The following is a 70,258-nucleotide window of genomic DNA, read 5'->3' as shown; positions in this document are numbered from 1 at the left end:
GCAGGGAGTGAACGGCACTAATGGTCTTTTTATGAAGGAAGAAAACCCTACGGGGGAAAAAAAAAACAGTGCATCAGCACATTTGGTGTGTTTCTCACTGCGCACACATTTACCTTATGCTCTCCTGTATTTCATTTTAAAGTTCAAACTCGGATAATTCCTATGGGGAAATTGAATGAAACTCCTAGAGCCTACCCTTCTCCATCAGGATCAAGGATGAGAGAGAGCTCAGTCAGCACCAGGCCAGACAGGAAGTGCTGCTGGCGGAAAGGGACGGAGAGCTCAAACATGGTGGCCACGCCCTGGTCTTGCACCATACTGGAAAACGCTGAACTCTGAGGATACAACAACCGATAGTAGGGTGAAGATCAGGTAGAAAGATAGAAGAATATGAAAATAAAATATGAGCAGTTTAAAGGGCGGGTCCATCTGAATTCTTCTGCTTGTTCTTTAAACGGAAGCGCCCACTCAGCCGTTAGTAAAAAACAGTGACGTAGGTTACTTTGCAGCCTGCTTCAGTACCTGTGAGGTGGTGGAGGAGGTGGAGGGGGAAGGGGAGGCCGGAGGGCTGAGAGTGGAGCACGGCAGGTTGAGGATGACGTAATGCTCGTGGCTGCAGACGATACGAGTGAAGTCCACCCTCAGGGCGTTCAGAGAGCTCGGGTTCTGTGCAGTGTGAAGCTTGTTGGCAATCTGTTTAGCACACAGGTTTGTTTGAGACAGTATAAAATGTGCGTGGGAGCATTAAAGTGTTTGATATGAAAGGAAAACGGAGAGGGGAGCAATAGACACCTGTTTGTAGTAGGAGCGGATGAGGTTGAAGACAAAGCCCCGGTCCATGAGAGACAGCAGGTCATTCAGGAAGAAGGCCAGACTGCTATTCAGCCTCTCCACAAGCTCCACATCCTGACAGAGAGAGAGAGAGAGAGAGGGAGAGGAAGAGAGAGAGAGTACATATGATTACATAAAAGGGAAGATACGATATCAAAAGAAAAACAGACATGTCTGGTCACATTGGGTTATTCAAATCAAAGCATTGCGTCAGAGATAAGGCAACTTTCTATTAACTGAACACTTTTTAAACAACCTCTGGCCTTCTAATATTACTCTTTGCTGTACTTTGCTGAAAGTCCATGTTCTTTTTAAATGAACAGTTAATTGCTTGAAGTGTGTCCAAGTGTGCTTGGGCTGTGTACCTTGTGGTATCGATTGGCGATGTCTGCGCTGATGGCACACACGAGAGCAGCGATGTCGTCCACAAAGCGGTCTGGGAAACGCTGACGCCTGGCAACGTCCAATTTCGAGGTCAGGAATAGGTGATGGGTCATGCTCTTTGTCTAGAAGAGAGGAGAGTCACTTGATGAAATATGTTAACTATCCTGCTATAACAATGGTTCCTATATTATGTGTGCTTTGAGGGTTGTTTTTTTCTCTTTAGACTCTTACGGGGACTCTGACGGGGAAGCTGTTATCGACACTCTCTTCAAAGCCACCAGACTCCTTTGACAAAAACAGTCATTTTTTTGCAGAACACAGGAGTTGCTGGTCTACCACTGCCTTGATCGGTTAGTTTGTTTGCATTATTGTGTGACTTTGGTTTTTTAAAGGTTTAGTTTGGATTCACCAAAGTCACACAATAATACAGACAAACTAACTGACCGATGCAGTGGTAGACCAGCAACTCCCTTGTGCTGGGAGGTAAAATGACTGTTTTTGTCAATGGAGTCTGGTGGCTTTGAAGAGAGAGAGTTCCCCATCGGAAAGGGCTGTCTGACGGCAAGGTAAGGCAGTGAAAATATTCTAAATAAAGCATACACATAAACTGTTAATGATTTTTAGGTGTCTAAAATCCATTTTGCTGCTGCCCCTGTCCACAGCTGTACGCTGCTTTGCTCCCGTGCTGGTACTCCTGTCTGTTTCTCCAAACTGGGGGCGTGCCGACTGCCATCTACTGTAGGTAATACACTGACTATGGATAAATACCTCATACAAACCCACTTCAAAACATCCAAACTATCCCTTTAAGAAAGTGGTGTATCATTAATATACATACACAAAGACATACTCACCATAAGCTGGAAGAAAAACCAGGCCTGCTGCAGTGCTGCTTCCCTCACTGAGCTGGTGCTGACCACCCACTGCAACGCCAGCTCCTCATGGAGCAGCTACACGTGAACCAACACAGAGATCCTTTTAGCTTACACGAGCAAACCATTTTAGAAAACTAGATGAACTATTAGGATTAAAGTGGTGTGTGTTTGTTTTCACAAGACGCAAGATATGAGCTGTAACTGTGGTTTGTAAAAGATAACAATTGGTGTTGTTGTTAAAACAACCTGAAATAAAAAGCTTTAGTATATTTGATTTATAGTGATAGTGACAGTAAAAATGTATTTAACTCATTCATCAGTAAATCTGGCACAGATTGAGGCCTGAGACTTTTCAGATAAAAGACTATTAAATGTCAGTGTATCAACTAATACAAATTCACACCAACTTACAGGAAGACACAACTGTTAAAATGTCATGAATGGTGATGAATGTTGACGACATGGAAAGTTGATGAATGTTAGGACATCAAAATGTGTTAGTTTGTTACTTTACAGTTTGTTATAGTGGATGTCAGTTTTACCTTCTTGGTAATCTGCCTTGTGGGAACTGAAAAAGAGGCCACGCTGTCCAGAAAGGCAGACATGCGATTGTTGCTGCGGTCGTTTGCCTGACATGGAGTGGCGGTGAGGTGAACACACAGAGATGAGGACAAAGTGATGTGAAAATGGATGAATGGAAATGGATGGGTGGCCAGAGAACTCTCTATGAACTCTGGTAAAGCAATCTGATGAGCCCCGGGCAGAGATTATGTTCTCTCAAACACAACAGATGTGGTCTGTTAGTCGGCGGTGAGAGGATGAATTGTGAAAGACGGACGAGATGCAAAAGGTGTGACAGGCTAGCAGAGTGAGAGGCAGACGGAAAACAGACGCGACCTCAGGTAGGTAATGACCCAGGTGAGTTGATCAGAGATGGTTCAGGATGGAGGTGGTGAAGGTGAGAAGGAGGAGGAGGAGGAGGAGGAGGAGGAGGAGGAGGAGGAGGAGGAGGAGGAGGAAGAGGGATTTGGCACCTGCTTGAGCTCACAGCTGGAGTTGGGGTTTCGGCGTAGCACAGATCTGGAGCCCCCGGGGGCATAAGCAGAGTTTACCCAGGAGTGGGAGCGGTCAATACCCTGCCGTAAGCCACCAGAGACACACAAAACACACACACACACGGTGCGGCAAGAGGCAAGGGCACGGTGAGTAAAGGGAAGGTAATAACCACACAAGATTATTTGAAGGATAAAACTGGGAAGAAACAAATAAGGGACGTGGAGTGTAGGAAGGTGAAGCAAGGACAGCAGAGAGGGGAGAGCAAAGGAAAGACTGGAGGTACTGAGTGAAACAAAAGGGACAGAGGCACACAGCATAATTGCATCTTTGACATGAGCAGCATCATTAACTGTTGGCACAGAGTTATCAGTCAACTGAGCTTATTCAATCTGCTGTGAAGAGCTGAGACAGTCATTACAACAAAATAACAGACTGATATGGGATAAACAGAAAGTGGGAATATGTCATAAGAGCTACCGTAAAAAACACTGATTTGATCATTTTGTTGTGCTGCTGTTTCTTTTTTAATCTAACGGGGATATAAATAGAGAATAACAAGATGGAGAGTCATTATTTAAAAATGACCTTTAATGCTAGACAAAATAAAATATGAGACAATTTGCAAATTAAATGAACAACAAACTCCTACGACAACACAAGTTAGAGCCAATACATTACAGATTCCTCACAAAACATTAGAAGACGACTAAGAAATGTATCATTTTAAGAACTCTAAAACTAAATATGAACTATTTGACTGCTTTCATGACTTTCAAAATGACTTTAAAGCAGGGCTATACCGTCATTTTTATACATTTGAAGCTTCTGCTGAGGTTTTCGAATGAAGCTTCGAATGTCTGTCGCCATATTTAATGATGTCATAAAAAAAATATATAAAATATCTCAAACAAAATCTTCAATTCGAATAAAGTGATTAACCGAATTAAATGAGCTAGTCTCTTTTTATCAAATTAACTTTTCTTTAAAAAGGTACACTGTGTAGGATTTGGCATAATCGAGCTGTGTGGTTGCAGATTGCAACCAACTGAGTACCCCTCTGCTCACTCCTCCCTTTCCAAGACTGCTGTACCGCAGTTTTGTACTCTGCGGCTCACGTTACCAGCAGTTTCACAAGCGTGTCGGAGAACTACCGTGGCCTTCAGGTAATGTAAAAAGATGACAGGCTCTCTCTAAAGCCAGTGTTTGGTTTGAGAGATCGCAGTGAAAATGTTGTTCTTGAAAGGCTAAATGCCAAAAAATATGGATTGAAGCATAATATTTCGTGAGTAAAAACATGTTGGAAATTTTGGAAATGATTACTATCTATCTGTTTTCAATAAATATGAACTTTTGGACTTTACAACGCTCTGGTATTATCGGAAATGCCGGGTTTGAACAGACTGAACAGACATGCAAAAGAAAAAATATAAAGCTGCGCAGAATTCGAATGTTGATTTTGAATTTGAATGTCAACGTTATGAAGCTTCAAAGTATTCAGTACAGCCCCACTTTAAGGCTTTTCCAGAACTTCCACTCACACTAACTACAGCAATAGTGGTATAGCTCTAATAAGAAGACAAGAGCAGCTCACCTTGCTCCCCATGATCCTCTGCACCTCTTCATCAGGAGAAATTGGGGTACTGGCCAGGTCCGGGTTGGAGTTGCTGATGCTCTTGGAGCGGGACAGGTGGAGGCTGCTCGGGCGGGCTGTTGCTCTCGATATGGTGGCGTATTGCATCGGCAAATCGTAGGCCTGCGTGCCAGCTACTCATGGAGATGGACGAATAGAAATGGTGAAATATTAGCAAGTCAGCAGCCATGTGCCCAATCAAATGACTGCTAGTGTTCCAGTGAAAGGCTCTCTTTCTGCTTCTCAGATTGGTGACTCACCTGCTGGGGGTATTGTGGGTTCGGCGGTTGGCACGCGGAAGCAGTAGTGGACGTAGGACACCAGCAGGTTGTTGCGGCCGTGCTGGTCCTGGTTCCCCTCCAGGTTCTTGTGGATCTGGTTGACCAATAAAGCCATAGCTTCGAAGGCAGCCCGGCCCAGGTTCACTGTGGATACAGTAAGAGGCAGAACTTAAAACTATCACTGGGAAAAAAAACCATTTAGCATTATTGTAGAATTTAATTTCAAACTGGCACGATTTATGCTTCACAAATTAGCCACAATGCTTATTGAAACATTAACACAATTTGATGTAATTATAAATAAGTATCTGATGTCCTGTCTTGTGTGTCACTGAAGTTGGAAACAATAAAGATTTGGATGTACAGTAAGATACATAAAGTAAATGAAACAGGTTTGTTGCCTAAATCATAAAAAAATAGTAATTATTCATGGAAACAGGGTTCCCTGTGCATCTTCCAGCAGCTAAATCAGGTGCCTCTCAGCTCAAAGACAGAGAACTTCCAAGGGAAAAGAAAGGACTGAAGCACACTGATTGAGTTGCAGCCTTTAATTGTGCAAACTGACTAACGTTTCAACTTCATCTGAGTTAAAGAGCTCTCTTTGACTCACAGTAGTGTTGAAACATGCACAATTAAATGCTGCAAATCAACCGGTGTGCTCCAGTCCTTTCTCTCCCCTCGGAAGTAATTATTTATTATCCATCACATTATCTACTCAAATGATCGAATTAGCATTTCAGCCTTGTTCCGAGAAGAGCACTTCAAATCTCAAATAGCCGTCCTTCAGAGCTCGCTCACCGATTTGGCCCGCAATGACCGGTGGGTAGACGATGAGCTGAATGAGCTTGTTGAGCAGCTGGTGCAGGAACCTGATGCAGGTATCCAGCAGAGCCCCTCTCACAGCAGCCATGCTGGCCTTCAGCTCCCCCTCCATGTTGGCCTCGGTGATGATGACGTCCTTCAGGCGGAAGGGGAAGGAGTACTCCTCCAGAACATACACTAGAGTGAAGAACTTATCCAGGTGGGGGTCCTGGAGTTAACAACAGAATAAATATGAAGTATCACTTGAACTGGGGGATGAATTTTAACTTGGCAGCAATTTTTGCAATAACATTTTTGATAGGTTGAAAATCCAATACATTTTTTTGAGACAAGATTGAGAGTCTGTGATTTTCTGAATGTAGTGTTCTGACATTACATGCATACACTGCTGATAGGAGCGTTGATAATAATAATAATACATTTATTTATGGAGCACGTTTCATACAAGAGAAAAACTGAACTCAAAGTACTTTACAAAATAAATAAGAATGCAACATATTCAAACAAGGATAGACAAGAGAAAATGAGACAACAAGAGGACAGTGGATGCTAAAATATATAAGTGAGAATAAAAACAGACCATTAAGAATAAGAAAAATTTGAGAATTAGAAAAATAAAATAAAAAATAGTATGACATTAATTATAATCTAAATTAAATAAATAGGTTTTCAGCTGTCGTTTAAAAATGTTCAGTGTTATAATACACGAGGTCCACTTTTTGAAGGTCTCGTCTCAGGATCGATCGCATTTTTACTCGGCCTTGTGTCATCTTCAGACAAAGAGGAGTCTAGATTTTATTTCAAGACCGGGTCAAGACCACAACTGCAGGGATATCACTAAGTTGCCTGTGCATTGTCTGAATTATTCGCTAACATCATTACTGTGATTGACCATAGAAAACAAAATATAAAATTCACCTCTGTAATGCCTTTTGATTATTTTATCAAGACATTTCTCATGGTCGCTCTGGACGGGCTCATTTGCATAAAGGACTGTTCCCCGCCTTCTCATTTTGAAAGAGCAATGGCCAATGAGGAAACTCCAACACTCTGTCACTTAGTAACAGACTTTTGCGTTTGTAGGGCTGGCCCTCTGCGGTCAAGCCAAAAAACTCTGAGTTGTTGATATCTCAAATGTCTGTAATATACTTCAGTTAGTTTTATTTTCTCTCCAGACAAACGCTATGGGCATTTCCATTCATAATAGATGAAAACTATGAAGCTATTAGTAAAAATGAATTACAGTTTCAGAACGTCCCACAGTAACACTAACCTAATTTCAATAGGGTTTTTAAAAGTCGGAGGAAAAAAAACATGGAAAAGCAGAAACTATAGTATGAAAAGCACATTTGTGTACCTGAGTATGAACCGAGGAGGCCGCCGTCACCTCAACATTGAACACTGCTTTGTGATTATCCACCCACTTCATGCCTGGGAGCTGGACCTGCCGCAGAGTGACATCCAACTCATTTAACACAAAGGAGTAGGTAATGACTGATATAAACACTATCTCTTTAAACACACTCACGTCAGGGGTGAGCACAGAGTAGCTGGGTGGGGGCTTCTCCACCGAGACGGGCAAACTGAAGGAGCCGGTGCGTAGTCGGCCGTGCTGCATCAGAGGGATCCACTGAAAGAGAGAAACGCGATCGCTCACCGATGGCAAGACAACAGAAGAAGGAGCCATCACACAAGTAAGTGTGGGTGGAAGTATTAAACGTGGGCCAGCTGAAGGAGAGTACTCACGGTGTAGCCCACAGGAGTCTCCAGAGGAGTGTTCTGTTTGGTCTGGCAGCTGATGTGGTAGAAGGTGAACAGCAGATGGTGGTTGTCTGTCAGATTGGCAGGAATCTTCATCTTCATCTCCTCATAGAACTCAGGAGACCTTTAGAGGAAGAGTTAAACACAACGTTTAGAGGGAAGCCGCGAGCTGGACCGACTCCAGCGGAAGGTCAACAGGTGATGGAGCCTTACTTGTTATGGTAGATGATGGGAGTGTACGCATCCTGCATGAACTCGGCACAACTCGACTTCCCAAAGATGACCTGTCAAACAGCAGAGTGTAAATATGGTTCTTCCAGGACAAATAGGAGGAAATCCTGTGTCTGATGTGGTTTCCCCACACAAAACTTGATTTCTTAAAAATTCTTAAAACCGCATCAGTAACACTTTATAATCACCATCATTAATAAATGGTAAATTTGTTGATTAAACTTTAGTTAAATAATTATTAGTAATGCTATAATTTATGTTATTTTAATAGTTTATTGTTGCACACATTATAACATTTTATATACTATATCAAGTATTTGTTAATGATTACCAAATGAGTTGTAAACCTTTAAGAAATTGTTCATAAAACATCTATAAACATTACAGATTGATAGACCAGATATTTGTAACACTTTAATGGGCTTATTAATTGGCTTGTAAATTATTTAAAAAACATTTGGATGGCTATTATAAAGTTGCAAGTGATAATTATAATACCTTATTGTAGCATCTTTAAACATAATGTTTATAGATGTTTAACAAACGATTTCTTAAAGGTTTACAAATCATAATTAATATACTAAATATAATATACTATTAATATACTAATATATAATATACTATACTATACTAATTAATATAGTATATAAAATATATACAATATCATAATGTGTGAAACAATAAGCTGTTAATAGTTTAATAATGTAATCAGAATTTAATTGTTATCTCTTATCAGCTATGATTTAATTAAAATCATATAATTTATAAACCTCATATACTATTACACAAACTAATGATAAAATAACAAATTATAGCTTAACTTATAATTATTAAACATTATTAATTATCATTTAATTGTTTGTTAACAATAAAATTAATATTAACTGAATTTTAATTAACTATCCATTTACCATTTATTAATGATGGTTATTATAAATTGCTACCAGTAACATAAGCAAAGGGACTTTAAAGAAAGTTAGTAATCATTGATATTATACTTTTGATTATTAATCAAAATCTAATAGGCAATATTAATAGGCCTATTTTTAACTTCTTATGTTATCTGTGTAGGTAAATTAAGACAGTTTATATGGAGCAATCATTTTAAATTGATACTCCACCACACTGAATATAGCACTAGATGGCAACACCCAAACAGTGTATCCAGTATAATGTTTTGATTATAAGCATGTGGACAACAGAAGAGAACTGGATTGTGTTGGAGGAGGAGTTTGAGAAGTTTCTGTGCATGTCAGACCACAGCCTTGTTCTCCATAAATGAGAAAATTACAAATTTTAGCCTTCCAAGTTTACCATTCAACCATTTCATATTCATTAAAACTAGTTGCAGTTCAAACATGAAAGATCACTAAATGTAACTGGAGGATTCTTCCCTCTGTGCTCAAAAAAATATGTCCCTTTGAAGAAGTTCACTGTTTACAAGAAGACATCATACACGGTTTCACTGCCTCAAGCTGTTCTGTGTGACTCAAGTTTCATTTTCCTCAGAACAACATCGCAGTCACTTATTATCCTCGACTGTGACTCACCGGCAAAGCTTGACTGGGATCCTCTGCTGCCATGAACTGGACCTTCACAGCGATGTTCCTCACTGAGCCCTGACGGCTGCTGAAGTTCAGACTTTGTGGGTAAACGTAGAGCAAGTTTCTGAAAGGCAAAAGGATGCAAGGTAGGGAATGAGAAAGAAGACAAGGAGTTCAAGTAACATAGGGCCTCATTCACTTATATGTACTCAGATATGTTTTTACTTTGCGCACACAAAATTCGGATTCATGACATGTGTGTACCGGACAACTTTGTTCTCACCACCGTGTGTATGTTAGTGAATCAGAATCATTCTAAATTGACAGCCGTGTGTAATCAGCATCCTGCCACGTCGCCATTTCTCTATATAAGGACATATGTTTGCCTAGAGAGGTTCATTATGGAGGAAGCAGTGAAGTTGTTGTAAGAGAGAGAAACATGTCTCCTAAAGCAAAAAAAGCTAAATCATTTCGCGACTCAACAGTATTTACATACGCGCATTTCCATGGCACTATAAATTGGTGGGAGTAGCTGATCATTATAGGCCAAGTCAATAAAAACAATGAAAGCTGTTACTTTTTAATATGGACATTTTCATATACTCTATTGTAATTATGACAAGAATTGATGAGGATGATAGGGCGTCAATTTCATTTGGCCATAGCATTAGTAAATTAACTGTTTTAAATATTGTTGTCTATTAAAGCCTATTTTAATGAATGCGATTTTAATATGTTATGCATTTTTTACAAATTTCCCCGCTGTAGGACGAATAAAGGATTATCTTATCTCATCTTTTTTAATTAAAAGCTTTGTGTTACGTTTTCTAAGACAGCCGGGCCTTCATCATTTGTGTGTGTATGGATGGTCTGAGGCAGTTTTAAATTTGTTCGTACTATTTGTACATAAGTATTTGTACACACGGTTTAAAGATTTGTTTGTTTACTAAAGATCACAGATTTGTGCAGATGCACTGTTTGTGAATGAGGCCCATTATTTTTTTTTATTTTTAAATTGTACTTAAATGACAATCAGAGTCATAATATACTAATCGTGGGAGGCACTTTGACACCCTGGTTTCAGCTTGTTATGCTCCTGACAACCTACAAAAGCATTTAATCGTCTTATTCCCAGAAAAGAAAGAGATAGAGAGTGTCATGTGTGCACACGGGGAAAGTGTTGGCTTGTCACCTTAACTCCCCTCCAAGGTAAACATTCGACGTAACATTTGTTCATATTTTGAAACAGCTCAGTTCATCCACTTGTCAAGAGGCAATGACACACCACAGAATCACATATCTTTAAAATAACATTAAATACTGCGCAGATTATGATGCTGCTCGTACATTTTCTATATCAAACACAGGAGGGTTACATACATCGTTAAGTATGTAACATATGTTCGTGTCCTACATGACAAAATAAGTCTCTCAGGGGGTTAAACTTCAAGGCAGGGTCATGGACAAGACCTGTGATCGAACCACAGCTGAGCTAATGTTTGCCAGGGTATTGCACGTGCACATCCAATATAAGGCGCACTGACCGCCCTCCAGCCTTTCCTGGCTGAGAAATCAAACTTTTGAACAACTGAGTGAAAGTAGACTACAGTTTGTAAGCGACTGCCGGTATTATGAAGACGATCTGGGGCCTGTGTCTGCTTTGTTTGGCCGGGGGGTTAAGAGCAGTCATCGCAGCTCCGGTCAGGAAGACCGGCAAGATGGAAGACAAGACTGCGCCACAGGAAGAGGTCAACGTGCTCATGTTTGGTGTCATACAGTTCAGCGAATCCCTTAACTATGTTTATGAAAGCACTGAGGCGAAGATAGCTCGAATCAGCCAGACTCTGAGGAGCCGTGAGGGGACTCTCGAAAAGCTGGGGAGGCAGACTGAGCAGGCTGCAGAGGTGGAGAGACAGATCAAAGAAGTAATACAGCTGCTACAGGTAAGAAAATATGTAAACAACGGATTCCCTGTGTGCTGTTGAATGGTTGTGTTATTACAAGAGAGATAGACACCGAGAATTACAATCAAACTGCAGATCTGAAAGGCACAACCTGCAGGAGTTAGAGGGAGATAGAGGAAGTATGTCAACTATGTAAAATCCCCATCAGATTGAACTTCTCTGTTTCTCAGCTCTAAAGAGAAAAAAACAGCTGAACAGACATAACAGAGCAGCTCTTTGCTCATTTGCTAAAGTGGTAAACAACACAACGCCTATACTCTGTGATAAATCTTATGATAAATCAAACTCGTTCCAAACAAAAAGCTGCTTTTTCACCGCATGATATTCGTGTTCCGTGTGAAAGTACTCATGACAAAAACAACAGTTCTAAAAAATATATTGACGTACAATTTAATCGCTCGGGAAAAAAACGCTGCCGGTGTGTAAAAGCCTTTAATGTTCTTGCTTGGGCAATCATCTCTTCTTCTTTTGTAAGACCCATAATCATCATATGACTCTTTAATTTATTTCTCTGATGTATATGGATAAATGTGACTCTTTCATCTGAGATAAGAGAGTGCGAGTGTCATTAGAAAGCTGCATGTCACACTGTGGGGCCGGCAGCTGCCAGCTGCACTGGGATCGGTGTTGGGGGATGAGGATAATATGGGCAGATGCTCTTTTGACAGGCCCAGATGGCCAAGCAACAGGCTCAGACCAAGAGGACTAAAGAGTGGCTGGCCGGCAAGGAGCAGGAAGGGGTGGAGCTGAAGACAAAAGTGAAGAAGCTGGAGATGTTTCTCAACACCAACATGAGCATCAAAGAGCTGCAGGTAACAGAAAGCTGAAAGTCTCTGTCGGTGACTTTGAGCAAATATGTTAAAGTTATTTTTATAAAACTATCACTATATCCTGACAGTAGTGCATGAGACAGATAATCTGTGAAAAATAGCATGCTTCTCTGTGTCCTCCTGTGCTCCTAATGACATTTACTAGATTTCAAAGACTGAAGGAAAACAACCAATCAGAGCCGAGGAGTCTCTACAGCAGCTGTCAATCACTGCTCACGAAACTTGCAAACTCCAATCAAAAGCGGTAGTGTTTCCGAGCACCAGAGTCCCTTTAGAAAACCTCTCATTTTATTGCGGGGTGGTTGCTGCCGGAGGTCCCGCTGAAGTGAACTGAAGGAGTCTTGTGAACCTGCATAATTTCGTCTGATTTCGCAAATATCCGACCCGGAGGCACAAATAATATAGCCAATATTCTCGCTGATGGTCTCGTTTACTTATTTAGGTCATATAGAGGCAACGTCAGTATTACATTGAAACTGTTTCAAACAGTTAGTAAATGAGAAATCAACATGCAAATCCCGATCCCTTCTGAGTTCCCTGAATTTACCAGAATGTGACCGTCATATTTAAGATACATGTTTTTTTTGTTTTGCCATAAGCCACAAACTTTCCCAATTTTACATCTAAACAGTAGACTGTACTTGACTCTGATTGGTTGGTTTGGTTCAGGTGCGGTAGAAACTGCAAATGCCATTAGGAGCAGTAGGAGGAGGCAGAGGAACATGATTTTTTTCACAGATTATCTGTCTCAGGCACTACTGTCAGGATATAGAGACAGTTTTATAAATATAACTCTTTATCATATTTGCTCAAAGTCCCCAAAAGCAGCTTTAAGAAACACCCTCACTGTCACACCAGCCTGCTTATATTTGCTTTTGGTTCATGCAAAAGCACCTTAACATATTTGAACAGCAGTCACTGATTTATTGACATACAGCAAGTACAGGTTACTTTAACTTTATTCCTGTTTTTTAGGAGAGAGCAGAGGAGCAGTCATACATCTTGAGAAGTTTACAGCATTTGACCCAGTTCCAAAAAGAGAACATCGAGACTATGAATGAGAAGCTCTCCAAACTGCAGGCGATGGTAAGTCACTTGTTCAGAACATCATGTACTGTTTTAAACTTTTGATGTTTTCATTTAATTAAATTTCCCGTTTTTATTTCCCCCCTCCAGAGTGAAGCTATGACATAGCTGTTTCAACATTCACCACTGAGGTCTCACAGTCTCTCACGTCCATCCAGATCTCAACTCTGGAACGTCACTGCACTCCCTTTCGACCCTGCAACGTGTGCTATAGATCTACTGTATGGCCAGGAAATTGATTTGTTAGTACTCATATGATTATATCCTTGTTGTTGCAGCTGTCATCTATTTCTTATGTAAAAATGTTTGTGTCTTTTGTTTGTCTTAACTTTGATGTACTTAGTAAACCTTGTTTTTAAAATGAACCATTCAATTAAATCTGTTAAATTATTAAAGATTTATTTAAAGAGTCATCTGTAAATACATATATAGAAAAATCTCAAAGATGATAGCTTGCTTTTTTTGTATTTATATATTTTACAGAAAAATAATCATCAATAAAATGTGTTTCAATTTGATTAAAAATACAAACTAAAGTGAATTCAGAATGACTGTCAAAAATCAATACCCACACAAACACAGTACGCCATGCATGCAATGAATGGGTGAATGTATGTTTGTTCTATGGGTCAACTTACAGGGCCCTATTTAAACATGCATGGCGCAAATGCATTTAGGGCGTGTCCAACTCTACTTTGTCTAGTTAAACGGCGCATAATCTGGGCGCAAAGTAAGGCGCAAGGGACAAAGGGGTTGTATTTAGTCTCCTAATTAATCATAGGTGTGTTTTGGACATAATATTAATCAAACCAAGTGTCATCTCCCATTCCCTTTAAAAGTCAGGTGTTCCTGGACATTGCTATTTAAAGGGCGGACTCGGCAAATTAGAGAAGTGAGCGGTTTTCTGCTGAGGAAACGGATCTGCTTGTGTGCAAAGTGAAAGCGTGATACATGTGATCCACAGCCAGTGCACCCTCTGCCTCCACTTGACTGCATATGAGCAAATGCACTGATAACCTATTTATTGACTGGTGCAGCTTTGAGGGGCAATGCCTGTCCAAATGAGCTTTTGTGCCCCCGCCCCAAAGAAAATTCATTATGTCATAATTAACATTGAACATGACAAGAGCCCACAGAGTGTAGGTAAACACTCACCTGTAGGTGGTGTGCGGTGTGTATACGTAGCGAGCGGGAAACTCCAGCACGTCTTTGGTTGGGCGAACACGTGGGTCGGGGTAAGGCTTCACATGAAGCAGCTCCGGTGACAGACAGTAATGAGGCGAGTCCGGAGCCGGAGAGATGTCGATCTTCAACTGGGCTGAGGGACAGAATAAATCATGGATACACAATCACCCATAATCCTTTCTACATGAATTCAGATCATTTCACATAAATATCTACAGTGTGTGAGCATATGGCGTTTACCTGTGACGGGCCTCAGTCGTCGCAGAACAGAGGACGGTCTACGCATATCTGCCAGGTACTTGTAGAGGTCCTCGTCACTCAGTCTGTCCCCCTCCTTCATGTACACAAACAGAAGAGCAGAGTTTTAGGATTACAAAAACCTCATTATAATATAATTATAATAACTGTTACTTCTAACATACACAGAGGAACAACAGGGCTGCACTACAATAGCTGTGTTGTAGTACAGTTCAATTGTCAAGCATATTCCGTATGGGAATATCCGAGAAGACACCGACAGCGGAAACAGCTGATCAGTCATGTGAGTTCAATGTTCACTACGTCAGAACTTAGGCCCTGATCACACTGAGCGCGTTTTGCAGGCGGAAAATGTGAGGCGCACTACACTGCCTTTTTACTGCCCGATCAGACAGAGCGTTTCTTGCAGTTTGCTGCTACTTTTTATTTTCTCCCAGGCAACCACCAAATGAGTGCTTACGTTACATTATTACAAACCATGAACTGTACGCCACTCAAATAGTTAATAGTACAGTTTATATGAATGAAAATAATTTACCCTGAAATCTCAAGTACCGCACTAATTTATCTCCTACCGTTTTCTGTTCAGATCATGGTAACTACGGTTGGTAAATTCATAAAGCTCCAGGTATCCAGCAAAAGTCAGCACAATGAGAAACAACGCTAATGACGTTGGGCGCTTTTTCGTTCTGAGCTGAATTTTTTCAGAGCGCTCAAAACGCGAGGCACATAGAGTGTATGAACGCGAGGCGCTCAGCAACGCAAAAGCAGCGCACAAAACGCTTCAATCTCATTGAAAACCATTACAAAAAGGCTGCTAAAACGTGCTGTGTCTGATCGGGGCCTTACTCGGCAAAGGCAAAAAACATCTCAAACGAGTATATATATTTTTTTTTATGTTTTCAAACAGCTTTTCTAATGCACGCATAAAAATATGTGAATGGAAACATGGCTAATTTTAACTTCTTATGAAAATATCTGTGGTTTGTGCACATTTTTGTGGGTACTGGGGGCTGCTTGCCAATTCTTCCCCTGTACTTTTATGCTGGCAGGTGTCCAGCCTCTTTTAAAGAAATCCATCCTCGATTCATTCATTGTTAAATACACAAGTTTCATTTTTGTTTAGAGATTAATGGTCAAAGTAGTGTCATCTTAACTTGTGTTGTTTCCTCGGCTTCTTCACTGACATGTCGTGTAATTCAAGACTCAAACCTGGACTTACTTTTGCCGATACAGTAACAATACTCAGCGTTTTTAGTACAATTTAGCCACATTACTGTCAGGATAAAGGTAACAACAGTAACTACTAAATGTGTCATAAGACAGAGTCTGACCTGTTTAAAGAAGTTGGTGACGGTTAACGTTGCTGGACGGAAAGTGGCAAAGTTACACATGTCATCCCCGACACTCATCCGCTCAAACCCCTTTTTCTTCTTCTCATTCCAGGTCCCATGACCTTTTCGCTCTGGCAGGAAGAAAATCATATCAGAACATATATTAGAGAGGCATGAATGTTACTTATGTAATATTTGTTGTGCGTGCATGTCTGACACGGGATGAAATTGAGGACGTGTCTGAAGTCAGCAGTACCAGAGTCAGAGTCCGGGTCCGACCGATCCAGACCTCCCACACTGCTGACGATGTTGATAAGGTGAATGGCCGTCCAGGCAAATGGCATTCGAAAACGGCCAAGACGACTACATGACTGCTCCGCCTGCAGACGCAGCTTCTCCAGCTTCTCCTTGTGCTGAGGTGGGACGAAGAGCAGACAAGATAAAATAAATAAATATATATATAAATATAAAGACAAGCTTAAAATATCTGCTGAGCTGCCACAGATGATGGTAAATATTGCAGCTACCCAGACAGAATTGAGTAATGCAGATAATGACTAGACAGTAAAAGTGCCGATAAGCATCCTGGCTGCTGGCCCTGATCATTGCAACAGTTTAAAACATATTTTTGGCTTCATTACCTTGGACGAATCTGACTCTTTCATGACCATGTAGGGTTCACAGCATTCTCCAATGTCTCCTTGTTGAAGGACTTTCTCAAGCTGAAATACACGCACACTGTTGTTAACACATCTTTTATCACATACTAATATTTGAACTTGATTTTGTTTTAATTAATATAAGTTAAGTAGTGCTTAAAGGGATAGTTTGGGTGTTTTGAAGCGGGTTGTATGAGCTCATTTTACTGCTAAACAGCACACTACAAGATGTTTCTGATAACATTATGAGGCGAGAAATAGGCATTACAGTAACAGAATATTGATTCATATTTGATCAGCACTGCCTAGTTTGAGCGTTTGATCGAAGTTTGCGAGTGATTGACAGCCGGCTCTCATAGACGGCAGCTGATTAGTTGTTTTCCTCCGGTCTGTGAAATCTTGCAGATGCCATTAGGAGCACCGGAGGACTCAGAGGCACATGTTTTTTTTTCTTCAGATTACCTGTCTCATGCACTACTGTCAGGATATAGTGACCGTTTTATAAAAATATTTATTTGAACCATATTTACTCCATTTCTACCCACTGCAGCTTTGAACTAACATTTATTATTTTAGGTGTCTAAAATACATTTTGCTGCTTCCCCCGTCCACAGCAGTATTTGACTTTGTTCCCGTGCTGGTGCTCCTGTCTGTTTCTTCAAACAGGGGGCGTGCCGACCGCCATTTACTGTAGGTAATACACTGACTATGGATATGTACCTCATACAACCCCACTTCAAAACACCCGAACTATTCCTTTAAAATGCCAATTAAAAGCGCGAGTGAGCTTCTGCATGGGCCGATAAGAAATGATTTTATTCCATTAACATTAAGATTATTCTGTGTAAAAGTGTGTTCTCTCAGTACCTTAATGACCAAGAAGATATCAGCTGACGGGTATGTGATGGAGAAAATGGCAGAACGGGCCAGTGTGGAAATGGCCATGTTGGGTGTGTGCGGTTTCAGCAGCCCTTTCATCTGATCCGAGTTCAGGTCAAAGTAGAAATTCTCAGAGATCTGTTGGAGGGAAGATTGAGATAAGCGGGAAACAGCAGAGGGAGGGGAAGGAAAGATGATAATGGAAATGTACGTCAAGGGATTTTAATTCAGTTCTGACTCGGTGATCTAAACCACTAAGACCACTTAGACCTTTTTTGAGACAAGGTAAATTTGATTAGTTAAGCATGAGCTCAGCATTACGTAAGCGCTTTCAGAGAGTGAAAGTCATTGGACTCATTGCATCAGATATAAAATGATCTGCTGGAACAAAAAAAAAAATACCTTTTTCTTTTCCTTGATGTCATACAGGGCAAGGGTTCCAAATATTGGCTCAATTTCTATTTCAAACCTGAAAAAAATACAAAATCTAGTTGTTAAATATGGAGAGTATCGCGGGTATTTCTAATAATGAATCAATAGCGTGAAGACATAAATGTCAGCTGCTATATTTTAAATGTTACTCACTTCAGAGACAGACACTTGACCATGATCCTCTGGCCACAGTGTTCCTTGGGCACTTCAGGGACAGAGCATCTCTCTACTGCTTCATCCTGACACACACACACACACACAAAAATGCCATGTACAATACACCCACCAGCATAACATTTACACAGATGTCATGGCAACGTAGCGGCAGAGAAAGCGACAGTGTGGACACAGACATAAAAGAAGAAGGATGGAGCGAGAAAAGGAGAACATTGAGGGAAAAAAAGCAAACAGCTCTGGGTTTGCAGACATTATGGACATTCACTTTAAGGGAACATTCAATAATGTTACTCTGAGCTGAACAAATGGCACCTACTACATTTACCAACATTTCCAACCAAGTATTCACTCTGTGTTGTTAAACGCATACATTACAGTAAAGCCCCTTTCCCACTGGACAAAAAAAAAAAAACACTACCACCTACTAATATCTGGCTTTTTCTTTAGTGGGAAAGGTCACAATCTGCATTCATTCCCAGGACAAATTACTCTGCAGTAGTCAAGGGTATATATCGGCTCCAGCTCCGATCGGCAGTGATGGTAAAGCTTAACATACTGTATTATTTAATATAAACTAGTGATCAAGAGTCATGAAGAATACTTATTTATATAATAAAAATCACAGTTTTTTTTAACTTTAAAGGGATAGTTCAGGTGTTTTGAAGTGGGGTTGTATGAGGTATTTATCCACAGCCAGTGTATTACTTACAGTAGATTGCCTTGCAGACACGGGAGTTGCTGGTCTATCGCTGCCTCGAACAGTTCATTTGTTTGGTGTTTAAAAGGGTTAGTTTGGATTCACCAAAGTCACATAAACAAACTAACTGATCGAGACAGTGGTAGAACAGCAACTCCTGTGTTCTTTGAGGTAAAATTACTGTTTTTGCCAATGGAGTCTGGTGGCTTTGAGGAGAGCATAGATAACTGCTTCAGTTCCCTGTCGAAAGGGTTGTCTGACGGCAAGGTAAAGCAGTGACATTTTCTAAATATGGCGTACACTTAAACTGATACAGATTTTTTTAGGTGTCTAAAATACTTTTTGCTGCTGCCCCCGTCCACAGCAGTACATTGTTTTGCTCCCGTGCTGGTACTCCTGTCTGTTTCTCCAAACTGGGAGCGTGCCGACCGTCATCTACTGTAGGTAATATACTGACTATGGATAAGTACCTCATACAACCCCACTTCAAAACATCTGAACTATCCCTTTAACATATCCTGTTCCACAACAAGAGGCAGATACAGGCTGGTTTAATACAAACCTCATCAGGGGGAGGGTACAGGCCCAGCAGATCATTGTGGCGCCCCTGCTGGCGGGCCTCGGTATTGCGGTGGTCCATGTCCTCTGCAGCTGCACGTTCCAGCACAGACGGCAGGAGGGCGTCCGGGGAGGAATTCTTCAGGTCAAAGATACTGGAGGCCCAGCTGCCCCGAGGAGTCTCATCGAGGCTGACTGAACGCCGCTTTGCGTCATCCTGAAGCAGAGTGAGGCGGAGAGAGGTGAGATCATGTGTTATTTTTCCTTCCAGGCAAAGATGTCACCTTTAAGAGCTCAGAGCAGATGTTTTAGAAACAATACGCTTCAGATCCTATTACCTTATTACCCATTAATATGAGTCATATGGAGCCGGTGTAATGGATAATGGACAAGGTATATCCTTTTATCCATTACTCATTCTCCATATGATCAACTCGCTGAGTAGAATACCACTCATACTGCCTTCTCCATCATAATGACACACAAGCTTCACTCTCCACATCTCTTTGTGCAGGTATTAAATGATGAAGCCTCTAAGCTTTTACTCCTGGCAACACTATGTACAGTAGATTAGTTTAATGAACCTAAAGTGGCTGAAAAGGTCACTCAGCGGTTTTACGATAGCGTGTCCTTTGAACATCCCCATCAGCTACCTGGTCATCATGGCGCTCAGCAGCAGCAGCATCGTCCAGCTCAAAGGTCTGTTTGGCGAGCCCTCGCTGCCTCTCCCTCTGTCGCTCAGAGCTGTGAGGGGTGTGTGCGGTGCTGTAGCGTTGATATCTACAGGAAATCAGGCAAAAAGAGTTGTCCCAGTAATCACGTAACTGTCAATCACGTCAACAGTGAACAGAGAAAAGCGGTGCACATTATTAAACAATAGATGATACATGTACTGTGGGTTAATTCAGCTGACACCACTTACTTCCTCTGAATGACGAGCCAGTCATCTGTGTAGACTGCCAAGGCGTCTCTCACTCTGGGATCCAGGGAGCTACATAGGAAAAAAACACATTAATAATTGAGCAAAGCATGCTTTTAATATTTATGTTCGTTCAGTGTCACAGAGAGAAAGGCTTTGTTCCTGTCTGTGGTAATGTTTGTCCTCCATTACAGTAATATTAGTCCTCTGTGTGGGATGTGTGTTACAGTATGAGGGTTGTGTTGGACTCACTCCTCTTCCTCAGGCAGCGGGGGCTCCAGTGTAATGCACTCTTTGTCCAGCGGGAGGAGCTCCAGGTCGTCCTGGGGGAACTCCAATAGCTGTCGGAGCGGGCCGGACTCCACCCCGGGAGCGTGACTGCTCACATACTCCTCATAGTCGACTGGCTCAACCACCTCCGTCAGGGGCAACTGTCAATCAACATTAGACTGTTATGTACCAGTAACTATGACATGACAGATCCTAATCTGATCAGCAGGATCAGAAGGAATTACAAGGAGCAGTAAAAGGAGACAGGATGTCATTAGGTAGACCGATACGGGATATTAAGACATTTATACATCGTACAAAACACAGAGAATGGATGAAAATAAAACAGAGAGGTAGTCATGTAAAAAACAATATTTTTTTTCTCCAGTGAACTTGTGAATATGTATATGAAAATAGAGCTGCAACGATTAATCGATTAGTTGTCAACTATTAAATTAATAGCCAACTAGTTTGATATAGTTCTAACTTGCACTATTTTACGTCTTAGATTCTCATTTTGTTTTTATTACTTGTGTGATTTTCTTTTATACATATTTAATGAGCCCGAGACCCAAGATTTTCATTGACAATAACTGCTTCTGTAATTGTTGTGCATTTGATAATAAATAACTTGAAACTTGATAAGTTTAATGTTGTACGTGAATGGTGTTGCGGTTTTCGGTTCTCCGTAATTCAAATCTCGATGCACGTACCTTCCTTTGTTTACGTTACAGCAGACGAATCTGCCAGACACGACGGCTAGCAGTCACTTAACGTATATAAAACCACTACGTGCTTAAATAAATGATAGTTTAACCTCTTCCACTCCTTGAGGGCGGCTTTACTGTAGCAGGCTCAGTTTTAGAGTGAATGCACTGGTATCATATAAAACTAGAAAGCATAAGAATCCACTAATACCAACCATGTCATGCTAGCATGCCGGGAAAAACGCTAAATAGCAATATTCAAAGGGGTTCCCTCCCTTGACCTCTGACCTCAAGATATGTGAATGAAAATGGGTTCTTTTCTTCTGCATACTGGGGTCTCTAAGCAGTCTTGGAGTTACAGAAATCGGGTGTCACTGTAAAGCTGAGACTGTTGTGGATCCAATGAGCCCAACTTTTTATTTCTGATTACTGACTAGAACAACTTGACACACAGTGCTGAGCTGCATCTCAAATTATCTTCAGGTTCCCAGCTTTCAGATGATGTACACCACTTCTATGTGACATCTACTGTTGACCTGCTATGTCCCCCTAAAGACCCCCTTTACCCCCTAAAAAAAGACAAAAAACGTGTCAATGAAAAAGAGGGGTTGAGTGGAAAAGGTTTATACATTGTCTCAGTAATATTACCCTGAAACCTGTTTTCGCTCATCTCTTTGGCTCTTCTTGAGCACCTCTAGACTGCACTGATTTAACAGTCTCTTCTCAACAACCTTTGTCTGGTTTCTGCTTCGCAGCGGAGTCCATAGAGAGTATTCATAAATTTCTGCTGGACTACATCAAAACTCCACCGTCATCTTTGTAAATTGACAACAGACATTTTCCAAAACACAGTGTCTTATATAACTCCCCATTACTCTATTTTGGGTGAGCATCCATGCAGAAACCTCGCCTGGCTGTTAAACAACACAGGTGAGCGACAGCAGGTGTATCATGTTTCAAAACCACCTCCCTTCACGTCTGCTGTCAACACTAATTAAAACTACACTCATCCGCATTCTGCACTCCTTGTAACTTAACTTAATTCACAAAGTTACACCCATCCACTTCTGACTTTGCTAACTGAAGCTTTAAAACCTACTGGCTTGAAACTCTGGCAGGTTAAAAGCAGTGTGACTCACCGGTTGGTGTGCGCCTCCTCGTTTCTTGGTCAGCTGAGGAGAGCCATAGTCTCTGGACACTTGTTTTCTGACCTCTGCAGCTACCGTCCTGAGCAAGAGAAAGATGTCAAAGATTTGTCAGCTAGTAAACAAAGGCATACATTTTCACACATGAAAACTAGCTGTAATAATCCTGTTAATGGTCAAGATGTGTGGTGTTGAAAACTGCAGAAATAAAATGCTTTTTTAAAATGATGATGCTAATTTACATGTTTCAGGTTCCATGTTAAAACTATACAATCTGCAAAGCAGACATTTTTCAGCTTCTGGTACCAGTAGCAATGCTAAAGGCCAGCAGCTGTTCTGAACAGGGACTCAAGCGGATCTCATAGGGAGGTGGCTAGCTGGCTCCAGGGAGCAGGCACCGAGCCAGAGCTCTGTTCGTGGCCTTTATGGACTAACGGCAAATGGGAGGCTTAAAGAGAAACAAAGCAGGAAAAAAAAAAAAAAATCCTCTCACAGAGACAGCAAGCAGCTGCTCCTCTAGAACCACAAAACGTCTGTTTCTTACATATACACAGCTGCAAAGGCTTCAACGTTTCACAAACCATGGTCCTCATGATGACATAGCTATGGTTCATACTTCATTCCATCAATATGCATGGAGTATTAGGCAGAGAAGAAGTCCTATGACCTCTACTTCCATCTCGAAGATGATGCAAGACTGCATGTTTGAATTTTATGAGCGCTATATCCTCACAAGATGTGGAAACACTTTCTGCAGCCTTCAGTTTAAAACAGGAAAGAGGAAAGCTATCGACTGCAAGGGCAATAGCCCGAACACCCACTTCCCACCCTTTCCTGCATCCGGCACTAAACAATGGTCTCGGTCCCACTTAGGAGAGGACGGACTGGACTTGAGGAATGCAGTAGGAGACTGTTCAATGAAGCTAATATCTCTACAGGATGTGTTATTGACGATCGACAGGCATATAAACAAAGTGGTATGCTACCATTAGTGCAATATGCGAATCAAAATAAATCCACCTTGTGATGGAGCCTGATCCAAAGTGTATAATAACCGCTGTACTGACTGATACTGATTTAAGCAAAGGTTTTCACTGGGCTGACAAAATATTCACTTGCAGGTCAATGATAAGAATCTGTCATCCTTGTTTGTTTCCGTGAGAAGCTATTGCAAGCTATTTCTCGATTAAATGAACTGTGACGACAAGGTTTGGTGCAAAAAATTTAAAGCACAGAGAGGCACAACCCTGGACAAAATCAAGGTTTGGAGGAGCCCCATTTATATATAAACTGGGGGGGAAAAGTTCGTAAACTTGAGTTTGGTCGATTATTTCTCTGTTGTTACAATGCTAATTGTCATTGTATTTTACATCGTTGGAAAGCCTGTTTATTTACCTTCACAATGATGTCCAACTTGTAAGGATCATGCATTTGTGGGATGAGCAGCCGAGCTGATTATGTGGGTAACGCCCAAGAAAGATTTGCCAAAATGCTCTGATAATGGTAAACAGTGTATTCTCCTGTTGGTATTGACTCTTGTTTTGAGTTGTTTGGTGGATTGGATGATTGAACTCTCTATCAGTAACAAGGAACAAACAGGAGAATCCTTACAAGTTGGACATCATTGTGAACATAAATAAACAGGCTTTCCAACGATGTAAAATACAATGACCATTAGCATTGTAACAACAGAGAAATAATCCAACAAACACAAATTTCCGACCTTTTTCCCCCCAGTTTATATATAAAAATAAGATCTAATGCAGCAAACAGGGAGACACTTGGCTGCAAATACTTCCACACACACCAGTGTTGTTAAAGCATGCTATTCTAAGAGCCAGTTGACAGATGTGGAATGCCTTTACGCTTTCTCCTGGAATCTGATGAATGTTTCTTTAGTAAAATAAGACAAACTATATTTCCAGTAGTAGTAGTAGTAGTAGTAGTTGTTTACCTTTCCATGAGAAGGGAAAACCAGTTTACAACATGTGGAAACAGGTTGCTACTATAATGCTGCAAGGCGTTCACACGACAAGAACAAAAACATCATAATAAATGACATTATGTTACGTGTTAAAGCATTTCCCTCGTTGTTATTGTGTTTTTATTACTCACAAAATGACAAATCTGAGTCATTACATTAGCCCATTAGCTTGACAATCCTTAAAGTAGCTCAATCATTGTTGATGACAATGCTTCTTGTACACAAAACAGGCTATTCAACTCTTCAAAGTGCCAGAGACCTTCAATAAACATGATTTTATATTATAGGAAGGTCGTTGTGTTTACACTGACCGGTTTATGGTCAGTGAAACCTTTCAGATCCTAGCATAGTGGCTATATATATATATACACGGTGTGTCCAGCAGGTCACTCTCAGCTGTTAAACAATAACTTCTGTTCACAGTCTCACCGGTTGATTTTATGAGCAAACGCCCTCCTTTCGCTCGCTGTAGATGTCATTTCTAATCCCCCATGTAAAAGAAGCTCCTCGAAGTCAAACTGGAAGTACTCTCCTCCTCCTTCGCTTTGGCTAAAGTCCCCGTCTTGTGTGGTGATGCCACGGACTCTTCCGACCGCTTCCTTCTCTCCACGCTGGGACTGCTGGGCACCGGATCCCCTCCTTGTTCCTCCTAGCGGCTGGGAGCAGAACCGTAGTGGCTAGAAGGGAGCCAGCAAACTGGGGGTAACTCTCGCGAGATTATAAAAAGGTAATTAATTAATTTCGATTAGTTAAATTTAGGCATTGACATCGAATATTTAAAGGTGAGGAATTGACTTTGAATAGTTAAGATTAGGCATTGAGGTCGAATAGTTCAAGTTAGGATAGGTCGTCGGGCAAAGTCTCGCGAGAGTTTATGCAGACCTCAGATCAGATTTCCATTCTACACACGGCAGCTGAACCGCGGCCGTTAAGGGTAGTGGCTAGAAGGGAGCCAGCAAACTGGGGAAACTCTCGCGAGATTGTGAAAAGGTAAAGGCATTAATCTCGAATAGTTAAATTTAGGCATTGACATCGAATATTTAAGGTTAAGAATTGACATCGAATATTTAAAGGTTAGGAATTGACCTAGAATAGTTAAAGATTAGGCATTGATGTCGAATAGTTAAAGTTAGAATAGGTCGTAGGGCAGAGTCTCGCGAGAGTTTATGCAGATCTCAGATCAGATTTCCCTTCTAGACACGACCGTTGAACCGTTAGCATCAAGACCGGCCTTGATTGTATGTACTACATCCGGTGACACTTCAAAATAAAACACACAATAAAATCTGATTTGCTTTTATAGCAAAGTATTTATACGCAATAAGATCACACTAGTTTTTTAGCATCTATTTAATAGTCTCTTTTGGATAGAGATGTAGCAATTTCAAATGAGCATATTGATGTATTTCAATGTATTCAATGTATTTTACTTTACTTCCGGTTTTACTATTCTTCCCCACTAATATGAGCAGCTTGCACAAGGTGGATATAACCACCATCTGTTCCTGCAGAAATCTCACCTGACCGGTTTACAGCAACCTGCTAGTGGCACATATATCCACCTCAGTTTAAGGTTTCACTGGTTTCATTTCTGTTTAAAATTTAGGAAGCAGGACAGAGAAGTTTCCAGCCCTAATTACTCTCACAATGTCCTACTGTAGAGGGGATTTTTTTTTTTTTTACTTTGACAACAGGACTTCACTCAGAAAACCATCTGGCATGAAATGTCCTATTTGAGTGGACAGGATTTTTTCTTGATGGTTTCTTCCATTAGCTCCAGCTCACAAGGACTGGTCCTATTGTTGAATTTTAATCTCATTAGAAAACAAAATGCACAATAGCAGCATCTAGAGGACTGCTTGCACTACACATCATGTCTCTGTGAGACAACAGAGCATGTTGTACCGAGACCACACCATCAGGTGGGGCTGTTCACCATGATTGGAGAAGAAAGAAAGCCTTGCCTCATCAGTGATTGTTTAAGATTCAGTCCTCAAATTTGACCTCTACGAGGAGATGGCTACAGCTTTGTTTACTGGCCTACTGCCTTACAGTGACTGGAAGTCACATTAGAGAGACAATTGGTATAAAAACATGTTTACGGTTCTAAAACAAGTCGCCGTAAAAGGATTCTTTAGGTAAAACAAATATGTCAGAAACTGCATATTTGACAGGCCCTTTCTCTGTCTGTCTGAGCAAATGAGGAATGACATTGTCAGCGAGTCTTCCCCACTAATGGAGGACTTGTCAGTTTATTGTAATGGCAGGTCTACGTCTCCCTCCTCCCTGCCTGCATGCCTGCAATCATTCCATACCCCCGTGCCTACTATGAGGAATTAATATAGCAAAGCTCGCTGCAGCAGCCCTCCCCCCCACAGCTCACTCCTTCTACCCCACAGTCGTCCTATTCAGCACCCTGGAGAGCTGCTGCAGGTACTCGGCCTGGCCGTCCTCTGCGAGATGGTTGATGAATGGCATGAATTGTATAGGAGGGATGTGAAAAATGGAAAGAGGGGAGACGGAGGTAAAATTAACCTTGCGTGACAGAGGCTTGGCTGTAGCCGAGCAAGGACAGACGTCTTGGGGATATATGTTTATGCATGGAGCAGCAGTCAGAGCAGCATCAGAGCTCGCAGCAGGCATGAGTCTGGTCCATAGATGCTGCTAATGAAAATAAATGAAGCTCTCTATCTCTCCCCCTATACAGGCACGCTTCCATCACAATGCCAAAACTCGTCTTTTTTTTCCTCTGCTGCTCCAGGGTTCAGCAAATTCTAATTAATTGTGCTTTCCATAATTGATTTGTTTATCAATGACATATAATATTCTTCTTCTCCAGGCAATCATATGTGCATACCTGAAGAAATATATTTCTACATATTTACCATGAACATTTCAGTATGAATTCATAGATATATGTTATGTTTGTGTGACATTGCAGTGTCCTTGTATAGTTGGAAAACCCACCTACTATATATAAGTGGGCTGAGCCATGCCTGCTTTATCCTTCTGTCTGCACCTTCCCTGCCTGCTTCCTTGCTTTTCTGTTCATCGAAGGCTTTCAATTCCTAGATCGGCACTATTGTTTGAGCGCCCAGCCCCCACGGCAGCGAGAGCCCCCACCACCACCACCATCACTGCTGTGTTACCAAAGAACAAAAGAGAGAGTGTCAGACACCACCCACTAGATCTCTTTCACACGAGAGCCCCCACCTCAGTTCCAGATGGGGTTGCCTTTTTTCAGGGTTTCTCTCAACCCCAAGAGTCCTCCAAAATGGAGGCCCCCCTCCCCCCGGAGCCCACTACTCAGCTGCCCGTCATCCACCTGCTCCGCCGCCACGCGCCCGTGGCCAGGGCACGTCCCCTCTCTATCCCACCCCACCAGGGAGTCCTATTAAAATCATTAACCACTTTTTTTACTGGGGTCTGCTTCCAGGATATTACTCCGCCAGCAGTAAAAACTTTAACAACATTAACTCATAAAAAGGAAGGACAAACCCACAATCTATCTTATGGATAAAAAGGAAAAACAATTACCAACAATGAAAAAATACACAGGCAATAACTTTAAAAAGATAAATAGCGACGGTTTTCTGCAAACACTATGATATCAACCTGAAGAAATGCTGGTTGCACTTTATTTGTTGTTAAATATTATTGCTCTACCTTTTATATTGAACATGAGAAGAGAAGCAGGTGGTTAAATCACTGTTCATTCGACCTGAAGACAAGTTGGTTGCATTTTATTTTTGGGTAAATATTGCACTGCGTTGTATCTTGAGAACTGAAGCAGCGGGTCCTGAAGTTGCACTTTTTATTATTTTCAAATAAAAGGTGTATGTATTTGCCATTAAGCATTGTGTTTACTTGTTTATATCCATAATCAATTTATCCCTGATTCCCTTACAAGAAAAACTTTGAGGAATCCTGACCTGCACTGTCCAGAATCCAGCTATTTATTTCACAGTCACAATGATTTAAATTTTGGCAAAAAACAAGTTACTGTATCGATTTCAAGTCATTGAATCTTATCATATCGTTCTAGATGAGCCAAATATCGTCCTTGAATCGTATCGGAACCAAAAGTGACACGTCGTACACACATCGTATCGTTGTAAAAACATATTGTTACACCCGTAATGTGAAATACATTTTAACAAGTAAAAAAAAAATGATTTCCAGGTCATTCGAGCTCTTCAACTCTTCAGCTCCTAAAGCAGGATGGAGGAATTACACCAAACTGAATATTGTAATCAATAATGCTAATTCTAATCTCTGTCCTGTGGTGGCGGTGATACAGGGGGCAGGCAGATGCTCATTTGTTTGTTTCTCTCAAAGCATCAACATGTAGCTTCTTCAGGAGAATCTCTGCTTCGACCTCAACCCCTGTCTTGACCTTTCCCCTCCAGGGACAGAGAGCGAGGTGTAGCAACAGGACACATCTGCTGCAAGACAGCTGTTATGACTCCTAATGTTGATCCTACAGTCAGGGTTCGGAGGCTGGGGGGGGGGGTAAAGGTAATCATTGCTGAATCACTTAAAATCTGCTTAATTGCTACAAAACACACAAATCTACATCCACCCCTCCTCCAGACACAAAACAGTAAATTGAGCTATTCAGACAGAAGAAAAAATAGCTGCAGTTTATCCTTATTAACTGATAAACTGTAAAGAATCAATTGTATCTTGGGCAGCAACACAGAAGGCTCAGCCACCAGTATGCACAGCCACACTTTCTCTTCTGCCTACATTACATGCATGGGTGCATGCGATGCTGTCACTCACTAACCAAGATTTATGGAAATATTCCCTTCCAGCTCCACTCAGTGCAGTGCACACAGCCCACTGCTATTACTGAGCTCCATGCTGGAATATATGCAGATATATGCATCTAATATGTTTATGACTTCTTTACAGCACTCGCTTCAGTCTTTTTACAGGTTGTGTGCTGCAGGAAACGACCAAACCCCCATCACCATTACCACCACCACCACCCCCATCCCACCATCATCCTCCAGTCCCTGAGGGTTCAAGCACCCAAATCAATTGAAAGAAAGAGGAGTGCACTGTGGTCCTCCCCCTACATCTGTCAGGGAGGGAAAGCAGGAGGGGCCGCACTCACGGGCCGTACAGGGGAACAATATCACTCCATCTGTCACAAACCGTTTCATCTCTGATGGGATGAAATATAGCTCGCAAATACATCTACCTCTATATCATCTATGTGTATTAGCTTACTGGTGCCCAAGCCATATACCAATTCCCAGAAGCATACGCAGCGGCTTTTTGTCTCGTATTACTTTCCTCCCACCAGCCAGCACTCTCCAACCACCTTGCAAATTATGCTTTTAAGCCAAACAGCATGTTAAAAGAAATTATTCCACTTTACACAGTGAACCAGTTAATGAAAGTGGAACACCACCAAGTAACGAAATTTGCATGTAAAAAGTTCCAGTATGAATGTGCAGAGCAGCGAACCTGAAAGCGTAATGAAAGAGGCAGCACATATTGTATTTGGAGGAAATACTGGAGAAAAAAAAAAAGTAAGATGCAATCTGCTAATAACCAGAGAGCTCTTTCATATTTAAATGGTGCTGCTGCTGTGTTTGGAGGATGGGTGTGGCCCGTTGATTCTTCTTGCCTCCTGAGCTGTCGCGGCTTTGTGACGTCCATTTGCTCTATCAAATTATGCTATCGGACCGGTCACCGTTCAGAGGACAAAATGACAACCCCGACAATACCTATCAAAGTGCTGCACACTGAGCTCCGACAAAACAAGCTACTGTAGCCCGGTGATCCGATGAGCTGTAAGAGCAGCACAAAATGGCTTTGGCTGTTTACTGGAGGGAGGAACGAAAAACTAAAACCCATATCCCCAAGAGCCATCATGCATCTCTCTCAGCAGCAGGTAGAGCTGCAATCTCAGTCATTCATATTTAATTCCACAAGAGTTTCCGGCCAGACTAATGTGCTATTGATTTCAAGTCTCCTGTTACTGAAACAGGGGAGGGCCATGATGGGGAGAGAGCTGGACTACAGGGAGTGAGAGCAAGAGATTGAAAGAGGAGAGGAGGAAGGATGGAGAAGATGGAGGGGGAGAGAATAGAGTGCAACGGCTAAACCAGTGAGTTTCTCTAGCAAACATTATCAAATCAAAGCCCGCGTTGTCTATCTAACAATCTACTCTTTATCCGTCAAGTAAACACGCAACAAATACTACATGAAAGCACATTTCAGGTTATTTTATATTATTTATTGCTCATTAAAAGTCTGAGCATTTACTCAGCTCATGAAGCTAAAAGCAGCTCATCTTAACAGAAGCAGACGTGTATCTCTTCTATTCGTTTTGTGTCTGTCACTTGTGTGTTTTGTTCGGCAGGAAAAAGGAGCGAGAAAAAAACAAAGAGAATGTCTGAGAGCTTTGTGTATTTAAGGTCTCTCCCCAGATACCAACTCAGACAGGACAAAATGAAAGATTAATAACCATGCGGCTTTATATTTAAAAAGGTTTTCAGTAAAACATGGTCTCTGCGACGGAGGTTAGTCCTGCTTCACCCAACCTCAAAGCCACGTGAACATTCACACACACACTCAAAGGTGGCACAGATATTGTTATGATTAACACGTATTAATATATACCAGCACCTTGATTTTTTTCTTTAGACAAATAATAAGAAATGTGGCACATAAATATCGCCTCATCTCATATCGCACCGAACACAAACAAACAAAAGACAGATAACTGTTCACCGAGAATTAAACAGGCACATGGAAAGCAGAATATAATCCATAAATAAAAAGATGACAAGAGCGTCTACTTCAGAGACTTCCTCCCACCAGCCTGTCTACTCTAATAATAGCCCAGAGACAACACATCCAGACACACAGAGGGAGAGATGTAGAGAGGAAGAGAGGAGAGAGACGGAGAGAAAGTGCAAGAGTGAACCCAAGAGGGAGACCACAAGAAAATTGCCAAATAATACATAAAGGGTTGAATTAGGCCAGTTGCCATTATCAACAAATGTCCTTTTAAAAAAGAGGCTAATTTAATTTTGGATGCTTTCCTGAAAGCAATAACTGCTTCACTGCTGCTGCCATGAAAAAAACCCTGAATTGCCACGAGCCAGGCCCAGTGGAGAGACCACTGAATTAACCAGACCTGAGGCTGCATCATCCGACCCATCCCCCAGACACACTGTCATAGTGTCACTCTCTCTCCTTCACACACACACAAGGCCACTAGATTACCGCAGGGCAATGGCAACAGGCATTCATTTTGACGTAATACTACAAGAAGAATAGAGATGAGGAACAGAAAAGAAGAAGGCTTAGGAATTCAGACCTAAAGGGGGATTCTTGCGATTTACAAAGACAAGTATTATTATATATTTACTATCCAGAGTTCAAACACATAATGAATTTGTATTTCCTATTAGGGCTGGGCAATATATAACAATATTGTATTGATATTGTGATATGAGACTAGATATTGTCTTAGATTTTGGATGTCATAATATCGTGATATGGCATAAGTGTTGTCTTTTCCTGGTTTTAAAGGCTGCAAGTGATGTAATTTTCTGAACTTGTTCTAGCTGTTCTATTATTTGCCTTTACCCACTTAGTCATTATATCCACATTACTGATGATTATTTATCAAAAGTCTCATTGTTTAAATATTTTGTAAAGCAAAATAGTGAACTCTACAATATCGATATCGAGGTATTTGGTAAAAATTATCGGGATATTTGATTTTCTCCACATCGCCCAGCCCTAATTCACTACTGTTCTGGTCGTCCTGTATAGATAAAACACTATCATTACAATTAAAAAATGCTATGTAAGGGTCGTATGTTTTGGTCCTGCCAGTCAGTATTACAGTTTTTCAGATACCAATACCTGTTTCGGAAATGCGTCCGATACTGGCCAAAATTCAGGATCAGGTATCGGCGAGTACGCCAGTCTATGCACCGATCCCATACCATAATTTATAAACCCAGAAAAAAAATCAACTTGTTTAACTGGAAATCAATTCTTCTTCACTACTCCAAAACAGTAGCTTTCACTGTGCTGTCGCCCTGGATGTATCATGGCTGCTACTGGCAGCAAGTAATATTATATATAAATATATATTAGTAATAATAATAATAATAATAATAATAATAATGATAAACTATTAAGGCTGTCAATCAATTAAAATATTGAATCGTGATTAATCAGATGATTGTCTATAGTTAATCGCGATTAATCACAAATTAATCGCACATTTTTTGATCTGTTTAAAATGTACCTTAAAGGGAGATTTGTCAAGTGTTTAATACTTTTATGTCTTATGTCTTATCAACATGGGAGTAATATACTGCTTTTATGCAAATGTATGTTTATATTTATTATTGGAAATCAATTAACAACACAAAACAATGACAAATATTGTCCAGAAACCCTCACAGGTACTGCATTTAGCATACAAAATATGCTCAAGTCATAGCATGGCAAACTGCAGCCCAACAGGCAACAACAGCTGTCAGTGTGTCAGTGTGCTGACTTGACTATGACTTGACCCAAACTGCATGTGATTATCATAAATTGGGTATGTCTGTAAAGGGGAGACTCGTGGGTACCCATAGAACCAATTTTCATTCACATATCTTACGGTCAGAGGTCAAGGGACCATGACATGGCCATGGCCATGACAGTTTTTCCTCACCAAAATTTAGTGTAACTTCGTAGTGTTATTTAACCTCCTTAACGACAAGCAAGTATGACATGGTTGGTACCAATGGATTCCTTAGGTTTCATATGATGCCAGTATCTTCACTCTAGCTTTAAAACTGAGCTGAAAGCTGAGGCTGAATGAGACTATTAAATGTCATCACGCCGACTCGTTCGCCTTTACAGCCTTGTTGTGTGCTCATGTGACTGTGGGTGACTGCGGGCTCAGCTAGAGTGAAAATACTGGTATCATATATAACTAGAAAACCATGTCATACTAGCTTGTTGCGAAGGAGGGTAAATAATGCTCCAAACTTACACTACATTTTGGCGAGGAAAAACTGGCATGGCCATTTTCAAAGGGGTCCCTTGACCTCTGACCTCAAGATATGTGAATGAAAATGGGTTCTATGGGTACCCACGAGTCTCCCCTTTACAGACATGCCCACTTTATGATAATCACATGCAGTTTGGGGCAAGTCATAGTCAAGTCAGCACACTGACACACTGACAGCTGTTGTTGCCTGTTGGGCTTCAGTTTGCCATGTTATGATTTGAGCATATATTTTATGCTAAATGCAGTACCTGTGAGGGTTTCTGGACAATACTTGTCATGTTTTTGCGTTGGTAATTGATTTCCATTTGCATAGAGCAAGCATATTTGCCCACTCCCATGTTGATAAAAGTATTAAATACTTGACAAATCTCCCTTTAAGGTAGATTTTGAACAAATACAAAATGTGGGATTAATTAACTATGGACAATCATGTGATTAATTTGCTATCAAATATCTTAATCGATTGACAGCCCTATTCAAAATCTCTTAAGCTTATTTCAGACATCTAACTAAAAACTCATTCAGAAAAACCTATTGACTTCGAGATGAGGGAACCGGACGTAAACTTATAAATAAAGTTGTAAAAAAAAAAAAAGAAATAAACTGCTATCTAAAACATATATGTATTTTCCTGCTCTTCCTACTACATTTTCTGCTGAGTATGTTTCGTCTGTGGGCTGCTGAACTTCAAAATCAGTGAACTAATTTTGTAAATGCTAAGCGTTCGTCCCGTTGGCACCGAGGAGCATTCCATGATACGCTAAGAGAAAAGGACCGCTGCAACAAGACTCCTAATCACCACTAGTGGAGGAACCCTCAACAATAAGAAAATAATCAGTAGAATAACAAAAAGGCTTTTAAGCAAAACCAATGCTTGATCCTTTGATTCAGTAATGTACAATGGGCGCTTCAAATGCCCTCTTACCCACAGGGAGGATTCAGCTGCCGTGCTACTAACCGGGGCTCTAATGAGGGGCCACAATTAAGCCCATTTATTCACATTAAGTGTGAACTGTAAGTGGGGCTGCAGTCAGTCGACAGACCTGGGCGCCTTTGTGTTACAAGAGCCGCTTTTATGCAGCAAACAAAGACGGAAAAAACACAAGCACCTAATGACCGAATCTCTTCTCAGACATTCATACACACACACACACACACACACACGCTACTCTTCCTCCCTCTCTACCAAACTGACTCAAAGGCTCCAACGCATCCAGGCTCAGTTGAGTCACTGCTTGACAGAGCGGTGGGGGCGGGGTTAAGACAGACTGACAGTGGGGCTCCATCTCTATCCTCTTATTAACGCTTAACGAGTGCTTTCCTCATGCAATATTCATCTCCACTAATATCATCCAAGCTCTGAGCCGAGCTCGCTACTTATGTAAGGCAATTATGTAAAATATCAGACAGGGCCCGTGTTCAGAAACTGACTGGAAGAGAGCTGCAGGACAATGACAGAGAGAGAGAGGGGGGATACAAGAGTGACTGGGAAGGTGGGAGAAACAATAAGAGAGATACAGTACGAGGAAATTAGCTAGTGGCATGTCCTGTGCTATATCTTCATCTGCGTATATAGACAGCATCCACATATCCATCAAGGACAAGTAGTCAATAATGCAAACTATTTCCTCCCTCGCACCATCGCTCCTTACAGCCAGAGACGTCTAAGGACTCTTCAAGGTCAGTTAGGGACTGGTTGTTGTTGCAGGAGGACTCACATCAGCACCACTTGTCCGCTCATCGACAGATAAACAGGAGACACTAATTCAAAGCACAACCTTACCCTCACCATCTCACACGAACAGCAACTAGACTCGTATACAAATAAACAAACATACACTGATTTAGGCGCCTTTGCACGCACGCACACACGCCCACCCCCCCAGGTCAAGGCCCTATGGGGGTCTGCACAGAAATAGGTCATTTGTCACACATGATGTCCCGGGGCAGGGGATGCATTATAGATGAGCCCAAACAGCATGTCTCAGTGAGCACTCACCACACAGGAGGGAGCAGCAGGAGGTGGGCAGAGAGGGGTGAGAACTCCTCAGGAAGGGGATGCAGGGATGTCGTAAAGTAAGACAAAAATCACTGCTGGCCACATTTCTGTTCAGAAAAGCAAAGAAAGGAGATCATTCAGCACGGCCTGATCACAGCTACAACTGCACCTTTCTCAACTTTTCACTGAATGGACATGAATTAATTCATCTAATTTGTTATTCTCATGTCTGCACCTGACCCTATAGCTAGCTAGCCATCTGCTTTGAGAGGTCCAGAAATCATCCACTCATTAGTCGTATTATGGATTTAACGCTTTTGTTTGTCGCCACAATTCACACCCAATTATTGCATATTTTGTGTCTTTTCCCCTCCTTTGCTTCAATTCTGTGATTATCAGCTGAGAATGTGGACGCAGAAAGTCTGCCGATTCACACTCAAAAAATGGCTTTTATTTGCAAAGACAAAGGCCCAAGGAGTGAAGTTGTTTGCTATGGTTTCAAACAGAACCTAAATGGAGAATAAGAGAGAAAAGGAAGGGGCTGCGCTGCTGAGGGGAGAAGTGAGTGCAAAGTGTGGGGAATGAGAGAGACAAGTCTGCTGTCTTGTGCTGCACCCATCTGTTCTGAAAGTGCAGGTGGAGCCCTATTCACTCCGCTCTGCATGTGTGTGTGTGTGTGTGAAGAGGGGGGCAGGAAGAAAGGAAGGGCAGCGAGGAAAAAAGGGAGTGGAGAGATGGAAGGGCAGGGATGGAGGAGGGAGGGGATGTTGGAGGGGGGGCTCTTGGTGATCTCTCCTGAAGGGGATAATGGGAGAGGAGCGCATTGCAATGGCTGCCATGTAGTACCCTCCCTGCACAATTAGCCAATCAGCAGCGCGCTCTGCCAGCCAGGAGGACGCATAAAAGAAGAACATTGCAGCAGAGGCACAGAAGGAGACTGCGAGAGGAGCAGGGAATTACACATAAAGACAGCAGAAGCAGAACACCCTCCCCTGGACACACCCTGCTGAGGATCACTGCTTCTCTTTTTTTCTGAAACCATCGCCCACGCCACTCGGAGAGAACGCTCTCCCTCATCATCATCCAGTAGAAAACCCCTTTCTCCTCATTTTCATCCTATAGAGGACACCTACAATCTCAGAGGGCTGAGACTCCCTGGCGAAGATTGTATTTTTTTCATTTTTTTCTTTTTTTTTTCTTTTCATTTGGACTCCTGACAGAACATAAAGGGCCATATAATAGAAAGGGCCGAAGAGCAGATAAGAGACTCCAGCTTCAAGACCAGTGGAAAGAAGGACCTAGATTTCTTTCATTGTACGTCAAGAATGGTTACTGTACGTATGACTCCATTTCTCTTATATTAGTGAAGGGGATGCTGTGGCAGCATGCTTACACTGCATCCCTTTATTTTGGATTTATTATGCACTATACAATGCATGTACACATGTGATGCAGCCAGATTTATTTATTACTCATATCTATTACTGGTGTTATTTTAAACGGAGCTCCATGGCTGTGCCCACATGCCACAACATAGACGATCTTTGGGATTAGTAGTGTGCTGTGTTTTTGTTGCTGATGCCGTATTATTATGATAAGATTAACGATCGATAGCGGTAATTAGCGGTCTCATACTGAGTGATGCGCCATGCCGGCTGCGCTCCAGCCTGCAGTCATCATAAAGTCTTTATCCTGCCATTTTAGATATAGCACAGCCTTTTACGTGTTTTGTACCACAGCCTTTTCGAATGAATGTCGAAGCTCTGCTGGTTATTATTTCCTAAAGGATACAGGAGTCAGGGATGTAGGAATTCCGCAGGATTACAGTGATGGAGATGGAGATGGTGATGGAGATGTTGATGGAGAGAGGCGCTGGTTCAGTGGGGGGAGGCTTTCTTTGCATGGTGCAGCACAAGGATGCTGGAGACAACTTTCTGAGACAAAACATGATGCCTCGGAGGCTGAGGGCCCCATCCAGCAAAAGGCAAAGGAGAAAGGAAAAAAAAGGGTCGAGTCACTCCGGGAGGGGGAGGGGGGATGGAGGAGGAAGAGGAGGAGAGGAGGAGGGAGATTACGCATCCATTGGTTTGCATTGAATCAGACAAAGTCCCCAAAATTCCTCAGGGTATCTCGTTGCGATGCAACCGAGTAAATGGGCTGGAAAACCTCACAGAGAGGCCGCGACAGTGAGGACGCGCACGGACATCTCCATCCATTTTAAGCGCATTTTCCTCCTCCAAGTATATCACATCTCATACAGTGTACAAGATGGCCATGCTGGCGTTGACGCGTGTCGGATAAAAGGAGGATGTGAGCGGTGATAAATTAGCTCTGCTGTGAGAGCCGACGGCCGGGTTGGTTGGTTGGGCGTGTCTCTGTCTCTGCTGGACTAAACGAGGGCCTGAAGCCTCCAACGGGCCTTTAGGCTACTCTACAGCTTTACCTCTCTGGCCACGCTGCACACAGCACATCGAGAGTTCATTTACGCAGCGCAATTAAAGACACATTTACATTAAATTATAGAAAAATAGAAAACAAGAATCAGCGTGGATGCTGCTTTAAATCACATGTTTTTAAAGTGACATAAAAAAACTATTTTATTATAGTCTAATTTTGTGGAATTATTAGAATTAGAATTATTTCTTAGAATTAGAATTATTTTTTAGAATTCGAATTCGAATTATATCTAATAATGGTAAAATGTCAGGCTGTTCAGACTAACATTGTTTAACACATATAGGAGGAAACAGGATGTGAGAGATATGAACAACTTTAACATTTCATTGAATTTAAATATTGCTCCGGAATAAAATGCAAAATGGAGGTGGACAGTTTTCACCATGTGTGAGTCTCTAACTGTCCACCTGAACACATCTCTCCAATCCCAGTTTTAGTCCCTCTTTGTTGCACATCACCTATTGTCCCTGGCAGGCCTTGTAGACAGGATCAGGATCAGGATCAGGATCAGGCACACTGCTGCTCCCCTCCACATGGTCCGCAGTCCTCCAGTCCTGTATACCGCAGTGCCAAGCAAATAAAAAGCGTTGAGTCAGATAACCTATCCGAGGCACTTACACAATTCAAGGACAAGGGCAGCCGAGGCCATCACTGGAAAACCAGTCTAAACGGTTAAGGTTAAAAAACACTGAATTGAATAGAAATATGTTATAGGTTAAAGGATTATTCTCTGTCCAAAATAAAAAAATATGAAAAGGAATTCATGTAGCACAGTTCAGACATATGGCCTGACTAACTTATATGAAATGTAATTATGTTATGTAAGCGGTGGTTCGCCTCCTGTTGCCAACGACTTCATGTAATTATCAGCAACAAATATAAAAGCCTGTAGGGAAGAAAGAGGTGGATGAGACTGCAACATTTTTATGTATAAGCATATATAATTTCAATATTATGAACAGGGTGCATAAAAATGCTTGATAATATTATGAGTAGTATGCTAAAATATTATTTTCTCTGATAATAGTGGCCTTATATACACACCAAATTAAAGCCAGTTTACAGCTTTTTTTAATTCCAAACATCACTTGAATGCAACAGTATTAATTCTGTAAATAAATATGTGGGATTGCTGGTGTTTTTCATGGCATTTTTTGACTTGTGGCTGTCGACTGTAACAGTCATTGTTCCCTGAGAGTCCTGCAGCCTCCTGGCCACGACACAAAGCGCCACTGTTTACATTAATATTCATAGTGCTGCCATAGCCCTCTGCGAGGGAGACGAGGAGGAACGGGTGGCTCTTTTGTTTGCTCCTTTCAATACGTTTATTCAGCAAAAAGGCGCTCCATGAATGCCTGCAGAGCACAGCAGAGCAACACTGGCCTTTAAATAATAATTTAAAAAAAGGACGCTAAATAATAATAAAAGGAGATTATGTTGTGCCATTTAAAATATATGTGATTTATTTCTTAATTGCTCGTTTTTAAAGATGATTAAATATATATAATAAAGAGGATTGGTGGTGTTTTTGCTGGATCTCTCAGGCCTCTGTGGCCTCAATGAGACCAATGAGAAAGCCACTCCCTTTTTCAGCACGCTGGATAGCGCCCCACTGCTACATTACAAGGACTCACAGGACACGTTTGTCTCATCTGAGCCTCTGACGTTGTCTGCTCCCATCTTATCAAAGCACACAGAGGCTGAAATCTTTTAGAAATCTCTTCTTTTTAGTCGTCGGAGTAGGAGAATAGGAGGGTAGCCTCGGTGCATGGCTGACAGAGGGCTGTGACTCCTGTCGTCCTGTTGTTTTACAGCTGCCACCATGATCCCTTAAGCTGCAGAGAGTGTGGCTAATGCCCTTTGTTTGGGATAATCCGGTAATCTGTGTTATTTAGAGGGCTCATTTACACTTCAGCCTAGCATTCAGTTTTTAATTCATGCCTTCCAGAGAAAAAAATAATTTATATAATGTGGACAAGGTTATATGTTAAAAGGAGATCATTGTTAGTTGATAATATCCAGGTGGATTTCTAAAAGTGTTTCTTCATTTTGATTGATGATCAGTTGTGTCAACACAAAGATATTACACACACACACTGCACAGTGAATTTAAATCTACTAAGCCTAAAATTACCAAATCTTTTTAGCTGGGACTGCATGCCAAATCGAAAATACTGATGGTGACTATGTCATTTTCTCTCTTGTTATATCTTCACACTCTCAGTGCATTGTAAACATGTAACAAATCTCATGTTATGACTTAAAACTGGGAGACGCTTATTCTTCTGTACATTATAGCCTCCAGTGCTGTGCTGCATTTGGAGCAGAAATGAATTGAGGCAAAGCGGTTTACAGGCATCATGAAGACTAGAGACTGCTGCATTTACATTCAGTCATGTAACGCTTCTGTGTTTTGTAATTTAATAGTGAACAGTGTAGGTGGTGGTACATGTGCTCGCTTGGCAGTGGAGGCAGGGCTCTTGTTTGCGTGCAAGTCTGGGTTCATGTGTTTGGCAGAGGAGGCAGGGCTCTTGTTTGCGTGCAAGTCTGGGACCATGTGTGGGCGATGCTGATGCAGTACATTAAATATTAAGGGAGATCTCACAGAACCCCAAAATAGAAAAAAAAAGCAGTGTGGGACACATAGTGCTACCCTAACAACCGGGATATTTGAGGAAATTTAAAAAGATTATTTTTGTGGCATGTTTTCGTCCTGATTAGATAGAAATATGTTGAGAGAGAAGGAGCAATAATATGCAACAAAGGACGCAGGACGTCATGGTTACCAGGTACTCCTGGGATGGACGTTTTTATTGTCTCCAGTAGTCGAAAATGTCTGGAGCCTTTAGTAGATCTATACTGGGCGTATTAGGATTATTCATGCTATTGTAGGCTACAACATCACAATGATTTATTGTCTCGTTGTCATAGTAATTGGGTTTCTGCAAACAAAACTCTATTTGATTTTTGCTGTTGGAATATGAAATATGACGGCCTAAAGATGAAACTATCCTCTGTTTTTTTTTTTATCATTTCTATTTGTTTCAAAGCATGCTGTTCCTCTCTATTTCTGCATGGAAATCTTAATCTTGGTTGCTGCTTGTGTCAGCCACATCTCAGTGAATTATATAACTTCACACTGTTCACTGGGGATGTGTGTTCTGCCATGTTGAGGGTTATTTCAGCTGGCGAGTCAAATTTGCCCTAATATGTTTTTTTTTTTGTTCCTTCAAAATGCTTTTTGTCAGATTTGGGACACAGTCAGTTGCTCATATTTCTGTTAGTCAGATGCATCACATCACACACCAGTGTACAAAAAATACAGCTTGATTCCACCTTTTTTGTGTGTGTTCATCGTATCATAATTCATAACGCCATGAAAAAGATTTTTAGCCAGTGGATCAAAATCTTGTGACAGATTGCGATCTGTGTTTCACCGCCTTTGTGCGTAGCTGTGTGTCTGAAGTATTTTATTTTTAGGCGGTCTTAACTCCGTCACTGTGCTCCTTCTCCCCTTGTCATTATCAATCTGACTTGCTGATATTCCCTGCTTCTGCGAAAGCCATATAATATTAATACACGGAGGAAAAAAACGTCTGACCTGCATATCTGCTCCTAATAAGCGCAGACACAAACACACACTGAGAGTAAGAAAGCCATTAGAAACAATGCAGTCTTTGAGGGGCTGTTACCTGGGCAACGTGAGTCGAGGTGAGGCTCAAAGCGAGACGGCAGGTTACAGAGACGAGGAGAAAAGGCAGGTTAGACAGAGCCACTCGTCTCTCTGGAAAAGGAGAGAAGACATGAAATGGCACGTAGATGTGAAGAAATCAATTATATTAGTAATGTGGTAATAACACAGAAACACAGTTGATACAAACACAACACGAGGGTGGATTTTCATGAGATGGTGATGGATGTGTGGGAATACAAATACAGCTTGTTATCAGAGGATATAATCCAAAAAGCTACAGGGGCCAGGTAAATACTTATGTTTAAGTTTCAGTGACACCTACAGTATTTCTACATTCCCTGAATATCATTTTGGAATAATTCTGAAGATTAATTTATTAAGTCCCTTTGTTGCTTTGGACTTCATTGTGAGACCCTAAGAGCTTTAGAGGAGACTCATTTAGCCTTATTAACAAACATAACACCCACCAGTTAGAGATCTGCAACAGCTCGGACCAACAATCTGATATTATGGCACAACAAGCTCACTGTATATGCATTGAAACGGATTATTCAAACACCTTATACTTTTGTTTGTGAGAAGGAATGCAGGCATTTAAATGCAAATAGTCTACTGCAAATGCACACATTATAGAGACTAATTTTAGTTGCATGAGTCAACTTATTTACTTTGACATGTGCAGTGAATCAAATGTCTAATCTAATGATGTTTGAACATGAAAATAACATAAGATGCAAATGAAAAAAGCCAGCCCTTATATTCAATATGTGCACAATAAAATAGGATGTAACATTAGGATTTGCCAGTACATACCCCTATTAGATATTTGTGTCTAATTCAAACAGGTGAACAAATCAGTGCAGTTTGCAGTGATTTTCCATTTAGATTTACACTGGAAATAATGATCAAGAGACAGAGAGCTACTGTAGGTGTTGAGTGTAAAGGAAAGGGAAAGTGGAGAAGGAAGTTTCGTTTCTGGCCACGCAGATTATCCTTGAGGAGCCCCAGTGGATCAAACACGGTGTACTCCAGAGCAACCCAAACACTACACTGTGCACTAACACACACCCTTACTCCACTTACAAAAACAAAAAACACAAAGAAAGTCCGAAGAACAAACGTGTAATCCTAACTTATTTTTCTACCAATATCTTGAATCCCTTTAACAACGTCACTCTCCCTTTTGTCCGTCATCCCTGAACCCTGCCACCCCAATCTCCCCCAGCCTCACACACACACACACACACACACCACCATCACTATTATCCATCCCTGTGTAATGATGTAATGGTGTTTGACCCTGGAAGAGGGTAGGGGGAGGGGCGGAGTAAGGAAAAAGGGACTGTGACATCTGCAGGACCAGAGGCAGGGAGCAAGAGATGGGGTGAAAGTGGGGGAGGGGAGACGATAAATCAGACCTTGTATCCATCTCCATTTTAGCAATGCTGATTCCTGACCTTTCCCTCTGACAGTGACAGAGTGGACAGAGTGTGTGTGCATGTATTATATGTTTAATATTAGCACATTTATACAGCCGTGTGTCCTATTGTGTCTCTATGTGAACTGTGAATCTAACTCCACCCTCTTCCTCAGCAGATAATCAGCACCATGGAAACCCAGGTGTCCAACGGTCCAAGCGGAACCAGTCTGCCCAACGGTCCAGTCATTAGCACCAATGGCTCCACAGACGACAGCAAAACCAACCTGATCGTCAACTATCTGCCTCAGAACATGACGCAGGAGGAGTTCAAAAGTTTGTTTGGTAGCATTGGCGAGATTGAGTCCTGCAAGCTAGTCAGAGACAAGATAACAGGTACAACACTTTGTCAACGTTGAGAACAAAATATAATCACACCACACAAATGGTTTTGAGGATCACTGACGCCACTGCGGCTCTTTCTTTGTCTCCAGGTCAGAGTTTGGGGTATGGCTTTGTAAACTATGTGGATCCAAATGATGCAGATAAGGCCATCAACACACTCAATGGTCTCAAACTGCAGACTAAAACAATCAAGGTGAGCACAGCTCTACAATATTATTTCTTTTGATTCGTGAAGACGCGCTAGACAAAAAGAAAAGGAAGTGGAGGGGGAGAGAGAGAGGTGGCGACAGACGTGACAGAGGGAGGGGAGGAAAACGGGGAGGAGGAGGAGGCAGAAGGGAGCGGTGGCCAGAACAAAGGAAGTGAGAGAAAAGGGTGAAAAGAGCAGGAGAGAGTGGAGGTCAGAAAGCAAGGGGCGGACAGCATGCAGAGGTTATTGTGATGGAAATGTAATTAGGAAGTCTGACTGCAGTGCACTAAGGTCAGTCCTGGTTACCCCATCTGCCTCCAATCTTGGCTAATTAGGGGGCTTCTTTGTCCCAAAATCAGATGAGGGAGAGAGGGGGCATATTATTAGACACTACTTCCTTCCACCGCCCCTCCGACCTGATCAAAGTAGTTCAAAGATTGAGACAAACTGCAGGATTGAGAAATCGAATCTCTGAGAGAGCAGAGCAGGTGATCGTCCAACAGCTGTCCATGAATGGGGACGTTAAATCTGACTAATGACTGATCAAACAACAAGCAGGGAAAGTACTGGACACGGTCACTTTTTGGAAGAACAAATAGTTAATATTCGTGTATAATGTCAAATATTTTGCACAAGATTGCACAAGGGAAATTACTTCTTAGTCTGGAAAAAACATGTAGAAAAAGTGCTGATTGTCATAACAATTATTGTTTTATAAAGTTGATCTTATGTTATGACATTCAATAATCATTTATCTATACATAGATCGCTCTTAATAATTTATTCTCAAATGTAAAAAATAATTCCTCTGGTAAATAGTTTTATCTTTCTAATTTTGTAGGAGGCTTCAATAGAGAGGGGTGAGGCTGTGAGGGAGGGGGCAGCGTTAGGAGGGTAGGGGGTAGCTCGGAGAGCAGAATGCCAATGACAGGATTAGAGGCCATATGGGCTTCAGGCACCATCTGTACTGTGGGAGCGACAGGGAGAGGGTTAATTATAGGGCAGCCTTTGCTCCCCGAACACAGCAACTCCCCCCTGACTCATCCAGAACACCCTAATCACTGCACAACACAACCCTCCTGCTCATACAGTCCGTCTGTGTACACAATAGACACTGGTGCTTAGTACTGATGGATGAAATCAGAACACCTGTATTCATCTGAAAGGACTTTTAATTCACATCACCGCTTTCTTTGTGTCTGTGCAATAAGGGAAAGCAACTTTAAACCTACAAATATTTAGTGAAATTCGCAAACATTTATATTAGGGTGGTCAATTGATTAAAATAGTTAATCGAGATTAATCGCACATTTTTTATCTGTTCAAAATTAACATTAAAGGGAGATTTGTCGAGCGTCTTTGAGTTCTTTAAAAGCGCTATATAAGTTGAATTTATTATTATTATTATTATTATTATTATTATTTAATACTCTTATAGACATGGGAGTGGGCAAATATGCTGCTTTATGCAAACATACAGTATGTATACTGTATATTTATTATTGGAAATTAATTAACAACACAAAACAATGACAAATATTGTCCAGAAACCCTCACAGGTACTGCATTTAGCATAACAAATATACTCAAATCATAACATGGCAAACTCAAGCCAAACAGGCTTGTGTATCAGTGTGCTGACTTGACTATGACTTGCCCCAAACTGCATGTGATTATCATAAAGTGGGCATGTCTGTAAAGGGGAGACTCGTGGGTACCCATAGAACCCATTTTCATTCACATATCTTGAGGTCAGAGGTCAAGGGACCCCTTTTAAAATGGCCATGCCCGTTTTTCCTCACCAAAATTTGACTTAAGTTTGGAGCATTATTTAACCTCCTTTGCGACAAGCTAGTATGACATGGTTGGTACCATTTGATTCCTTAGGTTTTTTAGTTTCATATGACGCCAGCATCTTTAAAACTGACTGAAAACGTGTTATTATTGCGTTAACGTTGACAGCCCTATTACAAATATTTCTAAAAATTAGTAAAATTCGCAAAGATTTATATTTATGATACCAATACATACGCATGCAAACAATGTGTGTGTGTGTGTTTAAAAGTAGTCAAGGCTCCTGCAAGTCTTGTGATGCACTTACATTGTTTGCTGTTTGCCAGTGGAGCTGTTCTCCCCCAGAGGATAGAGACAAAGGAAGGAGGCAGCAGGACAGGGAGGGCAGCTCAGCCTATCTCAGACAACACTCACTCTGTCTCTCCATCACACACAAACACAGCAGCACTCACAACAATGCACTGAACTGGATTATCTATCACACGTGTTTACAAGTTCCCATAAACACAAAAACAAGACCACAATCAATCAGATATATATTCCTCTGCAGTGCTAGATGATGTAAAATGTTCTGAAAAGTAGACCAACAGAAAACCATAAGGGATATAAACACAGACGCACCAAAAAATGGCCGTGCACTAATTAAGTCACCAGTGAATTCAGGAAAATACATCATCTAAGGCTGATGTGTTTCAGTGCAAAACAAAGCTGACACTTGGGCTTGTTAACTGATGACTGGTATCAGTTTGGGTAATGGTTACAGTCATCATAGTGGGTCTGTGACGGTCTCATTGTGGCTGTGAGCTTGAAGGCACTGATTAAATCCACAGATAGCAAAGAGACAGTTGGGTCTAATGAGGATACATCGACAGAGTCACACTATTTGTTGGAAACTCACTCCAGTTACATCAGGTTTTTCTAACATGTTCTTCAAGTTGACGTGTTTTTTCTGATTCAAGCCCTCCGAGACAAACTTGTGATTTTTTAGGTAAATCAACTTCAACACTTGAATAGCCCTTATTTAAATCATTAGGTCCTAAAAGTTGTAAAATGCATGAATAGCTGAATCCAGAGTTATTTCCCTTCCTCTGTTCATGTGAATGAGACCCAGACCGAGGCTGGAGCGAGGGCTGGGAGGCGGGGTTAATAGAAACGCTACTGCGCCTGCTCTATTGGCTCAAAGGATGCAACGATGTATCGAGTTCTCTTTATACATCCATGGTTAAAACACATTGGAAATGGTTATGATTTTCTTTTCCCTAATGTGCAAAACAAACTGAACTGAAACCGTGACCTCAAAAACCGCAATACCAGCCGAACCGTGGGCTTGTTGCACCATTGCACTACTATTAAATACAGGCCTGCTAATTATTTGATGAGGTACCAGAGACATAGAAGAGGCAATTATCTGAACATCTTTTAAAGGACCAGTGTGTAACATGTAGGGGGATCTATTGGCAGAAATAGAATATAATATTAATAAGTATGTTTTCTTTAGTGTATAATCACCTGATAATAAGAATCGTTCCGTTTTTGTTAGCTCAGAATGAGCCGTTATATCTACATAGGGAGCGGATCCTCTCCACGGAGTCCGTCATGCTGCACCGCCATGTTTCAACAGTAGCCCAGAATGAACAAACCAGCTTGGGCCGGAGTCCATAACGTTACTCACTCCCGTCACCACTCTCTCTCTCTTGCTTCATCACTCACTTCCCACATAGACACGCACTCTATGAACTGGCTCTGCTCCAAATGGCTCTAGAGAGGGCCATTTGCGTTTTTTGCGTCGGCCACCGTGGCTCTCCAAAACACTTGGCACACGGGAGAGGATTCAACCAGTAGATACCGCTAGATCCTACACACTGGACCTTTAATATATTTTGGAGTTCAAACACATTGGAAATGGTTGTTTTTCTTCTCCCTAATGTGTAAAACAAACCGAACCGAAACAGAAACCCAAAGGCCGCAATACAAACTGAACTGTGGGCTTGTTGGACCGTTGCATTACTAAAATATAATGCACTCATTGATTTATTTTATTTCGGTGTTACAGGTATCATATGCCCGGCCAAGCTCGGCTTCTATTCGTGATGCCAACCTTTACGTGAGTGGACTCCCCAAAACCATGAGCCAGAAGGACATGGAGCAGCTGTTCTCCCAATACGGTCGCATCATCACATCCCGTATTCTAGTGGACCAGGTCACAGGTATAGCCTTATTGCACTTCTCATGCTGTCACTCTCAGCGCCATTCCCTCTCTGAATGAAAGACTGGTAGGCCGCGATGGTCCTTGATGCCAAGGTAGTAACATTGGTTTGTATTCTTAATCGGAGCAGGCATATCACGAGGAGTGGGTTTCATCCGGTTTGACAAACGCAACGAAGCGGAAGAGGCCATCAAAGGTCTGAACGGACAGAAGCCTTTGGGTGCCGCCGAGCCCATCACTGTCAAGTTCGCCAACAACCCCAGCCAGAAGACAGGCCAGGCCTTACTGACTCAGCTGTACCAGACTGCTGCCCGCCGCTACACAGGGCCCCTGCACCACCAGACTCAGCGTTTCAGGTACTGAACCTTTTGGCAACCTCACGCCGCCTTAGAGTGAAAAGAAAAATCAATCAGTTGAAGTGGCACACCCCAAAAACTGCAAATGTGGTCTAAATTGTGTAATCGAAAACATTCAAAATATAAAAACATTTTCTGTCAATATTAACACAACTTCTTAGTAAAGTGTTCCTTTAAGCAATATTATTGCTTTACAGTACAGAAGGAATTGGCAATATTGCATCGTCCCTCCTTCTCACTCTTTTTCTCTGACTTTCTTTTAAACTGCAGCATGATCCCTTCACTTGGAAAGGGACCAGATCCAAATAACAGCTCAAAACCAATGTAAGAGACCAGACTTTTCCAAATACAATCAAAAAAATCTAAAGCTAAAAAATCTTGGTTTAAGAAGAATAATACTGAACCTTTAATGTTTGCCTATACTACATAGGCATTATAGGCACCATAAAGAGTGAAATTGCCAGATGTTGGCCACATCTACATGGTTGAATAAAGGTCCAGTCATTATCTTCCAGTATTAAATATGTTCATGGAATATCACAAACTCAGTATGGATAATTATATTTAACCAGTAGATGTGAAATGGCCTAGGATACAGGATTTGTTACCAACTGAAATCACAATGAAGAATAATAAATACCAGCTGAGACACATACTCACAGAACTATTTTACACACCATCAGTTTGTGGTTGGATGGTTTGGGCCTGCATTGCAGTGAAGGATGCCCTCTGGAGGCCAGCTGGTGAAGGAGCAACATGTTAACTGAAAGCCCCCCTTCCTTGTAGATCTCATAACTAACTTCTGCATCCCCTTCATTCTCCCTCTTGCGTTGCAGACTCGACAATTTACTAAACGCCAGCTACGGAGTCAAGAGGTAAATGCCAAAGGTGTATTTTCAAAAGCATCCATGCCAAAATAAAACCTCAAACAAAGTGCCTGGAATACCGCCTGCTGACTTCATCTCGAAATCAGATATATAATGGCCATAATTCTTAATACCCACTGCCCATTTAAACCATGTTTCAGAAGCAGCCCAGACAACAAAATACTATCTGTAATTGCAATGATGCAAGCTTCTAACAGCAGGGTATTCTGGCATGGCTTTGTTTAACCTTTTCGTTCTTTTATTTTAATTAATAGAAATAATTTATATGTATTTATTTATGAACTAACATTGTCAGTTTCAGTTGCTTTAATGTCCCCTTTTTTTCACCAGCATGGACATACCAGATTCCGTTTGCGTCTCCTCTGTTTGCTCCAGTTTGTGTATGATTTGATTCCAAATTTGCTTTTCATCCCTCTCTAGGTTTCTGTGTTTTGTTCAATACTGTGGTTTCTGTTGAACATTGTGATTCATGTGTTTAATTCTTCCAGAGGCTTTGGTCAGCAGAGAAAAATATGCACATTGTGTGGGTGTCTGTGTCTCAGGGCACACAGTGTCATTCTGTATAAAAGCAGGTAGTTTGGAGCCACTGTGGTGCCCACACATATTTATACTGTACAGCAGAGGGGATGGAGATGGTGTCCCCCGACTCCATACCCGACTACAATCGCTATCATTTCTCACAGCCCATAAGAGACAGTATAGAAAAGTGAATCCTGTGTGGAACTTCAGAATGACACCCATGGTAGCTCTCCCACTCTCTTCCCCAGATTCTCCCCCATCACCATTGACAGCATGACCAGCCTGGCCGGGGTCAACCTTACTGGTCCAACTGGCGCCGGCTGGTGCATCTTTGTGTACAACCTGTCCCCAGAGGCGGACGAGAGCGTCCTGTGGCAGCTCTTCGGGCCTTTCGGTGCCGTCACCAACGTCAAGGTCATCCGTGACTTCACCACCAACAAATGTAAGGGCTTTGGCTTTGTCACCATGACCAACTACGACGAAGCTGCCATGGCTATCGCTAGCCTTAATGGCTACCGCCTGGGCGACCGCGTGCTGCAGGTTTCCTTCAAGACCAGCAAGCAGCACAAGGCCTGAGAGAGAGAGGCTGCTGGCGCCAGCTCCTTCGACCTGCAGGGAGAGCAACCTGAGCTCCCTGTGTCATCACTCTAAATGGGCCTGGACTGAGTCTCTCTCTGACGCATTCTCACACAAATCCATAATATATTATCACGAACACAGACATACATGCATACATGCACAGACATGACCAGACATATCCATATGCGCAAGCATACACGAGTCAGAGTATCAAACAAACACACTAGTGGAGTTTTTCTTTTCTCTTTACACAACATGCTAGTCCTTCCCTATATTTGCCTGGATTGAATTAGAAGGGGTACGTAGCTGGTTTGTTGGGTAGGGGCAAGAGCTATCTATTTAGGAGACAGTCTAACGAATGTGACAGAGAATGTGTACGGAGTGCTTTGATTGAATTCAGGCAAATAACGAACAACTGATGAACAAAAACGATAAAAAATTTAAACGAATATGTGCAATTTACCCAAACTCTTACCCCACCATCTCTCCTATTATCTTGCTGGAGAGGATGTAGTCACTTTTTTACACTTGGGCATTTTGAATCAGCGATTTTTTTAGATCAAAGAAAATGAAATTAAAAAACACAGTGTTCTCTTATATACGTCTATTAAAATATAACTATATATTCAATATTTAAGGTGGTTATAATAGCCGAGTATGTAAGCATTTTCTAGAAACTTTGACTACTGTTTCCTGACCTGCATTAGGTGGTGCCTAGCGTAAAGGCAGATTCTCTACCCTATGTGAGCTTGTTAGCTCAGACCCAATAGGATTTAGGCTAACCAATGATCACAGAAAAGAGTAGTCCGAAAGCCATCAGAATCCCTCACAGTCTCACACCGAACAACATTAAGAGTACACTTCTGTATCAGAAAACACAGTTCAATAACTAGAAGGTATATTTAGTCCACAAAAAACATAAAAAAAAAAAGTTCCTGTATTTCTTCTAATCTATCGTCAGGATGGATTCAACACAAGCAGACTGTCTGTGAACTTAGAGCAGTGTGGCGGTGCTCCCATGGTGACAGCGTTCATTAGTAAATCTCTAGTGAGCGGCAGAGTGATGACGAGTACAAGGGGAAAAACTGTTTCACCATAACACAGCCACGTCAAAGGAAAATACCGGTGTTTTTTTCACTTTTTGCATCATTTTCTTTCATTGCACCTGTATTTGACATTATCCACAGGCCATTTTACTTTGCATGGCTTTGTCAGCCATGATTTGGTGTGATATCCCTTTAACTGAAAGACCATCTGGTGTCAAGAGGTCAAGAGAAACAGCAAACAACATGATGAATGTTACAGTACGATTCATTTAGATAAATGGAAGCAGGAAATTTGATGGTTTGAATATGATTACGACCCACGTAGCTGCTAAAAGTAACTCAACACACCCCATGGACTGAACAATGGTCTAGGCTGGTCTGCAGAGAAACAACACAGATGAGCAAAAACTCAAGAGCACCGGTATTATTCTTCAGTCTAGTGCACAGATAGAAGCTCCCCGAATAAATGAGGTCAAATTTTTACCATTCAGCATCTACAGTACCAACATGCATAGAGCAGAATAAGAGGACTGCAGTTCCAAATGACTGAACATTCAGCCCAGTTGCACAGCAGCTCGTGAAATAATCACGAACGTTAATGTATTGATTCATGTACATAGACACAAATTTCAAATTTTTTTGTGATGGTCCGCACAAAATCAATTCTTGTGTTAGCTCCGTAATTGTGTACCGGGAAGTATCAAGAGCAGCGTCGGGGTCACTACTCTATGTCACTATTTGTAACTTCCGTACTTAAGTTACGCCACTTCCGGTGTTATTTAAACCCAAAACTCGATCTTTTCCTAAACCTAAGTAGTTAAGTTGCCTAAACTTAACCAAGTCAATCTATTCCTAAACCTAACTAAGAAGTTTTATTTTGAAAAGACTTGAGCGGAAATTAACATGTGCGTCACGTGTTGCTGGACATTCGTAGGAAAACGCACAAAAAATACGTTATTGAAAGTCGTGCTGAGCGTCACGGAAAAAAAGGGAAATTTGTGTCTATTCACACGAATCAAATACATTAAATATCGGGACTATTTAACGAACTGCCGTGAGACTGTGTTGGAACATTTAAACTGAATTACAGTCACGTGTGTGAGCGATAATATCGGGCAATGGTAAAATGATCACTGATCCTTTGAGGAGAAAGATTACCAGTTCCTCCAGCTTTGCCAAATGCTCCTCAGTTTTATTTAAAACCCCTCAACTCTCTTAAAAGCTTCCCAAAAACGGTGAACTCCTGCCCTCTCAAAAGATGACTGTACAACATCAAGTGTCATAATTATACTTCTGTTTACAACAGAAAGGGTATTTATTTATTTGCTTCAGATCTGTTTGGCCACAAAAATAGCATTTCTCAAAATATCCCCAACCCAATTGCATGAAAATTATTTATGGCACCCTTGATGAAACATTAAGGCCAACCTGTCTAGTTGAAACGTCTGTCACCGACCAGACTGCAGATTTACCATGGGGAGAGCTAATGTCTTTCAATATCAAGACATCTGAACATGATAATAGATTAAATAAGGTCAACTATATTCAAGACATTTTTGCTTTTGCTTTTCTAAATGACGCTGTGTTAGCCAAAGAGGACGATCTCTTTGAAAGGATTACATTAGAGATAAATCTATTTTTATACATACAAAGGAACAAGACCTTGTGCTGAATTTTTACAGATTCTTAAGCTTGGAAAAATTGGGACATCGCATGGCTTTATTTTAAACCCTCTGATCTTTGCAGAGCAAGGGGGAATAAGCATGCGGTGTATGGGTGGGGATTTAGGGAGGGGGCGAAGGAACATTGTATCTCGTACAAACTTAACCGTTCAACCATATCACAACAATTGAAACTAACAAATTCGATGTAAAAAAATAAAAAATGAAATAGTTGGGGGTGTAACCTGACAGACACATCTATACTTTTGAGTGCTTCGACACACTCTCATCTCTTGTCCTGAAGTTGTGTACAGTGTTGCTTCAATGATGGTGCAGTGAAGTGAAGTTCTTTGACTTGAGAATCCCAGACAAAAGCTGCAGTGAGACCGGCTCACTGACCAGCTGAAAAACCGAATAGCTGCTTGCAAATTAAAAAAAAAGGTAAAACGCAGATTCAAACAGTGATGCAGATTCATAATGAGCATGATTCTTTATGATTAGATAGATTTGATTTTTGCCAAAGAATTGCTTTGCAAGTCAGTACCAAGAAGGATAAATTAAGACTAACTATATTATTCCCTGAGTAATTGCTGTACAAATCTATGTTATTTATTGAATAAGGACCCTCTACAATTTCAGTTATCATTACTTTTTGAATACCTAAGTTGCACATATCAGTTTGTAAATCCTATAACCACTAAACCAAATGCTAAAACAGTTGCAAGCAATCCCATTTGCACAAATTTCATGCATACACCGAATGATAAAAAAAAGGCATATCAAAAATAAATAACGATGAATCAGTTCGCCTCTTGACAAAAAGGAAAAAATTGGATGTATTCCCCCGACATTTATATCATCTGCTTTGTCTTGTGACCAATTTAATCCTTTAAATCTGTTAACATTGCACCACTTACTCTGGCATCTTTCGATCTGACTTCTACTGTTTCATCCCCACGAAATACTCTGAATGATTGTTGCTGGCGTTTCCAGAGCTGACCACATAAAAAGGATATAATCTAGCTATTTTGGGTCGAGCACCGTAGGACTGAGCACTTGGTCAGACCAGTGATAGACGTTACGAACAACCGAGATAACAGGCCGCGTTGAACTGCAGCTGGAGTTGTTTACCCAGCCGTGTCCGATGTAGTACAGTCAACCCACAAACCAAAACCCACAGCCCAAAACAACCTTTCATACACAGTCTATACAAAAGACCCACACCTGATGTACAGTAGAGAGCCAAGGACCATGGCAGGAAACAGTACTACACTGCTTGAGCAACAACAATAATCATTTAAAAAGACAAAAAAACTTTCCTATGGAACAGTAAGTGCAATGTGCTTTGTTTTTATATTGACTGAGAACAAATGATATATATTTTTTAAAAAAGAAATTAAACGTCACACTGAAAAGGTTTGCGGAATAGTGAAAGGAGCAGACAAAAACATTAAAATGAACATTAAGAGAATCAAACAAGCAACGAGAGGTCTGATCTGTAAATTTCCATAATCACTTCCTCAGCCCCTAATTTGTGCTCTGACCATGCAAGCTCAAACAAACTGCATATTTGGCTGACTTAATAGAGCAAATCTCAACGACCTTGAAAGGAATACTGTCTAATATATCATCAGTTTTAGCCCATGTCAATTTCAAATATCATTTTCTTTCCTGTAATTTATTGATTTCATTTACATATCAAGACTCACTTGTTAAATTAGCGTATTTGTGTTGTTGATGTTGCCATAGAGAACACACATGGGTCAAAGATTATGTTTGGTTGCATTGATTGGGTACAGTTTGTTATTTTTCTTCCATTATTTAATTAGTTGCAGTTTTTACAGTGTATGCAGATTTTAGACTTAGTTAGATTTTATTATTTCAATCAAACTGTGTTCAATTGTGTTTGTAAAAGTCTGTGGTAGCTTTTGTTGCAACATAAAATAATTTAAACAGAAAAAATTCAAAATAGCGCCAACAAACTTGTATTATTTGGGCGACTTTAAGCTTGTAGTTTTAACTTATTGTTAACTTAAAAACTATTTATTATGATTATTATTATTGCCTCGTATAAAGTATGTTTTGTGTATATTTATGGTTTATTTCATTATATTTGCAAGTTTAAAAGATTTTAAGTTTGCCAAAATTGTGGTTACACCATTTCGTTTCTTAAAAAGGGGGACAAATAGAAAAACAGCTTTAGAAGTACGATTTGGAAACGTTCTCCATAGTCAAAGAATGCACTGCTATATTTAACTAATTGAAGTGTATAAACATACATGCTGTGTGCTAGATGTTATGCCTTTACTGCCTGTGTTCTGTTTGTCTTGTTAAATGAAAATCTTTTAATTATTTAATCTAATCACAGTCTTGTTTTTTCAACCACTCTGTGAACCCCTGAGACGTGGGACAGCCCCTGTAGCGAGGCTTTGGCCCATTTGAGGGTGCAGCAACTAGCCAGGAACAGAGGGGATGTCCTGGGTTTGATACGTTCGCAAGAGGCTTTCCTGTTTATGCTGATGGGTTGACTTATAAAAAAAGATATTAAGGGGTTCTGTTTGACATCATCTGTATCAATTTCAATATCAAATTTGTGCTTGAAACTAAGATGTTCTTTAGCGCCAAGATGTATTTGGAAACCCAGCCAAGAGCTCCGGCAAAATATTACCGAGCTCAGAGAAGCTGCAGGAAGGTTTTCTTGGGAGTCTCTAGGGTAGTAAAGGGGTGAGTGGTCCTTCTGTTTCTCAACCAACTGTATTTTGTGTCTATTTATTTAGAAGAGGGGACGCAGTAACTTAGTGATGTTTTTCTTACATTTTCCTGGAATGGTAGAACAAATCAAAAAGGTGAAAATGATCAAAACAGTTCTGCTGACGCCAACGTCAGCGGAAGAAATACAAAATCTCATACTTCCAAACATGACCAAATGAACAATGTCAAAATTTAACAAAGAAAAAAAAAATAAACCTTTCAGTTTAGTCTAGGATATTTATTACTGGGATTTCAGCTGAAGACGCTTGAAGACTTTTTCATGGAATTGTTTAATTATTTGTACTTTACATGCCAGAAAAAAATAAAATAAAAGTTACAAATATTGAGTGACCCAATTTTTATTGACTGTCTAAAGAATATTATTGAATGTTATGACCAAACATTTCTGTTGATACCAAGTTGTTTCCTTACGCTCTCCAGTTAGTTATGGAATAGGTGTTTTTATATAAGTAGGCATATATTTTATATCCATTAAATGAATGCAGATTAAGAACTAGGCTGAATAGTTTGAGAGTTGACCTTTAATTAAAGGTATAATATGCAACATTTCCTCATTAAAATGTCTAAAAATGACTAGACCTACATTATATATTTTGTTGAGTTGTGTATTTACATTATCTCAAATGTTTCCAACAATTTTCAAACTGAGAAATCCGTAATTTTAATAAAGGTAACTGCTCGATTCATTTGGTCGCCTGCCAATGGCGTCATATCCAATTTGCAATGCGTCAGCGTTGTGGTTATCTGCCAGAAGCTGTCGTAATTTTACTTTTTATCCAGTTTTAAGCCACATTTTTATGATACACCTTTTAGATCTTGGTTGTTTTTAAAAAATATATTTTAACCGGATGACGAGTTTTATCATCAGACTTCTGGATCTTAGGTTATCACAGAAACAAGCAGCTAAGTAAATGTTAGCTGCAGCCAAACAGCATTAGAGAAACACTGATTTGTAATTTGAAACTGCTTTATTCAGTGTTTTTACCGGTTTTAATAACCAGGTCCGTTTGTTTTGGAGAGAAGGAGACCTCTGTGGATAATTCGGCTCCTGGTAAAAACCTCCTGAACGATGACTGAATGTATGACTATTTTTTGGTCATGGGTTTGATACACTTTCTGTAATAAAACGTCTAAAAGCTAAAATCCTATCAGATGGTGGACCCTGGGACAAAATCTTATCAAATGGGGTCCGTGGTCTAATTTGTGTCAGTTTAGGGGCCTATACCGCCTATTCCGCCTATACCTAGGGCCGGCTCTGCTAACCGAGAAAAGCCAACGGCAATGGTGGTGAAGACAACAACTCACATGATCCCACGCTACTTAACAACATCAAACAACTCCGTCTTTTGTTATCGTTTTGATTGAGACACCCAGCGGCAGAAAATTACAGTAGAAATATTTCTACAAAGCTCGTCCTAATGTGTTATTTATTTTATCATGTTTTAGAAGTATATTTAATTACTACAATTAATTAAGATTGAATGCACCTTATTAGGAGGCCACTTGTATCGATTAAGTGCCTAATTATAAGAAAATGTAGTTTTATACTGGAGTTAAAAGGTACAATTTATAACATTGATAACATTCAGCCACTAGTTGTCGCATCTCCTTCCCCGTTCCATTGCATTCACATCACAACAAATGAAAAGAAAACGAGATACCACGCGATACCAACATCGTTATACTATTGGCTTACCAGTCTTGTTAGAAGTGGGAACCAAACGTCAGATATCTTCCACAGAGATAAACAAAACATTCATTTTGGACCCGTCAAAATGTTTAAAATTATTAATTCACAGTCATAATAACTTTTTTGAGTGAATTAATTTTTTTTAAATGATTCGTCTACATAAAAATGTTATCAATATAACCTTTAAAAATGGACACATGCTTGGAATATGATAAAATGAACTTTATTTGAAAACAATGGAATGACTACATTTGACACAAATCAGTAACAACACAACAGGTGGCAGAGGAAGTTGGATGTGCGGACGAGATAACTACTCATTGGAATTTCTATCGTTTATTCTCAATTGTTTATCGACGCCGAGGTGGTGCCGCTCGCTCCCGGCATGGCATGGCAACTTCAGGTTGCTATGGCGACTGTGGTCCCTCAAGAACAACCTGAAAGAGTGAGTGCAGACACATTCATTTCAATGGCGTGTTTGCTTAAGTCATGACTTCCTAGTTGTTAAAAAGGGAAGGGCAATTTAGTTGCAATTAATCCCCGGAGGTTTGTTTTCCGAAGGACTAAGCATTTATAGCAGTGATGTAAATCCCCTTCTTGTGTTATCTTAGAGTCAGCACTTACATTTGGGTTATGCTGTGTTTATTTAGGTCCACAATACATTAGACTCTCTCACCTCCACACTCGCTTGAACAGACCTAAAGTCATCCATACTATCATTATAATAAAGCTTAGTTCAAGACCCTGTCTACAACATCACCATCAATCATAAAAAACTATAAAACAGATACATGATTGATGAGTTTAAAACACCAAATCCATCTGAAAAGTTAAATAAGTTACAGTAGCCTTTTATAGTCCTTGTTTATTTTAAGGGAAGCTACACCTCATTTCTATTCACTCTGTACAGCATCATGGCTGAGCCTCACAGGAAAGCTCACAATATGATGTCACTATAGATTGTTTAGCGATGGTAACATTGACTACTTTTACATGCACTCTAATATTGAACTATTATTCTATATATGACAATATTGTGAGTTTGATACAGGTCATGGAACCAGCATATTCTGTTTGGATATCATGAATTACCTTATTCTGAGTGGAGCATTTTCAGATTAAGACATGTGGGATATGCTGATATTATTCTGGTTTTAGGAGCATTCTTTGGACATGTATACAGCACGTTCACAATATAAGTCTACATTGGTTTTTTTATTGCAATATGCGACACACAGCCTCTTGCCTGTTTACGTCCAGCTCTGTGCGTTGTACACAAACCAACTAGTCAACAGTTTACTGAGATGCATGCTTGAAAGAAAAGCCCACATTTCTGGTGGGAAGGAGAAACACACCTATTTTTAAACATTATGAAAGACTTGGATATCAACAGGTTATTATCGCGTTAACTTTGACAGCCCTAATAAAAACCTTTTCATATCCAAGTCTTTCATAATGTTTCAAAGTACTGTAGGTGTGTTTCTCTACATGCACAAACGCAAATTTGTTTTAACCGACTAATTTCTTTAACACATTAATGCAACTTGCAATATTTGATTAACCTTTTAAAAATCTGACAGGCCGCCGATCTTTCGGAGGTTGTAGCGGGCTGTTTTAAAGCTAGTTAGCTGATAATCACATGCAGTTTGGGGCAAGATAGTCAAGTCAGCACTGGCACACTGACAGCTGTTGTTGCCTGTTGGGCTTGAGTTTGCCATGTTATGATTTGAGCATATTTTTTATGCTAAATTCAGTACCTGTGAGGGTTTCTGGACAATATCTGTCATTGTTTTGTGTTGGTAATTGATTTCCAATAACATATATATACATACATTTACATAAAGCAGCATATTTGTCCACTCCCATGCTGATAAGAGTATTAAATACTTGACAAATCTCCCTTTAAGGTACATTTTGAACAGATAAATAATGTGTGATTAATTTGCGATTAATTGTGATTAACTATGAACAATCATGCGATTAATCGAAATTAAATGTTTTAATCGATTGACAGCCCTAGTTTTTAGATATGTGCAAATATGGCAATGCCAAAGGTGGTTGAAGGAATGAAAGAGGGAGGCTGAGTTTGCATGGTCGAACAAGTCCACGTTAATAGGAGTATGCATGGCTGAAAGTAATGGGGAACATTAGTGGAATATTAATTTTCATTAGCCATGTAAAGAGCTTAGTAGGAATATTGTCTTTTTCGAAATAAAGGCAAAAACCTGAATATTTTATGCATGTAAACGCAGTCAGTAATGTCACCAAACCAAGCTATTTCTATGATGCGCAAAATACTGCAAGCTATCGCAGTATCTGTAACCTTAAAAAAAAACTGTTAAATAATGTTTCAAAAAGAAAGAATAAATCAAATACTCTATTAACTCAACGCATTATGAAATGCTTTCCATTTAACTAAATGGAAATGAAAAATGAAAAACAGCCATTCACTGCAAAAGGCTGACGTGTCACAAACCTTTTAGAGTTAAGATGTCTGCAGTAACGGATGGATGCAATACTGCACCAGTAAGGTAAATATACATCACATTATTTCAGCCAGTTTATCAATAATGTATCCAAAGGAAATGTGGCACAATATAGTGCTGTATGCATTTGTCTCACCCATACACTCTCATCATTAATCCTCTATCAACTTAACAACTACAATGAACTCAAATGAAGTTGTTGTTACCTTGCTCTTGCTGCCGTCCTGCTCTTCTTCTAAAGGGAAGCTGTAACTGCACTGGGGATTTTCTTCCTTTCCTTTCCTCCAAAATGTTGAAACATTACGCAGCTCTGACTGTCCCTGATTTTTGTTTTGTTTGAGTAAAGCACCATTTAGAAACTTGGTTCACTGTAGGTGCAGTATATTTTCTGCTCAAAAACATGACTCTTCTACACAATCTTTGACCCAATGGGGCCAAGAAAGGTTAAGATCCTACCGGGGAAAAGGTGTGGTCCTGCAGCACACCTACTGTACAGTATGTGACCCACACATTACACAGTGTGAGATTATCTCAATTTGTTTTTGAGGTCTGACAGCAACAAACACAGAAAGGTTACTCACAAATTCAGTGGATCTAGAGCTCTTCGTGCCCATGAAGCGCTGAATCCAGGCTTGAAGGCTCATGGCAGACAGCAGGGCTGGTAAACTCCATCATGTACTCGCAGCGACTGGGCTCTGAGGTAGATGTCAAAACTGTGTCTTTTCCACATATTAACTTAATCTGAAAGACAAAAAGAATATATATTGTCTGTGCTTGGTCCAAAGAGAAACATTAATGGGGTGTAGAAAAAGATCAAGTCGGGGCTGACTGGCTGAGACGCACCGTGGTGGATCTGTTAGGGCCTTGCCAACATCCTGTCCCATGTTCATACTTCATCACAGCGTAGATGTTATCCTCAGGACCCGCCCAATGTCCCCATGATCTACAGAAAGAAAACGATGGAAAGTATTGGATGAGTCAAGTGTGAATTAAAAACGTGCAAAACACAAAATAGTAAGAAACAACACAGATATTCACTCACCCCAGGTTAGTTTCTGATCCACCGTACTTTGGTTTCTGGGACACTCTGCTGAAAGGACAGAGTCTGTAGATGTATCTGAAAGAAAAAGATTAATCCTTTAGAAGCAGGAACTTATAACAAATAATAATTAATAAACACGAGACATATGTGCACATACTCGCTAGTAGGCAACTCATAACACTGGTTATAGAGGTAGGCAAACTCAGCACTGGGTCCAAAGTCAAAGGAGATTTCCTTCTCAAGGTTCCTGCAGACAAAAAGAAAATCCAACATGTAATCTTTGTTTTCAAAACACTTGATTGTGCAACAAAATAATTGACTGTAGCTGTTGAGAGTTAGACTGCAGTTGTGGTAACAAACACTGATTGCATTATTAGCAGAGAATCTCCTTCGTATTGCTACTTACTTGACCTGATCATCAACTTCCCGGAGAGCTCTCTCAGCCTCATCAAATGCATCCCTGGCTTTCTGAGCAGCTGGGAATCAAATGCACAGAATTAAAATATACCCTTAAAAGGAATACGTCACCCCCAAAATGACCATTTGTATATCAGTTACTCACCACGTGTTACCTTGGATTCTTGAAGAAAACTGTTTTTCTCTCATGGTGAACGAATGGCCCAAATGACACTCCCGATTAGTTTTGATCAATTTTGAGATCATGATTATTTATCACGATTATTCATTGATTTTAGGGACAAAATATTTTTATTGCACTTTCACATTTAAAGAAACAGAGCACTGATTTCACTTCCATGTTGTGCTACATTCCTGCTAATGTAGAAATAATATATATCAGCCTTAAAATAAGGTTCTTCTTCACATGAATTAAGTGCATTTTCGGGCGAAACGAGTAACATACAGTATAATACTCTTTTACTCTGGACTGGAGCCACAACATTCAGGGAAGTTTTTCCACAGGCTACCGCTGTAGGTTGTGCACGCAGCTGCAAGAGAGCTCAACAAAAGTGAAGGTGGTGGCTGGCTGTTATTTTATGAAGCGCTTGATTTGATTTGCAGCGGTTTTCTATGAGCAAGCACGCATTTAAACGTCAATATCCCAGTCGATCAACTTCATTTAATTGTGGGAAGCCAAAATCATGATCATGATTAATACTGGATAAATTGTGCAGCCCTATGCGCAAGTCCAGACTAGTTCGAAGTGTTAGGCTTAGCTAGGTAGTAAGGTTTTAGCGAAGATGCATGTGTTTGGGAAGTAGTGAGCACACGACTGGAGAAATGCGAGTTGGATTATACTGCACGAGTTGTGTGAGAGTTTGTAAACAGATGTTTTGCTGTTGTTAAATGTGGCCTCCACTTACTTCAATTCATCAAGACTTTTTTTTTCTATCTTCGTTCACCGTGGAAGCATGTGAGAAAACAAGATTTCTTCAGGAATTCGAGGTAGCATGGGGTGAGTATTGATATACAAATTGTCATTTTATGGGTGAAGTATTCCTTTGAAGCAAATTCAGTCCAAACCCATACATACATGTGCTTACACATATACAAAAAGTTTGAGCAAATCATGTCTTCTTGTTGATGCTTTTGCTAAAAGACAAGCAATAAACCTCAGTCATATAACAGCAACACATCTGCTCAATAAATCACATTGTTCTGCTGATAAACAACTTATGTGTTGCTGATGATGACTGATGAGTTTAGCACATTAAAAATTGAAACTAATAGGTATGCAGTCACATCTGTGCTTTCTTTCTTTTAGTATTTCACAGCATGACTCACTTACTCATAACCGAGGGCCGGCTGAGTCACTCACTTTCATACACACACACTTACCATCAATGAGGTTCTGCGTTTCTTGGTCGTAGGGTGGCATCGTCCCCTCACCATCGTCATCCTTCTTTTCTTGGGTCTGCTTCGTAGGAGGGCTCTGCATATCAAACACCGATAAAAGTGACTCACCGAAATAAACTCATCCAGCACAAGTTTGATGTAGGAACTCAGTGGGCTTACCTTATATTCTCCGTCATCTTGGTCTTCATCTTCCTCCTCTTCATCCTCCTCCTCTTCTTCCTCTGGGATGTCGTCTTCAGGGTACTGCTCAGAGTCATTGTCGGGGACTGGCTCCCTGATCTCCTCCGGCGGCGTCTCCACTGGCGCTGGGATGTCTGCATTGGCCTGATGCCAAGAAAGTCGCACATTTAGAGGAGCCGAGGCTTTCACACACGTGGAGCGTTACAAGAATAATATTAATCATCAGCTAATAATCATCAGCTTCTCACCTCTGATTTGTATTTTTCTTTGATGTTATTCCAAACAGACTCAAATGCTGCGGTGTCCACTTTGTCCACTCCTCCCAACAGTCCCTAAGCAAACCAAAGACAATATTCATATTGACATTTGTTCACCTCCTTAAGTTGCGTTACATTTTTTAAAATGCTTACATTTAATGATAACAAGGGCTGTACCGAATAGTTCAAAGCTTCATTCATAACGTTGAACCCTATAACATCAGAAGTTTGAGACTTACTTCTCTGGTTTTTGGCTTTGAGAGAGAGGAGCTCATGTTCACAAATATTGATTGAACTTTCCTAAACCATGGAAATAACATATTGGAATTCTTAATTTAGGTGGTGTTCCCCTTTAATAGAAAATATCACTGGTTTGGGCGGGCAGTTTGCAAAGTAGCATTCCGACTGTTATAAATAACTTACAGAAACATTGCGTGTAATAGTCCACCTTCGACTTTCTCCTACCCTCTCTGTCACTCTCTCTCAAACACACACACACACACAGCAAACACCGCGGCGCTCCGTCCTCAGTCCTACATGTACTGTATTTACGTTGACTAGTTATATTCATAGAAGAAACTTGATTTAATTTAAAAAAAAGGCACATTTATTTAATCCGATGAATCACTTTATTCAAATTGAGGATTTTGTTCAAGGGTTTTCTTTTCTTTTTTCTTTAGGGTGATGACGTCAGAAAATATGATGACAGATATTTGAAGCTTCATTCAAAAAACTCAGAGGAAGCTTTCAATGTAAAAAAAAAAAATTCGGTACAGCCCTAATGATAACACTTTAACATCAGTTTTTTATATTAGGATTAATACAAAAAGAAAACATTTACCTCAGCCTCTGCTTCTGTGAAGGTATCCTCTGCGTCTGGGTCGAGCTCAGCATGGGACAGAAGCTCAGGCACCGAGATACTGACACAAACAAAAATACATCATTCATTGAGTTATAGTAACAAAAACTGAATAACCGTAATGATCAGCCAACGTGAAAATATGAAAGGCATTAACATGCAATCTTTTTTAAAAAGCGATAATCTATCTCAGACATTTTTTGTTCAGAAAAAAATGTCTCTATATCATGCCATCAGGTTATTAATAGGGCTGGGCGAAATCTTCTATCTCAATAACGATATCACGATATAGCGTGTTTTCTGGTAATTCAATATATAAATACATGGTCCATATCAAATAACCACATGGTAAAGCCTAATTGTGTATACTCCTGTGTGAATTAAATACTTAAAAAGTATGGTGTATTTTCTCATTTAACTAAGAACTTTAGTGCAAAATGAACAGAACAGTTTCAAGTCAAATTATAGAGAAAAAACAGAATACATATTTCTAGCTTTCTTGCTATACAAACTATGTTTACATGCATGAACACAATACATACTGTAGTAATCAGAATAAGACAATAGTCTGATTTAACTACACTGGGGTATTCCTCCATGAGCAGAATTCTTATCAATTCAGATTTTTTGAGTTAGTATGTGCTTGTTATTTATCAATTTAGACAACATAATTGGGTATCAATATATCTCGAGATATGATTTCATCACGATATGATTCCATTGAAAGAAGATAAATTATTATTATCTAGTTTTCAGTCTGCTGTGTGGCAGCATTTTGGATTCCCAATAAATAAGATACAGAGCAACAAGACAACTTAAAATACATATCGCTCCAGATGAACAAAATGCTGCATTTCTTCTTTGTGCTATTTTATTCAACTTTGTTTTGAAAGTTGTCCCTGCTAAGCTCCCTCATTATGGGTGCTAATCATTGTGGAGGGTGCTGATACTCACAGGCCATCTGCATCATCATCCAGTTCAAGAAACACCTCAGCCATTTTGGCCTTGTCCTTCTCCATTTGAATCACTGCCTTTTGATCTGAAACAACAATTACATTTTTGAGTGATCAGTGATTCTGATCACACAAAGATTTACTGTATAAACAGTGTTACTACATGTTTTGACAGAATTTAAACTTCAGGTCAAACATCTTGCATCAGTGAAGTTTTTTGAGTACTACTAGTGTGTGTGGCATTCAGGCAACTTAGTTTAACTCAAACATGTTATTAAGATAGACTGCACTATCTGTGATGTGATGCTCTGTACAAACAGTAGATGGTGATATGCTTTCACATCCTAATTTACCTTCCCAGGCCTTCAGATGGCGCTCTTTGGCTTCTCTCTCTGGCATCTCTACAGTCTCCTTTTCAGTTCTCAGAGCCTCCACCCTCTTTTCCAAATCTTTCCTACTGACCTGAACATCTGCATGTTTGGCCTGTTGAGACAAATCAAGAGAATACCTTTAACCAATTTAAGATCTACACAATACCTGAAAACGCCATTCAATTTACAAAACAATGTCTTAACGTCAGGGCTGCAACTAAGAGTTATTTTCATTGTTGATTAATCTGTTTCTCAATTAATCGTTTAGTTGTTTGGTCTATAAAATGTCAGAAAATGGTGAAAAATGTCGATCAGTGTTTTCCCAAAGCCCAAGATGACGTCCTCAAATTTCTAATTTTATCCACAACTCAAAGATATTCGGTTTACTGTCATAGAGGAGTAAAGAAACCAGAAAATATTCACATTAAGAAGAAGCTTTCTTTTCTTAAACAAAAATATTAAAAAAACGATTCATCAATTATGAAAATAGTTGCCGATTAACTTAATAGTTGACATCTAATTGATTAATTGTTGCACCTCTGCTTAACATCTATTCCAGAGAAAACAACTGTCAGATGCAACCACAACAACACGTCACATAAAAAGCTAAAGTAACATAATTCACAAAGGCAACAGGGAATTAGCTTAATTGTTTGTTTGTGTTTTACAGGAGGCTTAAGATGGCCAGCGTCTAGTTTCTGGATGTTAACCAGGTCCATTCAGAATGAGTGAGTGGGGTGTGCTCTAGGGTTGGGCGATTGGACGAATATATCGGCAATCGCCAGTTGTTGGGCAGATGCTGGCTGGTTGGAAAATGTTAACATATCGCTCAACCCTAATGTGCTCAACATCTGCTCACTCATATTACTGCTTTCAGTTTTTCTGTGTATAATAAGCAAAACATAGGTGACATAACTAGATATTACAGCAGCAACAACAGTTAGTGTAGACACCTTCAAACGTCTCTACAGAAGTGTCAGTATATCTGTATAAAAACATATTTGACAATGCGATGATCCATGTTTCAGGGCTCTGGATCTTGATTAATACACAAACAAATACCAAAGGTTTTCTTCTCATTCACACCTTCTTATCTTCAAGGCCCTTCTTGGCATCCTGGATAAGTTGCTGTTTCAGCAGAAAGCCCTCCTTGGCGATCTCCGCCATCTTCTGCAGGCTCTCCTTCTCTTTGCGCCCCATCTCCCTGCAAATCACACACGACATAAAGACAACAAAAACAAAACATTTAACATTTTATGGAAATTAAATGTATTTGTAAGCATATGTATAGGCTCAATGGGCATATCGGGCTTAGACTGTGAATCGTGCATAAGTTATTAGAGTTATAAACCAAAAGCATTCCCACCTGCAGGTGTTCTGACAGGCAGCACCACTGTTGTACTCATCTGTTGTGTCACAGCAGTCTGTACAAGAAACACAGACGTTAAACAAAATCCTGCCCACACAATACACCCGAAAAGAAACAGTATCAGCACAGTCTAAAACTCATACCACAGATTCCATCATTGATGCGAGAGGAAGGGATGAAGCCTGGTCGGAAACCTGCATTGGTGCAGTGGAAGCTGCCGTTGGGACAGGCAGCAGTGCCTGCAAATAAATGTGTTATTAGATTATATACAAAACAACTTCTCCATATTGTCATGACCTGGCAAAGCTAGAATCATACAGCCTAAACAGGCTTCCTTCACATTTATTACTATTTTGTTTAATTCAGTGAACTGTGAAAAGAAAACAGTACTTGACAGTAGGGCTGTAACAGTTTTACCGAACAGCCACTGTACGGGGGTCATGACCAAGTGCATGCAGTCGCACGCAGAATACACCGCATGTAGATTGATGCACATAATTTGAAACCCACAAGCGTGAGTCCCACACGGAAACTTTTACCTCAGTCCTCACCTAGAGGATTGTGTCCGTCTTTGACACTTGCACTACTGTCTATCTCTTGAAAATAAATGAAAAGAAACATATCCTTATGTATTTGAGTTTTTTTGCCACTGTACTTAACCGTGACTCCCAAACCGGGAACCGAACCGGGACTTTTGTGTACCGTTACACCCCTACAAGACCGTAGCACAGGAGTCTCCATCATGCAGGATATATGTAACGTTACCTGGCTCATCAGAGCCGTCCTGGCAGTCACAGTAGTCATCGTTCACTCTGTCAAAGGGAATAGTGCGGGAGCCATCCAGGCAGGTAAACGGTTTGCCCTCTTCATAGAACTGCCGTTCTGTGGAGGTTTAACAGAAGAAACGAGTCATGACAGCTCCAAAACTACACAAAACTCTGTGTGAACTTTCACCCCAGTGCACATTATATAACTGTACTCACGGATCTTTCTTGTTAAAGGTCCCATATCGTGCTCATTTTCAGGTTCATACTTGTATTTTGTGTTTCTACTAGAACATGTTTACATGCTTTAATGTTAAAAAAACACATTATTTTCCTTGTACTGTCTGCCTGAATATACCTGTATTTACCCTCTGTCTGAAACGCTCCGTTTTAATTGCGTTGCTAGGCAACAGTTTGGGTCCATGTTTACTTCCTGTCAGCTGATGTTATTTACATACACTGCAACAGGAAATAAACTGGGACACATTTAGAATGTTAATGTTTAAAACCGTGTCATGGGTCTAAATATTGTATATTTGTGACATCACAAATGGACAGAAATCCTAACGGCTTGTTTCAAACGTGCAATTTCTGAATACGGGCTGTGTGTGTGTTCCTCCGTATATTAAGCGTTTTGATAGTTTAACAGTATTTATATAGCACTTAAACCTGCTTTATAATATAAAAGGAGCTGTACACCCAGCGGTGCCTCAGGAAGTCCCTGAGGGTCATTAAGGATAAACACCCCTCCTCTGGTAGAAGATACAGGACCCCCAGGACTCTCACCAGCAGACTGAGGAACAGTGTTTTCCCCCAGGCCATCAGACTTTTAAATAGATAATTCATACGACACCTTCTCACACAAAAATATATCTTATACTGTATATACTGTATATGTTCTTAATATGCCTGTATATGTTCTTAATATGCCCTTGTACAAAGTATTTCCTTTTATAATTGTAATATAACTTATTATTTTAATGGAGCTTCCCAGCAAAAAGCACTTCACACGATTGTACCTGTATAACCGGCGTGACAATAAACATCTTGAAAAAGACATGATAATAAACATCTTGAAAAAGACATGATAATAAACATCTTGAAAAAGACATGAAAATCTCACCTTCCACAATATGGGACCTTTAAGTTTGTTATTACATTATAAATACTTACTTGACAAAGGGACCCCGCGAGGACGTTGGACTTCCACCGCTGAGACTCCCACAGTCAGGACACTCAGCATCACCAGCATCAGGAGGGACTGACAGGACATCATGATGGTGCAGCTCCACACTGGGACAAGATTCAGCTGCACAGGAACCACCTCAATCACACAAAAACCATCTGATTAATAAAGGAAGTAACTACAAACATGCCGTGACAAGGATGATAAGGTTATACAAACACAACAGCGACAACACTACATGCAGTATCTCTGCTTGTTTTAACGCGTCATGACAGAACACAATGACGTCTTGTTAGTTAGCTGAGAGCTAATGCTAACTAACGGATTTAGCTAAAAGAAACCCATAAACTAACACTTATATAGAATATCAATAAACCATATGTCGTCACAATAACATCATAATACATTTACGTACGTACGAGGTTAATAAAGTGGGTAAAGACAAAGAAAACACGCTTTAATTTAGTTCTTAGAAGAAGCTAATAGCTAATCATTACCGGTCAAATCACCACCTACTTCCGTTAGTGTCCCCGCGCATGCGCATATCTACAGTGTCTTGTTCCACTCTGATTGGACGAGGCTTTGTCTAGCCCCTCCCTAATTGGACGAGGCTTTGTTCAGCCCCTCTCTGATTGGACGAGGCTCTGTCTAGCCCCTCTCTGATTGGTCGAGGCTTTCGTTCAGCCCCTCTCTGATTTGACGAGGCTCTGTCTAGCCCCTCCCTAATTGGACGAGGCTTTGTTCAGCCCCTTTCTGATTGGACGACGCTTTGTCTAGCCCCTCTCTGATTGGACGAGGCTTTGTTCAGCCCCTCTCTGATTGGACGAGGCTCTGTCTAGCCCCTCTCTGATTGGTCGACGCTTTCGTTCAGCCCCTCTAATTGGTGGAGAGCCGTGGCACCGTCTGAAGTAGAGGATTCTGGGAAGGATGCAGCCATCTCATGCCAGAGATCCAGACAGGTGCAGGTATTCATCACTCTTTACACTGTTGTTATCCTTATACTATACTAATATATATATAATACTACGGTCTGCAGGACAGATAATAATGCATACAGGGCACTTTCATAGAATAAGCTACTGGAGTTACCCTGCACTATATTCATTTTTAACAGTCTCTTCTGCACTAAATTCACTTTTTTAATAGTCCTGTATCACAGCTGTTACTCTGCACTATATTCACTTTTAACAGTTTTCTTCACCTTGTATTTTTAGATCTGGTATATCTTTTGTACTTTGCACTACTAACTCTTTTACTGCCTTTTTACTAACATGTTTTGCACTATGGAACTGTGATGCTGGAAACTTGAATTTCCCTCGGGATCAATAAAGTTACTATCTATCTATCTATCTATCTAATATCAGCGTAAAAAACGAACAAATAAATAACTGTTATTTTAAAATAACAAAATCATTCAAATGTATCTCAGACATAGTCTAGATGTTTTTAACAACCAAGGGATGTTACCTGCAATATCCAGTTAATTCAGTCTTGCTAAAGTCTTGCAGAAATAAGATTGAAGATCCCGATTAATTGCATACTAATTGCACATTTGTATCTGTTCAAAATATACTTAAAGGGAGATTTGTCAAGTATTTAATCCTCTTATCAACATGGGAATGGGTAAATATGCTTGCTTTATGCAAATGTATGTATACGTTTATTATTGGAAATCAGTTAACAACTCAAAACAATGACAAATATTGTCCAGAAACCCTCACAGGTACTGCATTTAACATAAATAGTATGCTCAAATCAC

At 40.6% G+C, this 70,258-nt stretch overlaps 4 protein-coding genes and 1 long non-coding RNA gene across 21 annotated transcripts in view; 2 read left to right on the top strand and 3 right to left on the bottom strand.

The window, feature by feature from the left end:
• Window positions 1-25,124, bottom strand: part of dock6 (dedicator of cytokinesis 6) — a 35,021-nt gene extending 9,897 nt beyond the window's left edge. The window contains exons 1-30 of one of the 4 annotated variants that reach the window (XM_074656010.1): window positions 24,929-25,124; window positions 22,510-22,597; window positions 20,646-20,824; window positions 20,397-20,465; window positions 20,128-20,254; window positions 19,479-19,691; window positions 18,196-18,281; window positions 18,013-18,079; window positions 17,599-17,748; window positions 16,714-16,794; window positions 16,329-16,485; window positions 16,073-16,203; window positions 14,721-14,814; window positions 14,451-14,613; window positions 9,422-9,539; window positions 7,854-7,924; window positions 7,626-7,764; window positions 7,408-7,509; window positions 7,237-7,323; window positions 5,856-6,087; window positions 5,037-5,201; window positions 4,738-4,910; window positions 3,125-3,226; window positions 2,633-2,719; window positions 2,070-2,165; window positions 1,197-1,337; window positions 793-906; window positions 523-693; window positions 196-335; window positions 1-47 (exon numbers count right to left, since the gene is read on the bottom strand). The exon at window positions 1-47 is cut by the window's left edge and continues 123 nt beyond it. In XM_074656010.1, the coding sequence (XP_074512111.1) occupies window positions 1-47; window positions 196-335; window positions 523-693; window positions 793-906; window positions 1,197-1,337; window positions 2,070-2,165; window positions 2,633-2,719; window positions 3,125-3,226; window positions 4,738-4,910; window positions 5,037-5,201; window positions 5,856-6,087; window positions 7,237-7,323; window positions 7,408-7,509; window positions 7,626-7,764; window positions 7,854-7,924; window positions 9,422-9,539; window positions 14,451-14,613; window positions 14,721-14,814; window positions 16,073-16,203; window positions 16,329-16,485; window positions 16,714-16,794; window positions 17,599-17,748; window positions 18,013-18,079; window positions 18,196-18,281; window positions 19,479-19,691; window positions 20,128-20,254; window positions 20,397-20,465; window positions 20,646-20,824; window positions 22,510-22,597; window positions 24,929-24,978 (3,640 nt within the window). In that variant the 5' untranslated portion in view covers window positions 24,979-25,124. The remainder of the gene's footprint in view (window positions 48-195; window positions 336-522; window positions 694-792; window positions 907-1,196; window positions 1,338-2,069; window positions 2,166-2,632; window positions 2,720-3,124; window positions 3,227-4,737; window positions 4,911-5,036; window positions 5,202-5,855; window positions 6,088-7,236; window positions 7,324-7,407; window positions 7,510-7,625; window positions 7,765-7,853; window positions 7,925-9,421; window positions 9,540-14,450; window positions 14,614-14,720; window positions 14,815-16,072; window positions 16,204-16,328; window positions 16,486-16,713; window positions 16,795-17,598; window positions 17,749-18,012; window positions 18,080-18,195; window positions 18,282-19,478; window positions 19,692-20,127; window positions 20,255-20,396; window positions 20,466-20,645; window positions 20,825-22,509; window positions 22,598-24,928) is intronic. The other 3 variants (XM_074656007.1, XM_074656008.1, XM_074656009.1) reach the window with 3 other exon arrangements.
• On the top strand, window positions 10,938-13,539 carry angptl8 (angiopoietin like 8). The gene is made up of 4 exons (XM_074656011.1): window positions 10,938-11,358; window positions 12,048-12,191; window positions 13,185-13,295; window positions 13,386-13,539. The coding sequence occupies exons 1-4, from the start codon at window positions 11,047-11,049 to the stop codon at window positions 13,401-13,403; spliced, it is 585 nt and encodes a 194-aa protein (XP_074512112.1). The 5' UTR covers window positions 10,938-11,046; the 3' UTR covers window positions 13,404-13,539.
• Window positions 25,125-26,323: 1,199 nt separating the features above from the next.
• LOC141780684 (uncharacterized) lies at window positions 26,324-46,478 on the bottom strand. 2 transcript variants are annotated; one of them, XR_012596710.1, is made up of 5 exons: window positions 45,809-46,478; window positions 41,694-41,785; window positions 38,460-38,555; window positions 35,545-35,651; window positions 26,324-27,639 (listed from the first exon to the last, which is right to left on the bottom strand). It is a non-coding gene; the product is annotated as an uncharacterized LOC141780684 (long non-coding RNA). The 2 variants fall into 2 exon arrangements; XR_012596711.1 differs by lacking the exon at window positions 26,324-27,639 and adding an exon at window positions 28,132-28,999.
• On the top strand, window positions 36,317-55,849 carry elavl3 (ELAV like neuron-specific RNA binding protein 3). 11 transcript variants are annotated; one of them, XM_074656006.1, is made up of 8 exons: window positions 36,319-36,878; window positions 43,289-43,508; window positions 43,607-43,710; window positions 47,555-47,708; window positions 47,838-48,063; window positions 48,334-48,387; window positions 48,900-48,938; window positions 49,718-55,849. In XM_074656006.1, exons 1-8 carry the CDS (start codon window positions 36,870-36,872, stop codon window positions 50,043-50,045), a joined length of 1,134 nt encoding a protein of 377 aa, XP_074512107.1. In that variant the 5' UTR covers window positions 36,319-36,869; the 3' UTR covers window positions 50,046-55,849. The 11 variants fall into 11 exon arrangements, with proteins under 11 accessions (XP_074512104.1, XP_074512107.1, XP_074512099.1 ...); XM_074655998.1 differs by having other exon boundaries at window positions 36,320-36,878; window positions 49,697-55,849; XM_074655999.1 differs by having other exon boundaries at window positions 36,323-36,878; window positions 43,292-43,508; window positions 49,697-55,849.
• Window positions 55,850-57,424: 1,575 nt separating this feature from the next.
• On the bottom strand, window positions 57,425-69,028 carry prkcsh (PRKCSH beta subunit of glucosidase II). Of its 3 annotated transcripts, none has more exons than XM_074655993.1 (18): window positions 68,919-69,028; window positions 68,487-68,637; window positions 67,315-67,431; window positions 66,693-66,788; window positions 66,547-66,604; window positions 66,267-66,384; window positions 65,163-65,292; window positions 64,811-64,895; window positions 63,839-63,917; window positions 62,989-63,072; window positions 62,720-62,884; window positions 62,543-62,636; window positions 61,152-61,221; window positions 60,903-60,992; window positions 60,746-60,820; window positions 60,547-60,646; window positions 60,285-60,444; window positions 57,425-57,654 (listed from the first exon to the last, which is right to left on the bottom strand). In XM_074655993.1, exons 2-17 carry the CDS (start codon window positions 68,587-68,589, stop codon window positions 60,298-60,300), a joined length of 1,611 nt encoding a protein of 536 aa, XP_074512094.1. In that variant the 5' UTR covers window positions 68,590-68,637; window positions 68,919-69,028; the 3' UTR covers window positions 57,425-57,654; window positions 60,285-60,297. The 3 variants fall into 3 exon arrangements, with proteins under 3 accessions (XP_074512094.1, XP_074512095.1, XP_074512096.1); XM_074655994.1 differs by having other exon boundaries at window positions 68,997-69,026; XM_074655995.1 differs by lacking the exon at window positions 57,425-57,654 and adding an exon at window positions 59,925-60,023.
• Window positions 69,029-70,258: the final 1,230 nt, after the last annotated feature.

The sequence above is a fragment of the Sebastes fasciatus genome, chromosome 13 (assembly GCF_043250625.1).
Source record: "Sebastes fasciatus isolate fSebFas1 chromosome 13, fSebFas1.pri, whole genome shotgun sequence".
Classification (NCBI taxonomy): domain Eukaryota; kingdom Metazoa; phylum Chordata; class Actinopteri; order Perciformes; family Sebastidae; genus Sebastes; species Sebastes fasciatus.
The sequence above is the reverse complement of the archived record's forward strand: the minus strand, read 5'-3'. Positions and strand labels throughout refer to the sequence as shown.

What these genes read in the sequence shown, in the direction of transcription:
- angptl8 (XM_074656011.1), top strand. Translation starts at nt 11,047, where the DNA reads ATGAAGACGATCTGGGGCCTGTGTCTGCTTTGTTTGGCCGGGGGGTTA. An exon ending in AAGTAATACAGCTGCTACAG is followed by an intron (nt 11,359 to 12,047) that starts GTAAGAAAATAT and finishes CTCTTTTGACAG; the next exon opens with GCCCAGATGGCCAAGCAACA. An exon ending in TGAGCATCAAAGAGCTGCAG is followed by an intron (nt 12,192 to 13,184) that starts GTAACAGAAAGC and finishes CCTGTTTTTTAG; the next exon opens with GAGAGAGCAGAGGAGCAGTC.
- elavl3 (XM_074655996.1), top strand. An exon ending in CACCAGACTCAGCGTTTCAG is followed by an intron (nt 48,064 to 48,333) that starts GTACTGAACCTT and finishes TTTAAACTGCAG; the next exon opens with CATGATCCCTTCACTTGGAA. An exon ending in AATAACAGCTCAAAACCAAT is followed by an intron (nt 48,388 to 48,899) that starts GTAAGAGACCAG and finishes CTTGCGTTGCAG; the next exon opens with ACTCGACAATTTACTAAACG.
- prkcsh (XM_074655993.1), bottom strand. Translation starts at nt 68,589, where the DNA reads ATGATGTCCTGTCAGTCCCTCCTGATGCTGGTGATGCTGAGTGTCCTG. An exon ending in CCATCTGAAGGCCTGGGAAG is followed by an intron (nt 64,896 to 65,162) that starts GTAAATTAGGAT and finishes TTGTTGTTTCAG; the next exon opens with ATCAAAAGGCAGTGATTCAA. An exon ending in GCCCTAACAGATCCACCACG is followed by an intron (nt 60,445 to 60,546) that starts GTGCGTCTCAGC and finishes TTTGTCTTTCAG; the next exon opens with ATTAAGTTAATATGTGGAAA.